General features: G+C 36.2%; 2 protein-coding genes across 2 annotated transcripts; one reads left to right on the top strand and one right to left on the bottom strand.

The window, feature by feature from the left end:
- The first annotated feature begins 40,703 nt into the window (after positions 1 to 40,703).
- LOC145050249 (uncharacterized) lies at positions 40,704 to 41,285 on the top strand. The gene has a single exon (XM_078998531.1). It carries the CDS (start codon positions 40,704 to 40,706, stop codon positions 41,283 to 41,285), a length of 582 nt encoding a protein of 193 aa, XP_078854657.1.
- Positions 41,286 to 49,483: 8,198 nt separating this feature from the next.
- Positions 49,484 to 50,292, bottom strand: LOC145051480 (RNA-binding protein involved in heterochromatin assembly dri1-like). Its single transcript, XM_078999442.1, has 3 exons — positions 50,179 to 50,292; positions 49,649 to 49,999; positions 49,484 to 49,558 (listed from the first exon to the last, which is right to left on the bottom strand). Exons 2-3 carry the CDS (start codon positions 49,972 to 49,974, stop codon positions 49,489 to 49,491), a joined length of 396 nt encoding a protein of 131 aa, XP_078855568.1. The 5' UTR covers positions 49,975 to 49,999; positions 50,179 to 50,292; the 3' UTR covers positions 49,484 to 49,488.
- Between the last annotated feature and the right edge of the window lie 21,797 nt (positions 50,293 to 72,089).

Raw genomic sequence — 72,089 nt, 5'->3', positions numbered from 1 at the left:
ATTGAAGACTCACAAAGTAAACTATACCACACATGATCTCGAATTGGGAGCTGTGGTATTTTCCCTAAAAAATTGGAGTCACTACCTTTATGGTACAAGCTGCACCATCTTCACGGACCACAAAATCCTCCAGCACATTCTGAATCAAAAGGAATTAAACATGAGGCAGCGAAGATGGGTCAAACTACTCAACCTCTACGAATGTGAGATCAAGTATCATCCAGGCAAGGCTAACGTGGTGGCCGACACCTTAATCAAAAAAGTATACTTGGGTCACCGATTAAAAACACTATCAATGGCCATCTACTCCCACCAAACTTCACAAATCAAAGAAGCTCAATTAAAGGCATTGAAGCCAAAAAATGCCACGAATAAAGCACTACGTGGAATGGATAAAAATCTTGAAGTCAAAGAAGATGGAGCTTACTATTTCATGAATCAATCTAGATTCCAAAATTTGGAGGATTCAGAGACATGACCATGAATGAAGCTCATAAGACATGATACTTCGTCCATTCAAGATCGGATAAGACGTACTAGAATATCAAACAACATTATTGGTTGCCGAACATGAAATCAGAAATTGCTACCTACATGAGCAAGTGCCTGAGTTGCGTAAAGGTTAAGGTAGAATATCAGAAGCCCTCGGGATTATTACAAGAACCAGTGATACCCGAGTGGAAGCAGGAATGACTAACAATGGATTTTATAACTAAATTACCTAAAACGGCCAACAGGTTGGATGCAATTTGGTTAATTGTCGATCGGTTAACTAAATCTGTCCATTTCCTACCAATAAAAGAAACATACAAAATGGAGAGATTAACTTGGATCTACATAAAGGAGGTGGTGAGACTTCACAAAGTGCCGATATCTATCATCTCTGACCGAAATAGTAGGTTCACCTCGCGATTCTGGCAGTCACTCCAGGAAGCAATGGGGACCCAACTTGATATGCGTACTGTCTACCACCCCTAGACCGATGGTCAAAGCGAGCGAACCATTCAAACACTGTAGGATATGCTCTGAGATTGTGTGATAGATTTTGGCAAGGCATGGGATACTCACTTGCCACTAATCGAATTCTCATACAACAACAGCTACCACACAAGCATTAAAGTCACTCCCTTAGAGGCCTTGTACGGTCAGAAATGTAGATCACCCCTCTGTTGGGCTGAGGTAGGAGACACCCAGTTAGCAAGGGGACAGGTACTGAATAGCACACTTACAGGACCTGAGATCATTTGAGAAACAACGGAGAAAACAGTTCATAGCAGGTCACGACTCCAAGCATCGTGAGACCGACAAAAGAGTTGTGCTCATAAAAGGCGAAAGCCTTTGGAGTTCCAAGTAAGTGATCGCGTGCTACTAAAAGTCTCTCCCTGGAAGGGGATGATACGGTTTGGAAAGTGGGGAAAACTAAATCCACAATACATCGGACCAATCGAGATTCTCACTAGGATCGGTCCAGTGGCCTACCGGCTATAATTACCCTCAGAACTTAGCAGCGTACACCTTGTATTTCACGTCTGAATTCTAAAAAAGTGCCTATCAGATGAAACCCTCATTGTTTCTCTGGATAAGATCGAGGTAAATGAGAATCTTCTATTCGTCGAAGAACCAATTGAAATAATGAACAGAGAAGTGAAGCGTACAAAACAAAGTCGCATTCTGATTGTGAAGGTTCGATGGAGTGCAAAATGCGGACCAGAATTCACATGGCAACGCGAAGACCAGATAATGCATAAGTACCCTCACCTTTTCTCTAGATCCTAAGAATAACTCTCAAAAGAATTTCGGGACGAAATTCCCTCTAACGGGGGGATGATGTCACAACTAGCAATTTTCGGGCTTGGAAATTTTGTCCATGTGTAATTAAATTCTGGTGTATCTTTTAACCCCAAGTATGATGTTATACAAGTTGTTCATTCAATAATGACAATTCAAATCAAAACTCATTTGTGATAACTCTAAACCTAATTCGATATTCTGCATTCACTCAACTTTGGGCTTGAAGCCCTGACTTCCCGATTTAAACTCTTATTGGACTAGGATTCTTTTATTCTTTTTTTAATGGGCCAGTAACCCATCAATTTTGTTCTCTTGGGCCCAGAATCCTCATTCAGGCCCTAGTTGGACCCACATTTATTAAGCATTAGTATTTTTGGGCTATAAGACCCTTCGTTGGCCTTATTGGGCCGAAAAATCACTCACTATGTCTCTAAGGGCTGAAAATCCACATATTTAATCACATTGGGCCGTAAACTTGTATGTCGGCCCAATGGGCCAAAAGCTTTCTTATTGGGCTACATGATCTCGTTTGTTATTCAAATCCAAGCCGAATAGTCTTTTTCTTTCCTTCCCTCTCCAATTCTTGGTTTTAATAAAAAAAAAGGAAATGTGATTATCCTAATACTTGACACCTCACTAATATATGTTATGTATCCATGGAAAATGTCTGTCATATATCTAAGAAATTAAGTGGTTAACCATTAAGGAAAGACCACCTTAATCTCTCTCTTCCCCCTCCTTTTACTTATGGCCAAGAAGCAACACCACCACCCCACTTCGTTCATTTCCCTAACATATAATCCTCTCATCCTCCTCTCTAGAGCCCAAAGAAAATTCCATCTTTCCCCCCTCTAAAATCATGTGTGTGTGTTCAAGAGCTCTTTATCAAAGATCAAAAAAATGGTAAGTTCCATCAAACTCAAATGGTTTTTGCTTTAAATTTATGCTTGTAACACTCCTTAAACAACATTATTTCATGTTTTGCTTCCTAGAATTCTCTTAGCTTTGAAAACCTCCTCAAGGAGCTAGCTAGGCCGAAATCTCCTTCATTCTCCTCTTCAAAACCCAACTAACACCAACATGAGCTTTATACCCCTCCTATTTCATGATTTACTAACTTTTGGGGGGAGAATACAAGTTGGTTTAGTGTTAAATCTAGTATTTATGCCTTGTGTGTATTTTCATGATATGTTGTGTAAATATGTTATGAAACTATGTTAAACACTTATAAACTCAATATATCTTCCAAGTCTTGAAGATATTAGGAAAACAAGTTACTTTATGTAACTCACTATGATGTTGAAAAGATTAAACATGTTAAAGGATACCATAAAACTAAAGAAAATCTAAAGAGGGGCCATATTTGCCAAATAAGCAAAAGTGGACCTTTTTATGATACTCACGGTTTTGAGGGGTCAAAAGAGTCATTTTTGGATAAAAAGGGCTTTTTGTGACACTCACGGTTTTATGGGGTTCAAAAATGTTACTTTTGTCAAAATGGGCATATTGGACCACCTTTGTTTTTATGGGCCGAATGTGGAAATTTTCATAAAAATGGGTTATATTTGGACATTCACAATTTCATAGGCTTAAAATGAAATTTTCGGCCATAATGGGCTTTAAATGTCATTTTTTATAAAAATGGGCCTTGTTTGACAAAACACGGTTTTAATGGGCTTAAAATGTCATTTTTAACAAAAGTGGGCCTTGAATGTAAATTCTCGGTTTAATGGGTCAAAAATGTCATTTTTAACAAAAAGGGATTTGAGTGTAAATTCTCATTTTTAAGGGGGCCTAAAATGTTATTTGTAATTAAAATGGGCCACTGTTGAAATTATCGGCCTTAACGAGCTTAAATTGTTATTCTTAACGAAAGTAGGCGTTTATTATAAATTTCGTTTTGTTGGACCAGAATAGTCATTTTTAATAAAAGTGGGCCTTTTCTGTCATTTTGGTAATAATTGAGTTAAAACGAGTATTTTGATGACAAAGGAACTATTTACGTCGTTTATGTTAATTGGGCCTTGTATACCAATTTACATATTTATTGGGCCTTTACATACTCAATTACATGCTTATTTGGCCTTACATGCTTATTCGGCCATGTTTGGTTTTCTATCCTAATTGGGTCTTAAATGCCCATTTGTTTTCTTAATGGGCCTATACGACACAATTTATGCTTATCGGGTCGATATCAATTAAATATTTTACATTTTGATATGAGCAAATATATTTTCATCACCGATGAATTGTAAACTAAATACATACTTGAAACATTATTTAAAATGTTAAGCAATGAGATACAATATTCGCGTAAACTCAGTTAAGGATCTTGTGAGACACGCCTTCATTTGTGCCTACCTAGTGTACACCACAAGTCTTATAGTTATAACTAGAGTCTCCTGGAGGGAGAACGAGAATTTGTGTATATATCTATACGAGGTTGACACCCCCGCACCTGAGCTGTTCGCTATAGCTAGACGGGCCACTCTAGGATGACAAATGTCTTACCTAACAGATGCCTGAAGAACGTCACGGAAGGCATATCAGTCATATCACGTATGGTTATAGAGACTCACATAGAGAATAACAAACAAATAAATTTACGGAATGATCATGATACATTGTACGAACTATACATTTACTTCATTACTCGGTTCTTAGGATTTTAAGACCACTTCACTTTTCAAATAGAAAATATCAGATTTTCTGGGAAACACTCTTTTTACACTACCAAACAAGAACAAGCATGCTTTAATACGAGATTTAAAACAATACTTTCTAACCATTTTTACGGAAATATCAGATTTCTGGTGTTTACAAAATGATGCAAAACTATTCATACAAACATGTTTATGAACTCACCAAAATTATATATGTTGGCGTTTTCAAAATAACTTGGATTCTTAGGGAATCGTTAATCAGGTCGGTTGTCAAAGAAATGCGGACTTTTGTTGTATTTTTGTTTTCATCATACATTTAACATTTTGTGATGTAATTTGTGAAAAAACACATTGATGTAAAAGTATGATGGTTGTTATATTTCGTTTATGGTGATGATGTTGTCTATGATTCAATTTTATACACTGTGATGATATTACAAGATGAAGTCACTCGCCCCCAGACATTTCCGTCATCTGTTAGGCCATGGTTTAAGCTTTATGGAATTAAGTCATATGGGTTAGGGTTTAAGGGTTATGACATTAAGTCGTATGGGTTAGGGTTAAAGGGTTATGGCACTAAGTCATATGGGTTAGGGTATAAGGGTAATGGAATTAAGTCATATGGGCTAGGGTTTCAGAATTTCAGCATTAAGTCATATGGGTTAGGGTTTGAGGGTTATGACATTAATTCATATGGGTTATGGTTAAAGGGTTATGGCATTAAGTCATATGGTTCAAGGTTTAAGGCTTAACATTAAGTCATATGGGTTAGGGTTTAAGGGTTACGACATTAATTGAAATGGATTAGGTTTTAAGTCATATGGGCCAGCGTGGAAGGGTAATGGCATTAAGTCATATGGGTTAGCGTTTAAGGGTTCCAACATTAATTCCTATGGGCCAGGGTGTAAGGGTGATGGATTTATGTCATATGGGTTAGGGTTTAAGGGTTATGGCATTAAGTCATATAGTCCAGGGTTTATGGTAATGACATTAAGTGATATGGGTTAGGGATTAAGGGTTATGTCATTAGTTTATACGGTATAGGGTTTAAGTATTATGACATTAAGTCATATTGATTAGGGCTTAAGGCTGTGGTATTAAATGATATGGACTAGGGTTTAAGGGTTATGCCATTAAGTCAGATGGACCAGGGTAAAGGTAATGACATTAAGTCATATCGGTTAAGGTTCAAGGGTTATGATATTAAGTCATATGGTTCATGGGTCTTAACATGAAACTATAAGCCACTACCATGAACCCAATGCGCATGACCCATGACCCATATGTCTTCTATTGGTCTTAACATGAAATTGTAAGTCATTAAGATCCTGTGCACATGATCCATGACACATTTGGTCTTAACATGAGACTATAATTGACTACCACCCAATGAACCCTATCCCATTGTCACTTGTATGTCATTAATGGGTCATAATTTTATGCTCAAAATATGTCTTTTATATATAAATTTTGTTTCAATCACAGGAACATAAAGATTTACATTCTATCCATATACATTTTTTAATATTGTTTAATTCTCATTTATAATTTTATATTAATTTTTTTGATTATTTTTAATCTACTGATGGCATATCCGTCGTTATGGTAAGAACACCTTATTACCCTCTTTTCTTTCTTCACATTACCCTTTCATGTCGTTGGAACTACTTTAAAAAAATTGAAATACTAAATTATTTGTGCTACTTTGTAATCTTATAGTTTTTGAATTTTTCATTAGCGGAGATCCAAAAAATTCCGCAAGTCCTTTCCCTCGAACCTTCGCACATTAAGCATGCATATTAAGGTTAGTTACCTTATTATAAATAGGTTTAAATTTTATGTCATCATCTCTTGCAGGTCATTGATAGAAACCTGTATTTTTTTCATTACATTTGTGCACTAATCACTTTGGCGATATAGGTTTTCACTCATCCAAGATATATTTTTATTTACTATTGTTGTGATCATCGTTTCCTTTTCTCTGATCATCATGATCTCCTTATATTCAATATATTGGTATTGACTACTATTTTTTTACATGTACTCAGGAAAGATGTCGAACTTGAAATCAAAAGGAGCATCCGATGTTAAGTCAAATGATTTCATTTCACCTCATGTTTTGAATCGCTACAGGACTTCAACTACAAGATTCTTAAACAAACGTTTACTTGATGCGGATGTCAACTTCTCAAAATCATCGACCACATCAAATGCACTTACATATACTACCAAAACCTTTAAACCAAAATCATCAACACCATCCTCAACATATACATCAATCACTACCACATCCTCAACATCTCCATCTACAACAAAAGATTCAGCACCGACATCATCAACTCCATCCTCAACACCTGCACATACAACCAAAGCTTTAACACCTACATCATCGACACAATCCTCAACACCTTCATCGACACTGGTACCATCAACACCTACAATAAGTACCACATCCGCCTTACCTAAACCAACTACCACATCCTCAACAACAGATACATCTATCACAGTACGCACCCAAAAGTCTACCTCATCACCAACACCAACAATCATAACTACATCCACAACAAATGCTAATGGATATGTTGTGGAAACTATAGGTGGTGAAAACAATTCTTTTGCTTATGGCCCAAATGGACGTTTAAATATTGATTTTTGGAAAAAATTGTGAGTTACCAATCATACCTGACACAAGTTTTTCAATATATAACCTTTTGTTCTACACATACATATGAATTCATAACCATTTGTTCAAAGATTTTATGTAGAAGGGTACACTTAGGGAAAAGTAAGCAACGAAATAAGGGAATTATATTGGGATGAGTTCAAGTTAGTTAATAATATGTTTTAAATTATTGTTTGGTAAACATTTCCATTTAAAATTATGTGCATATTTTTGTGTGTAGAAAAACAGTTGTTGGGAAGAAGTAATACACACACAAGTGAGGAAAACTTGGGAAAGTAAAGTGGCACGATGTTATGGCCAATATATGTTCAACATGCGAAACATAAAAAGAAACCCAACTTGTACGAAACAGACTCAAATCACACTAGAATTCTAGAACTCAAGGAATGCTAAATGGAATACATATGAATACAAGCAGAAATTTAACGCGAACAAGATCAATAGGCGTAATGGGTTGCTGATGGAATACCACAACCTACCCATAACGCAAGATTTGCTTCTCATTTGAAAGATTGCTTCTAATTTGGTAAGTTTTTTAATGGTTCCTTAGAATTTGTATGTTTATGTTTATTTGTATATATATTTTACATTTTATGGTATTTATGCATAAGTGGAAATTAGGATGTGATCCACTACATAGTGAACTATTCTTGTATACACATACAAGGAAGCACAATGGAGTCATATTCACAAATGAAAAAGATAGAAAAATTCATATAACATTCATTTCAATGAAAGTTTTATACTGTAAACTTCATGTTATTCACAACTTTGATATCTTTTTAAATTATTATTATTTTGTAGGCCGCCTTTAAAGAAAAAAGGATGAGTTGGAAGTTGTAAGTGAAGAAGTTGTGGATGAGTTATTGTTTTATGATGTTGTTGGTATTCATGATAAGAAAAGAAGACTATCGGGATTTGGCTTATATGCAAAGGCGGTTCCCATGATTAACATTACATTCCGAAAAAAAATGTTGAACTGGAAGAACTGAAGGAGCTTGTTAAACAACAAAAGGAGCAAAATAAAGAACTTAAAGAAATGATGAAGACCAAAGATGACCAATAGAACATAAGAATCGAGGAGCTTCATCAACAACTATAATCAGTAATGGTTGTTTATTGCAAAATATTTTTTTTAGATTAGCCACTTTAAATTTTCAGTGTAATAAATATTTATTCTTTTATTTAATAATATAAATGTTATTGATTTTTTTATTTTTATATATTCCTACGTAATTTGCTATGGAATCTGCTATAGAATATAAACAACAGATTTAGCTAGGAATTCATAACAACGGATTTTGCTAGAGATTCATCACCACAGATTTAGCTGGGGATTCATCACAAAGGATTTTGCTAGGCAATCACTACGGCTTTGGATATGGATTAATCAACATAGATTTAGCTATGGATTAAGCCCCACAGATTTTGCTAGGGATTAATCAAAACAGATTTAGTTAGGTATTAATCACCACAAATGTTACAAGGGATTAATCGCCAATATTTTTCTAAGGATGCATCACCACGAATTTTGCTAGGGATTCATCACCACAATATTTGCTAGGGATCCACTACAACATAATTTGTGATGAAAGAACTAGTACAAAATTTGTAATGGAATATTGCTACAGAATACACGATGGAATACCATCTACCAATAATTTCATTCGGTTGTCATGTTTGCGACAAAATAGTGTTTCACTTGCAAACCCTCGTTATACGGCTTTCTGGGACAGAAATAAGTCGTTGCAAATTCCATCGCTATTCGTCTTTTGCAATAGAATTTCAGCATTTTGCAATGGATTCCTTCCCTAAAAAATTGACTTTCTCTTGTAGTGATAGCCATAACATAGTAATAATAATTGGTAATATTACTATTAATGGTAGGGTCATTTTGGGTTACATGCAAGGATATAAATAAGAAATAAATGACATGGAAATTTTATAGGAACTTTATTTGATAATTAATTAATAGTCTTAAATTAATTAGATGAAATCTAGAAGTTCTGGGTATAAAAGAAGATAATTTAAGAAGTCATATAATTACCATGTATATGGATAATTATTAGGTGACTAGATAATTATCTTTTAGGGTTTTATAATTCTTTATAAAAAGAGGGCAGTATAGACGAATTTAGATGATGATATTTCTCAAAAACCTAATAGAAATTTGGTTGCCTCTCTTTTTTCACGTAACTACCAAGTTCCAAACACCAAATCATGGTGGCTTCATTTCTACGATGTGAAGGCTCTATTTCCAACAACTACATTGTAACATCCCAAAAATCATAATAAATTTGAACTTTTCGAAGAAAAAAAATCCAAAACCCAAATTGATTACAAAATCATCATTTCAAAAGTGTATTTCAACAATCAGATTATCCCAAAATCCCAATATCATAATACCTAAGGATGTGAATGATCACGCCTTCGCATGACAGCGGTTTTCTGAAGTAACTGAAACAACAAACTGTAACTATAAGCCAATGCTTAGTGAGTTCCCCCAAAGTACCATTACAAAAATGTATATTTATAAAATTTTGCATCCTGGGTCCACAACCTCCCGGTTGGCTTACCCTGGCCCATTACCTCCCAGTTGGATTGCCCCGCATATAACGTACTATGTCCACAACCTTCCTGATGGTTTACCATGGCTTACAACCTCCCGGATGGATTGCATTGGCCTACAACCTCTCGGTTGGATTGGACCGTCCTACAACCTCCCAGTTAGATTTCCCCGGTCTGTTGATGTGACAACCCGATATTTCAACTCTATGTAATGACCTAAAAAGTCAAGTATTGTAACCACTTTTGATATAATGAAATTAACTTCGAAAATAAAATGTCCAAAAGTCTCTAATTAATTACCTACTATGTTAGATGTCATTAAACCGTGATCGTACGTAAAAAGAACACCCAAAAAAGTCTGGCAAAAACAAACATCGGATAATGAAGTTATGAATTTCTAACGAAATTTTCTTACCGCGATATAATGAAGTTATAAAAATAATTTCAAAATTTTCCGACGGAGTCTAAACGAAAGTTGTAGAGCGTAGTGTCACCTACGCGTGGATATAAAGAACGTCGAAAACGGAGTTTGTATCAATAAGATATGAATTTTTGAAGTTTATTAAATAATAAAAATATAAATTTAAATCAAAATTCGGTATTATCCGAAGGAGGAGTCACCGGGCCAATCCGAGTTACGCCCAACGTACTCGAGAACTCGGCCTCGGATCATCCACATCGCCCCCTATGCGAGGCTATGCCCCGTTCCATCCGAAGCTCCGAGGCAGTCGAGGAGGCGGTCACGCATGACGCACGCGTACGCCCAACGTACCAAGGCAGTTCCAGCCCCTATAAAAGGGATGCGAGGGTTCCGAAGAAATGGCTCAATTCCTATCATCTTTCTTGCATTTTTGCCTCGTTTTCTGTGCATGTGATATCCCGAAGCCCAAGTTTCCTTTCTCAAGTCCCGAAGGTTGTTTGTGCTCCCGAGATTCCTGAGAATCCCGAGAAAATCCGCTTTCTCGAGTCGATATTCTGCTCAGTTTTCATCTCGCCTTCTTCGATCTTTCAAGTGAGTTCATACCCCTATAATCCACACTTTTAAACGTTTTATAAATTCTTTTATATGCTTTTAAGGGGGGGGGGGGGGGAATAAAAGTATAACACACGATTATTATCATATGTTATATAAAGATTCATTATACACTTTTTATCAATGGAATCATATGTGATTTATAACTATTATAGGGAAAATTTCGTATGCAAAGTATATCACGATAACATCTTTTCTTTTGAAATGAAAAATGTTGTTATATATATAAATCAAACACTCTACTTATACTGTATGTATATGAGTCCATTTTTGGCACTACAAAAGTTATACTTTTCATAACAAGTGAGCATTTCACTAAGGTGTACTATACAAACGAGACACGCTTTTAGAAAACTATAATAGGTATAGTTTTACGAGAACATCACGAACTTTTACGTACTAGAAACACTATTTCAAAGAGATACATTCATATACAAGAATAAACGAACATTTTCATACGTAAATCTGTTTTATACTAAGTTTTGTGAGACATTAAACTTCACATATGTTCGAGTACACATTTCAAGTCCTGTATTATATACCAAAATCCCTTGGAGGGGGAGCATGGTGTTTGTGTATCGATCTATACGGGATTGACAACCCTGCGCCCTGACTGTTAGCTACAGTACACCATTTGGGGTGACAAACGTCAGAACATTCCAACGCCTGAAGAACGTTGTGTATAGGCAAATGCAGTCAATAGCATGGTTATAAAACTCACATGGAGTATTAAAAACACATTGATTTACAGGGTTATTCAGACATCTTGGAGACTTTACACATACATAAATTAAGTACTTTAGGCATGAAAAACATTATCGTGTTATAGTTTTGGAACTTCTAAACTGCTACCCACATACGGAAAAACATAAATTTTCTAGAAACAAACATTGGTCTTGATAGAAGGCTACATTTATACTAATAGAAAATATAGGATTTTCTAGGAAGAAACAAACAAAAACAACACATTTCATTTTAGTTCATACAAACATTGTCATTTAATACTTATGAAACTCACCAGCTTAAATGCTGATCTAGTCTTTCAAAACTACTTGTATGTCCTAGGGATTCAGTAATTACAGGTAACAAACAGCTTTTGAAGAAAGTTTAAATTCATATTTTGGCATCATATTGTAATTGGTTTTGAACATGTACCTTTTAACAATTTAAACTTTCAATTATATATATGATGGTTATATTGCTTTTTTTACTATGTATTCAATTGAGACGGTACTACATGAACTCATCCGCCCCCGAACGTTTCCGCCGTTCCAGTTTGGGGGTGTGACAGTTGACTGACAAAAAAAATTCGTACAGTCTCAACTCCAAACATACCATGTCGACATATAACAGACAACAAATATATTCAGCAGACAATTATTCATATAGCCAATAATTACAGGTAGTCTTATAAATCTACCGGTCCCATGCGTACCAACAAGGTCGGCCCAAGGGTTGGCCTAGCTAGGCCATAGCCCAGGGCATCAATTCATAGGAGGGCAAAAAAATTTAGTAAGTTGAGAGAGGTATATTTTTTTTAAGCCAAACGTTTACATCGATAATAGAAATCCAGTCTAGCTAGATAAGATTAAGTGAAGTGTGGAAAAAAAGGATGAAAACTTGAAAAGTGAAGGCAGCAATTGAAGGCGAAGAAATGGGGAGAAGTCGAGGAGACGGGGTATTGTTGGAATAGTGTCTAAGGCTGCAACTATATTAGGCAAGTATTTGACCCGATTGTGCATGGTCCTTTTCGGTTGCCTTCACCATAGCAAATTGATAGGATGATTTATTATGAGAGAATAAATATTATTGATATATTATGAGAGTAATATAAGGAATAATAATATTGTTATTTGATTAATATAAGTCATAGATTAATTAGTATTAATTTGGTGACTTAAAGTGATTAATTAAATAAGAGGGTATAAACTGTCAATTGTTTGATAGTTACACTTTGGGTTGTAAATCCTTATTGGATAGAGGATGGACGAGTTCTAGGGCTTGGGATAGCCTCAAATTCGTCCAAGGCTTATCTATGGAAAGGATTTGGATTGCTTTAAGGAAAGATTATCCAACTAGGGTTTAAGGGTGATACCCTAGGAGTCTACAAGTATAAATAGACCCTTAGGGCATGTGAAATCGGCATCTCTTCTAAAGAAAGAATACCCTGGCCGAATCTCTTCCCTCTCCTCTCTCTCTCAAATCATCCTCCTTGCTAGTTGGTGTTTGTAAGCCATTAGAGGAGTGACAATTGTGACTCTAGAGCTCCAAGACAACAAGATCAAAACAAGAGATTCAAAGGTAAACTTCTAGATCTGATTTTGTATTGTTCTTATACCTATTTAGTCATTAGAAGTCTTGGATTCAAAGCATGTTTAATTAGAGAAACCTAGATCCAAGCATTAGGGTTTGCATGTGCACATAGGAATGTTCATATGGTAAAAACCCATCAGTGGTATCAGAGCCTAGATTGGTTTCTATTAAATTGTTGCTTGTTTGTTTGAATCTTGCTGGAAAAATTCGATTTTTTTGTTTCTGAGTCATGGACTCGGCGAGTCCCATTGTGGACTCGGCAAGTTGGCTTGACTCGGCGAGTCCCATGGTGCACTCGGCGAGTCCAAGCATCAGGAAGGGCCAGATTCGGGATTTTTTGATATTTATCTTATGGAAACTTGCCTTTATCATATTAGATCAACCCTAATCCGATTTTTTGATATATATGACTATAATCTTGAACTAATTAAAGAGATTTATCAATTAATAAAATATTTAATTTCCCTATGTTATAATTAGTTAATTATTTTGATTAAATTGGTAAATTATTATGCAAGAAATCTTAAATAAATCAAATATAGTTAATTATGGAATTAATTGTTAATTGAGATTATTTTTTATTTGATCCTCCATGTTTTAAATGTTTAAAACTTGTCCTCAAGTTTTGAAATTTATGTTTTGTGATTAAAAGTTTTAATTTAGAAAATTTAAATTTCAAACCCTAGAATTTTACAAGTTTAAAATACAACCCTATACTAATATAATATTACAAGATTAATATATATATATATATATATATATATATATATATATATATATATATATATAACTAAAATGCTAGTCTTACCGTTAGTAGGCCTCATTCACGAAGCCGATCTATAAGGTGGGTATAAGGTTGCGGTCTATAAAATGGCGCTTAATGGGTGTACACTCACACCCACCGCTTGCTTGATCGGTAGAGGGTCGTTAGCCGAACGGGTAGGATAGGGCAACCTCATCCACTCATTAAAAGTATAATATGAAATACAAAGTAACTACATGTTTTTAAAATTTCCCAATCTTAGTTACTTTAGGAAAAGTGAATTGATGCGATCCAATGAAATTACACTTTGCACCCTTGCTAAGAAGTTAGTGGAGCGTGTGTGGTTTACCGGCACACTAATTGGTTCTAAGCAAAGGTGGAAAAGGGTGATTCATTGTTTATCATAGTGTGATGGAGCGTGTGTGGTTTACCGGCACATTGAATAGGTGATCGTTACAATGAAGGCACCATGTGAATTTCCATGGTAATTCACACCCGCTTTGTGATCCTCGGTATCCCAGTCACAAACAAGAGGGGCATATCGAGATTTAAACATGCCATTGAAATGTTTCAATGAATCTCATCCAAACCTAGGAATTCTCAATTCATTTAGAACTTAAAGTTAGGTTTTCATGGTGGAGAATTAGTGAATCGTCATTCACTTACCTTCAAATTGTTTGCATGTTAGATTACGGCATCCCTTTTCTAATATGTAAATATTGTTGTTGGATCCTAGCCCTAATTTTTGTTATTGGGTGATAATTAGGGATTCATATTCTAATCTATCTTTGTCCTTTCTATTTGTAGATGTCGAACGCAAACAACGCTGCTACTAGTTCATTCACATTGATGAGCCTTTGTCAAAAGGTCACCTTCAATGGAACGAACTTTAGTGAATGGATAAGATACATTCGCACTATTTTTCGCTATGAGGATAAGGAGTATGTCCTCGATGAGAAGCTCGAGAAGATCAACCCTGAAATCGCTACTCCGGCTGAAATGACCGCTTTTGAAACTCACGAGCAAGATGCAACGAAGGTACATTGCATCATGATGGCCACTATGAACTCCGAATTCCAAAAGTCCTATGAGGACATGTACCCGTACGAGATGCATCAAGACTAATTGGAGAGATACCACCAAAACGCGAGACAAGAGCGTTATGAGATTTTCACTAACATGATTTCCGCTAAGATGGGTCATGGAGAGTCTCTTACCGTGTACCTGCAAAAGATGCAAAGGTATGTCGACCGTCTTCGCAAGTTGAATGTTGACTTTGGGGAAGACTTGGCGATCGACATGGTGCTTCACTCTTTGCCTCCTAGATACAATCAATTTAGGATGACCTACCACATGAACAAAGAAGAGGTCACCCTAAGCAAACTCCAAGGTCTCTTGAGGGTTGCTGAGAGCAACTTCAAGGACAGTTTCTTGCACCAACTCCCAATCCACCCGCTGCTCCAGTTTTGGGTATTGGGCAAGGAAGGGGCAAGAAGAGGAAGGCTCTGTCTAAGAGCCACCGCAAGGGAAAGTCCTGAGATGGTTCCTCTTCTAGTGGAACCAAGGTTGATCCTGCTAAACCCAACCCTAACCCAAAGGAGGCAGAGTGCCACCATTGCCACAAAATAAGGCATTGGAAGAGAAGTTGCCCATAATACCTGCAAGCCATCAGGGAAGGAAAGACCAAGCCATCTTTCGCAGGTATTTACTCAATTAAATCTAATGATTCATCTCATGCTATTTCATGGGTCCTCGATACCGGATGTGGTTACCACATTTGTTCTGAATTGCAGGGGCTAAGAAGAAATAGGGATGTGGAGCGTGGAAGAATAAATCTAATCATGGGGAACAGAAGATCGTCGCCTGTGACCAAGATTGGAGTGCATTATTTAGTGCTTAGGAATGGATTAAGTTTAGATTTTATTAATTGTTGCTACTCGCCAGATATGGCAAGAAACATCATTTCATTTCATGGTTTGTTTAGACAAGGATTTAGATTTTCTTTTAATAGTGAGAATGGTTCTATTTTGGCTTATCTAAATGGTGTCTTTTATTTTGAAGTTGTACCATGTAATGGAATTTATGAAACTGTTATGATTGTTGATAACTTAGGAAATGAGGTTTTGAACATAGATTCTTCCAATAGTATGGATAGAGCATCCTTGTGGCATTGTCGTCTTGGACATATCAACAAGAAACGTATAGCCCAACTCCAAAAGGATGGAGTGTTGGAGTCATTCGACCTTAGGGAAGATGACACATGCGAGTCTTGTTTACTTGGAAAGATGACCAAGTCACCCTTCACAAGTACATGTGAAAGGGGTGAGGGTCTATTGGACCTAATACATACCGATGTATGTGGACCGTTTAGATCAACCACGAAGGATGGGAACCGCTTCTATGTGACTTTTACCGATGACTATAGTAGATATGGGTATATCTATTTAATCAAGCAAAAGTCAGAAACTTTTGAAAAGTTCAAAGAGTTCAAGAATGAAGTGGAGAATCAATTGGGCAGGAAAATCAAGATGCTTCGATCCGATCGAGGAGAAGAGTACCTATGTCTTGAATTCCACGATTATCTCAAGGAGTATGGAATAGTTTCACAACTGATGCCTCTTAGGACACCGCAGTTGAATGGTGTGGCAGAAAGGCGTAATCGAACCTTATTGGATATGGTTCGCTCTATGATGACTCGTGCTTCAATACCTATCTCTTTTTGGGGGTATGCCTTAGAGACTGCCACCCATATCCTTAACCGAGTCCCTACTAAGAAGGTTGCCAAAACACCTCATGAGATGTGGACAGGGAAAGCTCCCTCGTTAGCACATATCAGGGTTTGGGGTTGCGAGGCTTTCGTAAGACGAGATACTCACGACAAGCTCGAACCTCGTAGTGAGCGATGTATTTTCATCAGCTACCCGCAAAACTCCTTTGGATATCTCTTCTATAGACCGAAGGACAACGTGGTATTCGTTACGAGGAGAGGAGTTTTCCGAGAGCGAGAACTCATAGGCCAAGGAGACAGTGGGAGCCAAATCGAGCTTGAAGAAATTCAAGAATTGATAGATGAAGGAACCTCTACCGCTGGCACTCAACCCGAGGAGGAAACTCCGGTTGAACCAATTGACGAGTCCTTACCTCTTAGACGTTCCGAAAGAGTTAGATTTCAACCCCACTTTTATGGTTTTCATATTACTACCGAAGGGGACACGTATATTAGTGATGGTACACTAATAAACCTTGATGAACCTGATAGCTATAAGGAAGCCATGGCAGGCCCGGAGTCTGGAAAATGGAAAGAGGCAATGGATAGCGAGATCCAATCCTTGTATGATAACCAAGTTTGGAATTTGGTTGATAATGTTCCCGGACGTAAGACCGTTGGGTGCAAATGGATCTTCAAGAAGAAGACCGAAGTGGATGGAAACGTACACACATATAAAGCACGACTGGTCGCGAAGGGCTTTACTCAAACTCCCAGAGTTGACTATGACGAGACCTTCTCACCGGTTACGAAGATAAAATCTATCAGAGTGATGCTAGCGATTGCCGCATTTCATGATTATGAGATTTGGCAAATGGATGTCAAGACCGCTTTCCTTAATGGAAAGTTGGCTGAGGATGTTTACATGGCTCAGCCAGAGGGGTTTGTGGATCCGAAGCATCCGAATAGAGTGTGTAAGCTTGAGAAGTCCATTTATGGACTTAAGCAAGCGTCTCGCAGATGGAATCTTTGCTTCGATGATAAAGTCAAAGTGTTTGGATTTGTACGAAGCGAAGATGAATCGTGTGTATATGTCAAAGCCAGTGGGAGTATAGTAAGCTTCCTCGTTCTATATGTCGATGACATATTACTCATAGGAAACGACATCCCGACCCTGTAGGAGGTTAAGTCCTGGCTCAGGAAGTGCTTCGCTATGAAGGACCTCAGAGAGGCTTCCTATATTTTGGGCATAAGGATAGTAAGAGAAAGAAGTAGGAAACTAATAGGACTTAGTCAGAACACTTACTTAGAGAAGGTACTAAAACGTTTTAGTATGGAAAACTCAAAGAAGGGAGAATTACCAATACAAAGTAATGCCAAGTTGAGTAAGGCTCAAAGTCCGAGTACCGAAGCTGAAATAGCAGAAATGAGCCGAGTACCATACGCTTCTGCAGTTGGCTCAATCATGTACGCTATGACTTGTACTCGCCCTGATGTAGCCTTTTGCTTTGAGCATGGTTAGTAGATATCAAGGGAACCCTGGCAGAGCCCATTGGATTGCGGTGAAGAATATCCTTAAGTACCTTCGGAGGACGAAGGAATGGTTCTTAGTCCTTGGAGGGAGTGATGACTTGAAGGTGCGAGGGTATAGTGACACCAGCTTTCAAACCGACAGGGACAACTACCGTTCGCAGTCGGGCTGGGTCTTTACCCTGAATGGAGGAGCAGTGACTTGGAAAAGTTCCAAGAAGGAAATCGTAGCTGATTCAACGTGCGAATCAGAGTACATTGCAGCGAGCAAAGCGTCGAAGGAGGCAATATGGTTGAAGAACTTCATCGGTGATCTTGGAGTTGTACCCGCCATAAAGGAGCCCATGGAGATTTTCTGTGATAATGAAGGAGCGGTTTCCTTGACCAAGGAACCGAGGGATCATGGTAGATCACGACACATCGACAGAAAATACCACTTTATTAGACATCATGTAGAAGAAGGATAACTCGTAGTGAAGAGGATATCATCAGAAGATAACCCAGCAGATCCGCTTACGAAGGGACTGAGTAGGGTTAAGCACTCGCAGTATGCTAAGAGTATTGGGCTGAAGGATGATATTAGCATAGATTAGATAGTATTAGAAACGTGTAATAGATAAATGTAATTAACATTCGATGATTAAATAAAGGAGTTTTATTTATGAGTAATGTTACTGTCTTATGTTAATTGTTTAACTGTTGTTTCATTTTTGCATGTTTTGACTTCCAGAATAATTGAATTTATTAAGAATAATCGAATTATTCAAAATTGCCCACAATCGTTCATATGTTGGAAGTATATATGAATGAAGATTGTCGTGAATTGGTGCGTAGATTGTCTAAATGGTATTAGACATGGCAAAAGATTATTGCGATGTTCATGAGTACTTATGAACTGGTTTTGAGCATTGGAACAAACCCACGCTTGCTGGAATCACCTTATGGAATATGATATATAAAAGGGTGATCGCAAGACGATAACATCATATAGTCTTAAAACCTAGATATATGGTTGTTGTTTGTTAATTGATTGTACATTGATAATGCGAAAACGCATCAGTAACTCGATGTTATAAAACGCATTGTTGTGTATAGTTGATTAATGAATAAGTAAATGCATATAAGTCGAAGTTTATCTGTAACTATTATCCTAAGAAGGTAAAATCGATATCTCGGCCGCTCGATGATTTAATTTGACTTAAGTGTCGGGCCCGGTCAGAACTGAATTGATGTGTTCGATTAAGTTCTATGTCGAATAAATCGGAGATCGAGAAACCAAAATGCTAGACTAATCATTCCATAGAATTGTCAGCATGATATCTAACAGAGGACTGTACGATCCCTTATCTAAAGGACAAGATTGATTAGATCAGAGTTTGACAGCGTCTTTGAGAGCTACGGTTGCAAATCAAATTGTACTTGTGCATATAGTTACTAGACTTATCCAAGTGGGAGACTGTTGGAATAGTGTCTAAGGCTGCAACTATATTAGGCAAGTATTTGACTCGATTGTGCATGGTCCTTTTGGGTTGCCTTCACCATAGCAACTTGATAGGATGATTTATTATGAGAGAATAAATATTATTGATATATTATGAGAGTAATATAAGGAATAATAATATTGTTATTTGATTAATATAAGTCATAGATTAATTAGTATTAATTTGGTGACTTAAATAGATTAATTAAATAAGAGGGTATAAACTGTCAATTGTTTGATAGCTACACTTTAGGCTGTAAATCCTTATTGGATAGAGGATGGACGAATTCTAGGGCTTGGGATAGCCTCAAATTCGTCCAAGGCTTATCTATGGAAAGGATTTGGATTGATTTAAGGAAAGATTATCCAACTAGGGTTTAAGGGTGAAACCCTAGGAGTCTACAAGTATAAATAGACCCTTAGGGCATGTGAAATTCAAATCATCCTCCTTGCTAGTTGGTGTTTGTAAGCCATTAGAGGAGTGACAATTGTGACTCTAGAGCTCCAAGACAACAAGTTCAAAACAAGAGATTCAAAGGTAAACTTCTAGATCTGATTTTGTATTGTTCTTATTCCTAATTAGTCATTAGAAGTCTTGGATTAAAAGCATGTTTAATTAGAGAAACCTAGATCCAAGCATTAGGGTTTGCATGTGCACATAGGAATGTTCATATGGTAAAAACCCATCAGGTATAACATCTAGTGACATACGAAGTGCTACTAAAAATTGGACACTTTTTTCTTTTATACTTGATCTTTCTCTAATTCATTTTTTTCGTTCGGCAGCCTTCATCGAAACGATTTAGAGTCGAACACTCAAAGTCAACTTTTCAATCTTCAACCTCTTATTCTATATCTATAAGGATCGAAGGAAAGACATCACTAATTTTTGGAGGATTTATTTCTTTTGTTAGGATCAATGCGATTTCAAGTTGATTTTTTCTATTGAACTCGATTTCTCTTCTACAATCGAATTTATGTTGATAACAACCGCCTGGATTTATTTCTTTTGTCTAGATTAATGTCGATTTCTCTTGATTCCTTTATTTCTCCACTCATGTATGTACGTGAAGTCTAGAATCGATTTGTGTATGCAAAGTCAAGAAACTAGTAAAAGTTGTGTTAATGTTTGGTTTGTACTTGAAACATTGAAAAAGATTTAATCAGCCTTCCCCAAGTTATGGAAAGTTTTGATTATTGACTTTCTTTTGTTAAGTTTTGTAATTTGATGTATACAGGCACTAAGATGTACTTGTTGCTTTTGTTTGGGCTTCCATTTTAGAAACTTGATTGTTGTTTTTGCAGCTTATTAGTAGCATAAGACAAAATTGTCGATTATATAACATTTAGGGGAATTTCTTTTTGACACAAGTACCTGAAATACATACTTATTATTTGTAGTTAAGTTTCTTAAATAAATGAGATTGTTGTGACTAAAGTTCCATAATCATCATATGGACATCTAGGAAAGTATTGAGTAATGGTTCTAGGCTTAGAACTATAAAAAGGGACTCTTAACTTATACCAAAATTATACCAAATGATCTGTCCAATAATCGTATTTGTGGACTACTGTTTAAGAATTAAATTTAACTTCTTAAAATTTGTTTTCTATAAACTTAAAATTATATAGGATTGGTACATATAAATAGGAATAATTAAACATCTTCGCCCAGGGCATGAAAAACCAATGGATCGGCCCTGCGTACCAACAATTATCTGATAATCATACATATCTACTACCTATTCAACATAACATCATACAATATTCTAGGATATCAAATCTAGTGGGCCAGCTTTTGTGCCTTCGAATTACAAGTATAGTGAGGAAAACTCATCTCTTAGTCTATAGAAGATCTTTAAATCTGATACAGCTCCGAATATCAAATCTATCAGTCACCTATTCATCAAATAGTGACCAATCTCAAATATAATTGAAAATACCTAAAATACCCTTAGGTCAAACTTGGTCAACCCCGGTCAAAGTCAAAATCAATTCACACTTAAAAGTCCCACATCCGCTAGTCATGTCGTAACCCCTGGTGGTCACAACATGACCTAATAAGTCGAGAAGAGTCAAGGAACCCCATCCTCATATCGTGACACCCCTTGTGTTCACGTCTTGAGAACCCTCTGATCTGAAGTTCTTAATGAAAGTCTTAATCTCTTTTTGGCCCATCAACCAAATCCCCCATAGTGCCTTATTTACTCTAGAACATCATAAAAATCATGGCTTCTTAGACATGCATGTCCCAAACACTACCTAAGGCACAAAAAGGGAAAATGACACCAAATCTTATGTAAGAGCCATAAAACTCAACCATTTTCCAGATCTAGCATATATATTACTCAAGGGACACTTTGTTTCCAAGATTGGAGTTTATACTTTGTTGCTTAATAATGGGTTAAAATTAGATTTGAATAAATGTGTGTACTCGTCTGAAATGGCGAGGAATATTATTTCTTTTCATGCTTTGTACAAACAAGGTTTTACCTTTTCGTTTGATAATGAATGTGGTGGTATTAATGCTTTCTTTAAAAATGTGTTTTATTTTAAAGCGTTACCTTGTGATGGTGTGTATGAAACTGTGTCGATTGTAGACAACTTAGGAAATAATGTATTGTATATTGATTCTTCTACTAGCCTAGATAAAGCATCATTGTGGCATTGTCGTCTTGGACATGTAAACAAGAAATGCGTAGGCCAACTCCAAAAGAGTGGAGTTTTGGAGTCATTCGACCTTAAATCGGATGATAGTTGTGAATCTTGTCTACTTGGAAAGATGACAAAATCACCCTTCACTGGAACTTGTGAAAGGGGTGAGGGTTTGTTGGACCTAATACATACTGATGTATGTGGGCCATTCAAAACCGCCACAAGGGAAGCTAATCGGTATTATGTGACTTTTATTGATGATTTTAGTAGATATGGGTATGTCTACTTAATCAAACATAAGTCAGAAACCTTTGAAAGGTTTAAGGAATTCAAACAGGAAGTAGAAAATCAATTGGGCAGGAACATTAAGATGCTTCGATCCGATCGAGGTAGTGAGTATCTTAGTACCGAGTTCCTTGACTATCTTAAGGAGTGTGGGATTGTCTCACAATTGACTCCTCCCAGGACACCACAGCTGAATGGTGTAGCTGAGAGGCGTAATCGAACCTTGTTGGACATGGTTCACTCTATGATGAGTCGAGTTTTGCTACCAATCTCTTTTTGGGGGTATGCCTTAGAGACTGCCGTCCATATCCTTAATCTAGTCCCTACAAAGAAGGTTACCAAAACACCTCATGAGATGTGGACTGGGAAGGTTCCCAATTTGAACCACATCAAGATTTGGGGTTGCGAGGCTTTCGTGAGGCGTGAGACTCATGATAAGCTCGAACCCTGAAGTGAAAGGTGTATTTTCATCGGCTACCCACAAAAATCTTTTGGTTACCTCTTCTACAGACCCAGTGAGAATGTGGTCTTTGTAGCGAGAAGAGGGGTATTTCGTGAGAGAGAATTTATAAGCCAAGGAGACAGTGGGAGCCAAATTGATCTTGAAGAAATTCAAGAAGCAATTGGTGAAGGAACCTCAGACACTAGCAATCAACCTGAGGAGGAAACTCTTGTTGAGCAAGTTGACATGTCTGTACCTCCGAGGCGTTCCACACGGGTTAGGAACACACCTTCGTTTTATTATGGCTTTCATATTACTATGGAAGGTGATACGTTTATCAACGATAGTACACTGGTAAATTTGGATGAACCTAGCAGTGTTAAGGAAGCCATGGCAGGCCTGGAGTCTGCTAAATGGAAGGAGGCTATGGACAGCGAGATACAGTCCATGTATGAAAATCAAGTTTGGAACTTGGTTGACAATGTACCAGGCCGTAAAATAGTCGGGTGCAAATGGATCTTCAAGAAGAAGACCGACATGGAAGGAAAAGTGCATACTCATAAGGCTCGGCTGGTCGCGAAGGGTTTTACTCAGACTCAGGGTATTGATTATGATGAAACCTTCTCGCCGGTAGCAAAGATTAAGTCTATTAGGGTTATGCTAGCCATTGCAGCATTTCATGATTATGAAATATGGCAAATGGATGTCAAAACCGCTTTCCTTAATGGAAAGTTGGTTGAGGATGTGTACATGAATCAGCCAGAGGGTTTTGTCAGTGCAGAGTACCCTAATAGAGTATGCAAGCTTGAGAAATCCATTTATGGATTAAAACAAGCATCTCGTAGCTGGAATCTTTGTTTTGATGAGAAGGTCAAAGAGTTTGGCTTCTCGAGAAGTGAAGATGAGTCTTGCGTGTATGTCAGAGCTAGTGGGAGTATAGTTAGCTTCTTGGTACTGTATGTGGATGACATACTACTTATAGGAAATGACATCCCAACCTTGCAGGAGGTTAAGTCCTGGCTTGGGAAGTGCTTTGCTATGAAGGACCTAGGGGAGGCTGCCTATATCCTAGGGATAAGGATATTAAGAGAAAGGAGTAAAATACTAATTGGACTTAGTCAGAGTACCTACTTGGATAAGGTGTTGAAAAGGTTCAACATGCAGAACTCCAAGAAATGAGATTTACCGATCCAAAGCAATGCCAAACTGAGTAAGACTCAGAGTCCGAGTACAGAGGCAGAGATAGCTGAGATGAGCCAATTACCGTATGCTTCCGCTGTTGGCTCGATCATGCATGCAATGACTTGTACCCGCCCTGATGTGGCATTTGCTTTGAGCATGGTCAGCAAGTATCAAGGGAACCCTGGCAAGGCTCATTGGACCGCGGTAAAGAACATTCTCAAGTATCTGCGGAGGACTAAGGATTGGATCCTTACCCTTGGTGGGAGTGATGACTTGAGTGTATTAGGGTATAGTGATGCTAGTTTTCAGACTGATAGGGATAACTTCCGCTCTCAGTCGGGCTGGGTCTTTACCTTAAATGGAGGGGCAATTTCTTGGAAGAGTTCCAAGCAGGAGACGGTGGCTGATTCGACTTGTGAATCAGAGTATATAGCAGCGAGTGAAGCAGCGAAGGAGGCGATATGGCTAGAGAACTTCATCGGAGACCTTGGAGTTGTACCAGCTATTAAAGAACCTATGGAGATTTTCTGTGACAACAATAGTGCGGTTGCCTTAACCAAGGAACCAAGAGATCATGGCAGATCCCGACACATTGACAGAAAATATCACTTCATAAGACACAAGATTGAAGAAGGACTCCTCGTTGAAAGGAGAATATCGTCGGATGAGAACCCTGTAGATCCCCTTACGAAGGGACTGACGAGGGTTAAGCATTTTCAGCATGCGAGGCGCATCGGGCTGAGGAACGATATTAGTTTTACAGATTAGATAGTTTTCCTGAAACTTGTAAAATGTAATCGATGTTTGATGATGAATAAAATTTGTGATTTATTTATGAGTAAAGTGTTACTATCATTGTCAATTATTTACTATTGTTTCGGTTTTGCATGTTTTGACTTCCAGAATATTTAATTTATTCAAACCTCCACAATCGGTCATACGTCGGAAGTAGGTATGAATCAAGATTGTCATGAATTGGGTTTGTAGATGGCTAAAGGTGTTTAGACATGGCAATGGTTGCTGCAACATTCATGAGTACTCATAAGTTATGAGTATTGGTATAAACCCACGCTCACTTGTATCACTTCATGGAATTTATCTCGAGTGATCGTGAGACGATAATATCATATAAGTCTTCAAACCTAGAGATATGAGTTGTTACCTATGAGTTGGTTGTGCATTGATTGCACGTAAACGCATCAGTAACTTGATGTTATTAAACGTGCCTTTGTGTACAATTCAACAAGTAATAGAACAAGCATATGAGTCGAAGTTTATCTGTTCCTTCTAGAAATAGAAGCGATATCTGGGCCCCTTAATGATTTTGTGTTGACCCATGTACCGGGCCTGGTCAGAACTAAACTGATGTGTTCAGTAAAGTTCTTTGTCAAACAAATCGGAAATCGAGAAACAACTGCCAGACAATAAGCAAGACTTAGTTCCATGTGTTTGTCCGGCTGATATCATGAGAACAGAGGATTATATGATCACTTGTCTTAAAATGGCGCTTCATAGTTCAACAGAGTTTTCAAGAGCTATGATTGCTGGTTGGTTCCTGAAGTTATATAGGCAAATAGAGTTATTAGACTTATCCAAGTGGGAGTCTGTTGGATAAGGTGTCTAAGTCCATAACTTATTTGGTATATACTTGACCCGACCCGGCATGGTCCATTTGGGTTGCATTTCACCCGAACAATTTATGGATAATTTTATGAGAGTTATACACATATGTTTATTAATATATTATAAGCTATAATATATTAATATGAGGTTATGTTATTTAATTAGTCTTAGTCTTAAATTAATTATGAATTAATTTAGAGATTAAAAGGAAGACTAATTAGATTATGTGCTATTGGTTTTATATGGTGTGGGCTAACACTCATTTGTTAATGGGCTAGGCTTGGATGGAAGTCCATGGATGATCCATGGAGCTTTTAACCCATGGATCCTTGGAAAAGGAAAGGTCATGGGTTATTAGGGTTTCACCCTAACCATGTACAGTATATAAGCATGCTTATGGTGCATGAGATGGCAACTAGTGAACTAGTGAACTAGTGAACTAGTGAACTAGTGTGTGTGCTTGTGTGTGGCCGAAATTAGTGTGTGTATACACTCTCTCAAAGTTTTCCAAGAGTTTGTGGTGATTTGTGATTCCATTTGAGGCATTCACATTATTGGTGCTTGGCCCTCAAACTCCTTAAGAATCAAACTCATCAAAAAGGTATGTAATCTCTTCTAACTCTTTTATGTTTAAAAGTAACCCATGCCATGTTAGATAGGTTATGAACCTTGGAAAATTATTATTTTGCATTTATTTAGACAAACATAGATCCAAGGTTTATTAGGGTTGCATGCACACTTAGGAAGTGTTAGATTGCTCAAAACCCAACACTTGGGCCGTAAACCCTTTTCAAGGTGGTAAATTGGACCATAGCTCCTTCCTATGCCTTAGATGCCAACCTTGATCCTTCCTAGAAGTGTTTAAGACTTTAAACAACAATCAAAACAACTCCCCATAGGAGTTTACGGCCATAATGACCTAAGGAAAGGTTCCTTAGGCTGTGAACTCTACTAGGTAGTGTTATTGTGCCCTTAATGCTATCCTAAGGCTTGGACTTGATCATTTGATGCCCAATCATGACGTGTAAGACCTCAAAACACAATTTGGCACATTTTACCATGAGTTTACGGCCCTAAAATCATGGGAAAATGGTGATGGGCCGTAAACTCCATAACGGGGTGGTTCATGGGCCATAAACTCCAATGCCATGTCATACAACCCTTAGGTGCAACCCTTTCGTACCTGTAGCACTTCAATCAAAGTGTTTCTATGATCTATGGTGTCTTAACTTGATTAATTAGTTATTATTTAACTAATTAGATACATATATGTTTAATTATATGTTAACTAGGACCATTGTGTGTGTTCAAGTCCTAAGTTGACACCTAGCACCTTGTCCGACACTTCCATCCGATCCGCTCACTACAGGTGAGTTCATACCCCTTGAATTAACCTTTTAAATGTTTCTTAATGTTTTTAAATGCTTTATGGGGGCGGGGATTGTGACAACCCGAAATTTATTCCGTCATTTTTAACCCCTCCTTCCGTTAAAAAGCCTCGCTTTATTAATTGTCCGTTAACCTTTTGGAAGAGGTTAATTAATTTGGGACTTTTATAATGACTTTGTTAGGGTTGAAATAAATTAGAAACACCACAATATTCCCTTTAAAAATTTTAGTTTCAAATAAGTCAAAATACGACCATTTAATCGGGTGCGACCAAAAGCCTCGTTTAACGTCAGTATCGGGTAGATTTCCACTGAGCCCCAACTCAAACCCCTATATAAGGGTGAGTGGAGTCCATTTTAGACTTTCCACTCTCTCCCTACACACTCTCTCTACAACTTATTTTCGAGCCAAAAACGCCCATTTCGAGCCCCAAACTAGTAAGTAAACTATCCTAACTTGTTGTGTAGCTTAGTTAACATACAAATTCGTGTTTAAGGCATCAAATAGGGGAAAATCCTTGTGTTTACGGCCCAAGAACATTCTTGGACCGTGAACACCCTTAAGTGGGGTTTTTAAGCCCCAAAACCCCTCTAAACTACCACTAGGGCTTAGATATGACTTGTGGACTTACACCTTCGAGCTTAGAACATCAAAAACTTATTATATGGAGAGTAAACTTGAGTTTACGGCCCAAGAATACTCTTGGACCGTAAACCCCTCTTCATAGGCCGTGAACACCTATAAAGGTGTTAGAAATGCCCTCAAACACCTCCTATGGCCTTGGAAAATGTCTAGAAGCAACCACCGTTGAAGTAAAGGCATTCAACATCAAATAATCATTGGACATAGGATTTTACGGCCGTAAACCCCCCTAGGATTGGTTCATGGGCCGTAAACTCCCAAAAGGTGGCCAAATGATGCCCTAACACCCCCATTTTACTTGGAATAATGCTTAGAACTTTATACTCTATCATTTAAGGCTTAGATCTATGAATGAAATGACCAAGTGAGAGTTTACGGCCGTAAACTCCTTTTTTAGGGCCGTGAACTCCTTAAATGGTCCATTTGTTGCCTTAAACCCATTCATATGCCTTATATTTGGACCTAGCCTATTTCTCTGAGTGAGATAAGACCATTTAGCATCCTAGAACACCCCTACCATGAGTTTACGGCCGTAAACTCATGGGGAGTTGGTCTTAGGGCCGTGAAATCTATAAAGAGTTTACTCTTGAAGAGAAAACTCCCTATCTAGGCCATACACTCCCTTAGATGTTACCCGAGACACTCTTAGCACTTAACCAAAGTGTTTTCCGCACTTTAGGATGCGTATACGTGTTTAATTAGTATTATATTTACTAATTGTATGTAAACATATGTCATCATATGTTAATAGGTCACTAAGTGTGTTCAAGTCTTTTTATTTGACACCGAGCACCCAAGCGGCACCTTCATCCGATCCACTTACAACAGGTGAGTTCATATCCCTGAATTAACCTTTTAAATGTTTTTACATGCTTTTATTGGGGGGAATACAAGTTAAAACGTGCCAGTTATCATATCAATCACATTTGAATGATAACCCGCATGCACAAGGATTTATTACACTGTCAACTGTTTTACCAAGTATGATACTATAACTGGTTTTCCAAAACGTTTTTACTTGTTTAAATCTTTTTTCAAATTATCTCTCGTGTTGTATGTTTTACTTCAAAACCAGTTACATCAGTATTTTAAACAAAGGTTTTCTTTACCTATATTGTTTTATCAAAATTTCATTCAAAAATTGTTTATGAAAGGTTTTCAAAGGATTTCCAAAGGTCTTCAAGCTTATTTTACAAAAGGATAACAAGTCACAATTTTCTTAAGTTTAAAGGTTTTCCAAAGTTTTCGTCAAAGTTTTCTTCTATGCTTCTATACTTTTGCTTCGTTAAATGCTCCTACTTCGTTATGCTTCTACTTCGTTGGATGCTTCTACTTCTTTAAATGCTACTACTTTGTTAAGTGCTTTTACTTCGTTAATGCTACTACTTCGTTAAATGCTTCTACATCGTTAAATGCATGCCTGTATTTGTATAGTTATATAAATAATGTTTAAAAGACTTAGGAAGGCTAGTTCGCCCTATTTCCTTTTCCTCGTTGGGATGTGGTCTGGTGGGTATCGGATATCCGTCTGAAGGTCGTTTAAAGATCAGTTATATATCATGTATACATATATGGACATAAAAGCTCTCTCTCTCTCTCTATCTCTCTCTCTCTCCTTCTCTCGACTATTACATCGCCTTGGGTAGTAAAGGACTCTCTATTATTCATGTTCCTGGAACCCTAGTAACTATTATAGGAATAGTTAGGAGACTCCATCTCTCACTCTATCTCTCTCTATCTCTCTCTATCTCTTACTTTAGAATGTGACACACTATTTCCCTCTACAACGCTTCATTGCGCCAACGCCGTGTAACCAGAGTCTCCAGGAGGGAGAGTGAACATCATGTGTATAGATCTATATGGGACTGACCCTCCCACACCCTGACCACTAGCTACAGTTCTCGCCGGTAAGGCCCATGGGTGACATAAAGCCACTACTACTGCCACTACCTCTACGCGTGACCTGGAGGGTCATAGGATACTCTATCGTCGATCAGCATGGATACATACGAGTTCACATTCACCCTTTGTTTTAGACCTTGCTAGCTATATCTTTCATTTGATACTATCTGGGGTCTGGGTTTCCTTGTTTTAGACCTTGCTAGCCGTATCGTACATTTGATACCCTCTGGGGTCTGTGTTTCCTTTTGTTAGGCTGAGCGAGGCGTATCATTCATTTGATACTATCCTGGAGTCTATGATTTCTTTGCCTTAGTCAGCAGTATTTTCTGCTGAGGCATATGTTATTTTCCCCTAGTACTTTTACTAGTGATATTCTCCTACTTTCTTTAAAGTCAAATACCGTATTTTGGTAATGATAGCATTTCAGGGAAAATTTCTCTTTAAAACATAACATTGTCGAGTCTTGGTAGAAGACTACTTTTGATTAGAAAATATAGGATTTTCTGGAAAGGACGCTAATACACCGTAGATTCTAAACTACTACTTTTATAAAGTTATTTTTAATAAAAGGCTTACTTACACAAATGACACTAAATACTTATGAACTCAACAGCATTTATAAAAATGCTGATACTCGCTTTCAAAATAACTTGTATTCTCAGGTCAGCAATAGACAGGTACATCTCAGGAGCTTTTGTTGAAGACAGTTTAGTACCGAGCTTCAACTATATTACTTTCTATATTACTTTGATGTTTCTATGCAATGTAAACTATGTAAAACTATTACTATTAATGCGATGGTTGTTGTACTTTGATTACTATACTACATATGTTGTGATACTTCACATGACGTCATCCACCCCAGAACGTTTCCGCCGTTCTGGTTTTGGGGTGTGACAGATTGGTATCAGAGCATTGTTTATAGTGAGCTAAGTATATCAATTCATAAAAGATTTAAAGCCTATAAATACATAGGGATAAAACACTCTGACCAAGAATTATACTTTAAAATATAACCATATTTTACCAAAGTATAAGAACATCCATAATCTAAACACTCGAACACAAGTATCACAAGAAGAACAACAGTAAAAGTCTTTGGATGTTGAGCATTACCGTCAAACCTGGGCAGTTATGTAATCGTAAGCTGGAATAAATGTAACCTGATCAACTACATTTATTCGACATGCGATGAACGTGTGCTTGGGAGTGATACTGGTGTTGCAACAGGTCAGAAACTTACCAACTAGGAATGCTAGAGCCAAACATAAAGTTTAAAATACTATGGGAGTATTTTGGAATACTAAAAGACTCACATTAATCCCAGAATCAAATTCAGAAGATAAGAAACAATTAAAATACCATAGGGGTATTTTAGGATCCCTAGATAACCTTGTGTGAGGAACTAAATAGATCCTTATTGATATACCTACAATTACAGAGGGTATACTCCCAAGGTTATATGTAATAAGGATCCCATAGGCTAAGAATGTGTGGTTTCGCTCTACTTCCTTTTTCTCTTTGGGATGTGGATATAGAGTAGTATCACATATTCGAAGGCCTATCGGATCTAAGCTATATATGATTTGTGTACCCTATGAAATTGTAGCAGGACTCGATATGGATCACCCAGTGAAATGTTAATAATCTCTTAGGATTATTTAGACATTTCCATTCTCGCATGAACCCTGTAGAAAACCCTATCCACTACAGTACTCGGCAGAAGAGTTGATTCAAACCCCGAAGAGGTTCATTGAGAAGATTTCCAGTTCAGAAATAAATGAACTAGGTCGAGACCATTGAAATCACCAAGTGCCTATATCTTTTTAGGAACATGGTGGGAAATTCGCTTAAACTTCCGAGATTTCCAGTCATCCATCATGAAGTGATGACACCCAGAGTCGGAATCGGAAGTAAGACGGAGTAGAAATTCAATATGTCTGTAGGAGAAGAGAACCCTAGGTAACTACCCGAAGGAAACCAACGCTGGTCCCAGTCAAAGATACGAGGTAGACAGAGGTAGCCAATACATAGAACCCGAGAAGTGTCTTTTCCTCGTGTTCGTCACGCTAATACACCCATAAAATAATACAATTTAGTGAGTTAGTGATCGCACTACTCACGCTATGTGTTAGGTAAATCGCCTTTTCCCGTTGCAAGTAATACGATTAGAGCGGATCCCCACACCTCTATTGAGAGTGTTTAGCCATAAGTCTTCATGAGCCTTTCTTCCTGCGGTCTTCATTCCGAACTGTTCTCAAATCTTTCCAAGCCGGAGAGTGAAACCTTTCCCAATATAAAGGTAACTTAGTAGGAACGACTCCCATATTATGGCTTTTCCGATACTCATACTCCTACCTTGAATACCCGGACTAAATCATAGGGATGTAGGTCGACACTCAGACAACCAATATCCGAGGCACGGGAAAAACTTATGCCTAATATAGTAAGGATAGATACGTCCAGGTTTAACCATCGTCCCTCACCATCTTGTGTTCTTTCTGTGTAAGAAAACCATGCCTCCAAAGAAGCGTAACCGATCCACTGGCGAGAAACCGACTCTCCTACTCGATGAAGCTACGTTCAAAGCTGCAGTCTCGGCAGCCGTAGCAGCTGTCATGGCTCAACTGAATGCTAACAACGACAATGTTAGCACGAGCCCTATCGGAAATTCCGATCCAAGTAATGGAAAGCAGCAACCAACCTCTGTGTACCCAGCCACCCAAGAACCTCAACCAAATCCACTGAAGAGAATGTTCAAGATCGAGGAGGGAAGTACCTCAGCTCAAGGACCTTCCGAAGGGCAACGAGCTGAGACGGTCAATACCCCTACCAACCCTTCCATCCTAACACCTACAAGACCATACCTAGGAAACCTCCCCCACTGCAGCAAGTGCAGCTACCATCATCATGGTATCTGTCAAGAACTCTTCTATGCTAAGTGCAACAGGAAGGGGCACACCTCTCGTACCTGTAGAGCCCCACTTGAGTTCATTACATTAACCACCAATGTGACGACCAATCTAGTTTGCCGTCTATGTGGTGAAAGGGATACAAGTTGAATCATGCTAGTTATTATATCAATCACATGTGATTAATAACTAACATGCAAACGGATTTACTATACGTTGGCTGTTTACCAAACAAATTTCTTTTAAATGACTTTCTTAAACATTTTTAAATGTTTAAAACGCTTTATCAAACTGCTTTATACACTGTAATTTTCCTTTTAAACTCATTTACAAATGTGTTTTCAAACAAAGGTTTTCCTTATACTTAAACTGTCTTATCAAACAAAATACTTTCAAATCATTTTACAAACTGACATCATGTCATCGTTTCTTAGTATTAAACTTTTCAAAGGTTTTACAAAACTTCTTTTATGCTTCTATATTATCAAATGCATGCCCATACATGTATAGACATAAAAGTTTCCTCGGCCAGTTCAGTACCTTTGGTTAGCAAAGGCATACTTCAAGTTATACACGTACATTACTAGTAACTATAATAGGTGTAGTTAGGAGATGCCATTTACCATTCCAAGTACAAGGAATCACACAAGAGTCAGTTCATTCAAGAGTCTATACTATACATTACATGTTACATGAATACGTCTACATAGATACGCTTACATGAATACGTTTACATAGATACATTTACATGGATACTTGTACCTAGATACTATATGATGAGATACTAGTACATATTATACGTGTAGAATAGTTTTGTCTATCCTAGTACAAAAGTATACTAGACGGGACTAACCATTCCGGCACCCAGCTGTTAGCAATAGAGGTAATGAACATCTATGGATGCCTACGGTAATACTTATATTACGTGTACCTTTACGAGACTAACCATTCCTTCAACTTGCTGTTAGCTACAGAGGAAAATGAACATCTATGGACGTTCAAGGTAATACTTTTTCGGCAGTCGCGATGTCGAGTTGATCCTAATACAAAAGGATAACACTTACATGGCTATATTTTCCTATTACTTTTATTTTGTGATACATTCACATAAACGACGAGGTAGACTATATATATTGTTAATAGTAGTCATACGAGGGAAAAACCAGCTTTGTTACTTTCAAAACGGTCTAGTCTTGGTAGAAGACTACTCTTTATACTAATAGAAATCATAGGGATTTGCTAGGGTATTCAAACGTTTTCAACTACTTTCAAACAGTTCATACTTATACAAACTTTTTCCAAAGGTTTACAAGACATTACTTTACAGCTTTTACAAATCAAAGACACATTAATACTTATGAATTCACCAGCTTTATTGCTGATACTCGCTTTCAAAATACTTGTATTCTCAGGTCACAAATAGACAGGTACGACGGCCAGTTTTTGTGAAGATGAAGAAATCAAGACTCCTATATTGTTTTTATTGTTCATTATGTTGTCTTATAATATGAAAGAACACACTTGTAACCAAAATTATACTATTAATGCAATGGATGTTGTTGTTTCTTGTTTACTACTTTGCATTGTTATGATACATTACATGACATCCTCTGCCCCAGAACGTTTCCGCCGTTCACGGTTTTGGGGTGTGACAAACTATTGTGTTCGTACATTCTTGTGTTAATTTGTTTTGTGAATTGTTCTTATATTCTTGTTCTAAACTCATCGATATTAATGATTTTGATGTTAAACATTCTCATATGATTGACAACATGGTTGTAATACAAAAAACAAATTAGGTTTGTCTAGCTCTTTTCTTTAAAGAATAAATTTTGTGAGTTTAAATTTATATTTTTCCTTTTAAATAAAATAAAGTGCAACCAATTATTTAAAAAAATATCTAAACTATATAGCATACGAAAGGAGTTATTTAACTTGGTAGCTATTAGACTAGAATCCATAAATACCAAATTATGTGTTTGTAAAAGTTAAGAAAAACAACAACACGTCTTGCCATTTGAACTAAACTCACATATGATTTAGATTGGTTCTAGTTCTCATTATTCTTTTCATTCTCGTCTGAACTTGAACATAACTTTATATATTTTGGTTCATTGTATATTCCTTTTTAAAAATACAATATATGATTAAACTATAAAATTCAAATTAGATTTCCTCTAAAAAAAGGAAATAAATTTAAAACAAAAAACATCATAAATGGTCCATACGTTTTTCCAAAATCTGAAGTTTAGTCCCTACATTTACAAAATTTTATAGATGGTCCATGTGCTTTCAAAACTTTTGATGTTTGGTCCTTATTGTCTATTTTGTTAAGTTTTATATATTAACCGAAGGATACTTTCGTCATCTCACTACCACAATGAAATACTAGTTATGATGACATACCTCTTATGTGGCTTGAAACCTTGTTGTATTTGACCTTAAGAGCTTAGCAACAAAAGTATGAATGTCTCAAATGGCTCACAACTCACCTAGGACAAAGGTGGCTCTTGAGAGAGAATCTCCATGCACCAAAAACACCTCCAAGAACTCCAAGAACTACAAGTACTCCAAGTAGGTGTTTTTAGGTTATGAAGCATATATTTATATGTAGGGTTCCAAGGGTCATGGGTATAACCCAAATCCATACCCATGGTTCATGTGGCCCAACTCTTTATGTGTCCATACATAAACTTGGTCCAACATGGATCATAAGCCCAACACATATTAATATAACTAATTACCATAATTAGTCCTCGTAGATTTAATTAGTCTATTTTGATCACTAAGTTAATTCCAAATCAATTCTTGATCAATACTAATTAAAACATATGATTTCATATTAATATATTAGAACTTATGATATATTAATAAATCATATATAACCTTTTGTCAAGAGTCCATCCTAACAAATTGTCCTGGTGTTATGCAACCCAAATAAACCGTGCTACTCTCGGGTCGAGTACATACCAATAATAGTTATGAGCTTAGACATCTAATCGAACAGTCTCCAACTTGGATAAGTCTAATAACTATTATTGCAAGTACGACTCCAAAACCCAACTAGCAATCATAGCTCTTAAAGTCGTTGTCGAACTCCGACCTAATCAATGACCTAACCATTAGATAAGGGATCAAATATTCCTCCATTCTAGATATCATATGGACTATGACATGGATTATAATCATTCTCTCTGTCCATCTATTGTTTCCCGGTATCCGATTTATGAAGACTAACTAATTGAACAAATCAAATCAGTCCAGGCCCGATCGAGCACTTAGATTTTTCATCACTAAATCATTGAGGGGCCCACAGATATCGCTTTGATCCCTCCAAGGATAAAAAGGAATGGATAAACTTCGACTCACATGCTTTCTCTATCTACTCATCAAATCACACACAACAATGCATTTTATAACAACAAGTTACTGGTATGTTTTCACATTATCAACGTGTAACCGACTTCTAGACTGCAACTCATATCTCTCTGTTTGAAGAATATAAGATATTATTGTCTCATGATCACTCGTGATAAAATCCATGAAGTGATTCAAATGAGCGTGGGTTTAATCCAATACCCGAATCTTATTACAAAAGCACTCATGAATACTGCAACTATGTATAAAACACCTAGACAAACTACATACCCATTCATGATAGTCTTGCCTCGATACCTACTTTCAATGTATGATCAACTGTGGACGGTTTGAATAACCTAGTTATTTGGGAAGTCAAAACATGCAAAGTGAAACACAAGAATAATACTAATCCTATATGGCCCCAAAACTTTTGAGTCATATTGATTACTCATTATTCATTGTATCATGTTTCAAATAATCAACTTAATACTTGACTAAAACAATAGTTGTCCCATGCTACAAGCATGCACAATATATTTACGTATGGTCCTTTCATTGTGGAATAGATCAATGGAAAACATTTCAATGATGCTCATTTCATAGTTCCAAATCCGTATGATAAATGTAAGAATACAAGATTCTTTGCGATTTACTGAAATCTGTTAGATTCTAAACTTATATGCAATGATCCTCTTGTAATGACTACGCACAAAAGTCACAAAGACTTTGCAACAGACATTACAAAGTATTCCAATGGAGAGCAATTCCATGGAAACGAAGTCTCACATTCAAAGTACATTCCTTTGAACATCCTTCTTGCATTAAGTTGTCTAATCTTACATAGAATTAATGAATAACTTCCACCTATAGAAACATTTCCATATTCCCATGTTAACTATCACTTCTGAACAAGAGTTGCCTCTTTTCAGAATATGTCAATAAGGTCCTACGAAAAATTTACACCATGCTTCTGATTGTCCATGAGCAACCAATCTTTGGTAAACCTCAGATTTTCCTCGACAATTGCTTAATCATTTTAGTCATATCCGGTTGTATTCCTTTTTCCCTCTTAATGCCTTAGGCATTTGGAAAATTTAGAACGGATGAATATTACAACACATATAATCGATCCTATATCTGAAGCATATGGGACACGATTCATGATGTCTCACATAAAGACAAGATACTAGACTAGTCTTTTGCTATAATATTTATATATCTATTTTCCATGTTCTCATAATTCGATTATGAAAAGGTATGTCGTAATCATAATCGAATTTAAAATGAAAATAATATTTCCATATATAGAATTTCCTTATGTTGAACCATTCCTACATAAAATTCATATATATACTTGACTAAATTTAATTAAAGTCTCAATCTAAGCTTTTAGAATTGGGATGAAGTATAATTTCCTCTCCTTTAATGATAGCAAAACAACTTTTCAAACCCTGCAACTTTGCAGATTGATCTTTTTTTTATAATTAACACTACTAATTTGCATTACTTAACATAATGATCATGCTCCTACTAACATGATGATTATATCCTTATTAGCATAACACTTATGCTCCCACTAGCTTTGACATGTACCCATAAATCAGCTAGACTTCTAGAAATCAATACTTGTTGACTTTCTTTCCAAAGTGCAGATTTATGATACTTGATGCTTCGATAAGTCTTTACAAGACTTCTCAAGACCATACATCTTTTTAGATTAAATAGCACATGTGTGTGTTTGAACCTTTCAGAACTCAAACTGATAAGTCTCAAATGTTCAAACTATTTGCCATTTCTCACAATTCGAACTATGAAAAGGGATGCCGTAATCATAATCGAATTTGAGAATGCAAATACACAACTGCTAACTCTAGAATCCTTTAAAATCTACTTAATGAAAGCGTTTCTTCACCATCATTTTCATAACTCGGAGAGAAACCTTATGACACTTAGATTTTTATAGTGTATATGTTCCTATCCATATGAATTTGTCAAAACCATAATCAAAAGACAAGGTTAGTGACAAATCCAAGCTCATATGGACTAAACTTGTTCAATCTTAATTTCTTGCTACCCGGCAGCACAAGGGCCTACCATTGCTTCCAGGTTGTTATGGAAACAATTGAGAACTCATAGAACTCACAAGCATAGTCAACTAATTGGAATGGCACATAAATAAGAATATGTCAACACGATAGGTTACAAACCTCAAGTCATGTGCTAGTGATTGATAATAGGCTTACTCTTGATTACTTCTTGAAACTATTCCAAGATCTTTAAGACTCCCACTGACCTCTTTTCATCTACGATTCTCTTTTTCAAGAACCATTCCTTGACAAAACAAATATTCAAGAGTTAGTGTGGATTCTTATCAAGATGTGTTCTTCACACAATCGGTCTTAGTTGGTCTTTGTTTTATCCAAAACATCACAACTTACCAATTTGAAATGTATAAGAGTAAGAAAACATTTTACTCTACATTTGACAAGTGTTATAAACCTTCTAAAGATTATTTCACTCAAGTTACAATCTTGGAGTATGACTCTAAGACTTGTTTTGGAATGAAGTATGATTTATCTTTTGATTTAACCATTTCAACAATTCAAGATTCCTCTTCTTAGTCAAAAAAATGCACTTAGATTTCCTTAGAGGATCAATTCTGATATGTTTTCTTAATCACTAAGATAAGCATAAAACATGATACTACAAGTACTCTCCCATCTTTTCAAATTGGAGAAACTTTTATCTTTCTGCCTAATTTGATTCTTCTCATTTGTTCTACCATACATTGAAACTTTTCCAATGTTTTAAAATTATACTTAAACTTGTAAGCACAACCATATTTACTAAACTTTAGTAAATCATGACGAATAGCCTTATCGTTCTTTATGGTGGACCTGATCAGCGCACAACCAAGTGTACCTGATCCCCTATTCCTTCACTTTACTCACATATACATGTGAAGAAGGAATTAGTATTAATTTCCCAAAGATAAAAATTCTCATTCATCACACACTGCAAGTTGTATGATTCCAAGTTTCTATCCAACTAAAACTTGGGTGATGAGAATCTTGTAACACCAGTCAAAATAGGTCAATAACAATCACATGTGATTATGGCAATCATGTAATGTGACTTTGTTAAACTAGTAAAGTGACAAACTTTTCTATGTAATTCATGATAAAGTATGAACTTTCATACATAATGTATGATAAAACTCAAAGTATACATCCACACGAATCCAAAAATATAGATAACGTCTAAATCTGACTTCGCGGGAAGAAGTTATGATAAACCCTAACACTATAAATCTCTATAATAAGAGGAATTTAAAATAGACTTAGAATTAGCTATTGGAATCTAAAACAAAGTTTTAGTACTCGGAATTACCTACGCGTGGATATAAAGAACATCAAAAACGGAGTTCGTATGCAAAAGTTACGACCTTCCAAAGTTATAGTTGTCAGAAACCCTAATCTGACTGAGAGCACGACACGTGTCAGAAACCCTAATCTGACTGGACTCACGACGTGATCATCAAAACTTAAGACGTGAGGAGTCAAACCGCCAAAATTTGAAGCTAGAAGTCCACGGAACGATAACCCAAAAGCTCACGACGTGAGCAAGGTTTTCTCACGACGTGAGGACGCTGTAGGACACGAATCGGAGCTAGAAAATATGCGTTAAAGCTACAGGATGACTCTTGCCATAACTCACGACGTGAACCTATCATTTCTCACTTCGTGAGGGCCAAAAACCTTACTATAAATAGAAAGATCGACCCAAGCCATTCTTACACTTGATATCCTTCCTCCTCTCTCCTTTGATGAAGTCGTTTCGCTTCCCGAGCCCCGACGACCTTGTACCGCTGACTGTTTCTGCTTAGATTACATAAAATCACGCTGCTAAGGTGAGTTTCACGGCCCCACTTTCTAATATTTTGGGGGAAAACACATGTTGGATATTATATATATATATGTTATTATTATGTCTATATGATAGTATATTAGTATCAACGTAGATAGTTATAATATCCGGGATATAGTTATTTCATATATATGAAATTATACAACTATCGTAAAGTTGTTAGTATGTTATTGTTATAGTAGTATACTAATGTACATCTTGAGTTATACTTAGGATTCTATATATATTATGTGTGTGATATAGTTCCAGAGTTATACTCGGAAGTCTTATATGTTAATTGATAAATATGTTGTTATTATTGGTTTTATGTCAAGATAAAACCATGTTTGTATATGTTGTTGTTATTGGTTTTATGTCAAGATAAAACTGGATATGTTATATGTTGTTATTGATTAGTTTTATTTTAAGATAAAACTTAGTATAGTTATTGATAGTTTTATGTCAAGATAAAATTAGGAACGTTATATGTTGTTATTAGGCCGGACGGAGTGGGGTGAGGGAAGGGCGAGGGAACCGATCCCACACCTGTGCACACCCCACCGTGGGTGCGAGAAAGGAACCGCGGGAAGCAACCGGGGGGAGAGAGTCCCACTCTCTCTCTCTCTCTCTCTCTCTCTCTCTCTCTTCTAACCATTGGCCACTTCATTTTTTTTCTTTTTTTTTTCTTTTTTATACTCAAACAGCTATATAGCTGTTAACGTATATATATATATATATATATATATATATATATATATATATATATTTTCTTTTTTCCTTTCATTTTCTTAATCTATAAATACTCACACATTTTATCATTTTTTAAACCATAATCTACATTTCTCTATATTTCTCTAAAAAAATATTACTCAAAATGTCATCATCTTCATCATCCGATTCGACGGCAGTAGAGGAGGCTAAGTTTATCGGTTCCGTCATGGCGAAAACGGTTGCATACTATCAAAACCGACTTGGTGAAACATCACGTGCACGACCTAACCTAAGAAAGCTGCCGTTACATAGAAATCACGAAGCCGGACACGATCGTCTTATAGAAGATTATTTTGCAGATGACGCCGTCTACGCTGTAAAGTTTCGACGTCGGTTCCGGATGAGGAAGGAACTATTTTTACGTATTGTTGGCGATTTGGAAGGCCATTTTCCATATTTCCAATGGAAAATGGATGCAAGGGAAAAAAAAGGTTTCTCTCCCATTCAAAAATGCACAACTCCAATTCGTCAGCTAGCATATGGCATGGGCGCAGACAAATGGGACGAGTATTTTAGAATGTCAGAGCGTACCGTGAGGGACTCTGTGTACAAGTTCTGCAAAGCGATCTGTTTGGTTTACGGGCAACGATATTTGCGCAAACAAACTATCAACGATATCCACCAATTGTATACGGTGCATGAAGGCAAACATGGATTCCCTGGAATTCGAGGACGAAGACGATGATTCCGAGTGACGTATATAGATTTAAATAAAATTAGGATATTAATTAATAATTTTTACTATGTTGTAGTTTGTTTGATTTTTTTTGGGTTTTTTTTTCTACTTATTTAAATATTAATGTAATTTTTATTTTACTTAATTAAATGCTTTTTATTTTTAATTAAATTTTATGTTTGATATTAATTTAAAATTTATAAATAAATAAAAAACTAATTTTATTTAAAATATAAAAAAAAGTGAGGAAAGGGCTTCCCTCCGACTCATTGGCTTTTAGGTGAGGGAAATGAGAGTGAGGGATAGAAGGGTATGGCCCACCAAAAGTTAGGGAACCATCTCTCCCACTCCTTCCAGTCTTATTGGTTTTAGGTCAATATAAAACCTGGTTTTACTTCAAGATATAGCTGTTATACTGCCTAAATGTTACGAAGTTAGGAGTAATGTTTAAAAGCATAGTCTAGTGACTTAGGGTTTTAGACATGAAAATGCTTTTGTTGTTAGAGCTATACGAAGCCATCAAAGTCTACATGAGCTACCTCATTCATCAACTAAGATTGGGGATCGTAGTGGAAGTCCTCTGACCTGTAACCGTTAATCCTGTGTGAGCGAGGAAGTCATGTATGAATAAGATACGGGTTGACGACCCCACTCGTGGTTGTTAATTACAACCCAAGACAAGAGAGTGACGATTCGTTCCTTTCATTTTTATTCCTGCGTCGATGAAGCACGTGGTGTTGTTTCTCATGGTAAATCATGAGTGTATTGTTTCTCATGGTAAAGCATGAGTGTATTGTTTTGTCAGAGGTTTTGTTGTCAAGCAACGGTTACAGACTCATGGTAGCAACTTGTTAGAAACATTATACTTTGTCGTTATACAAGTATTAATGTTACGTATAAGTTTCCCCCTACTTATACCCTAGGTACTACTTATATTAAGTAGATAATTATACCTAGCACACATACTCGTATAGAATTGAAATAGATTTATACGTAGTGGTTTTACTCGTATAGAATTGAAATAAGATTTATACGTAGCAACTTTCGTTTGTATGGAATTACAAACACTTATATTCATAGTATATGAGACTTATAGGTATATACTTATTTGGTAAGTAAACTTTTATATCTAGGATATATATATATATATATATATATATATATATATATATATATATATATATATATAGTAAACGTTGGAGAGTCAAAATTATACTTTCGAAACTATACTTTTGAAACTCGGAATATGTATTATTTTTATATGGAGTCAAAACTTGTGAACTCACCAACTTTATATTGACGTATTTTTAAATTGCATGTATTTTCAGGATGTTGATAACTATGATACAAGAAATGACGTTACACCGCCCGGTGTTTCCGCCGACGGCCGGGGTGTGACAAATCTTTCCTTATTTGGTAAATTATGACACTACTACAAACGAAAGAATCAAATCCATTTTCCAATATTGCTATCAATGAAATCATATAAACAACAATTTTTCACAAATGCCATTGTAAGGAAACTTAAAATACAAAAACTTTTTCTTTTATTTAAAAATTTGCAGAAAACTTTTCCTTACAATACAATTAAAAATGAAAAACATGTTGTTATCTATTCCTAAGCAATCTATCATGACTCTTAAGCAACAACTCAAAATTCTGATCATCGAACCATGCGATCGAAATCCATCTCTTCGCGATCAGAATAAGCTTACTCTTCCTTTAAGCTTCCTTTCTTTTCTTAGATTCTACAAAACATCAAAATGCGACCTAGTCACATCATGTAATAAGAATCTCCAATTAGGAACTTAATAGAGTTAGATAGTGGACTTTACCTGAAGCATAGCCAAATTTTGACTTTTACCATCCTAGTGAACTATCAGGTAAATAAGGCAGCTTCGCAACCAATGCTCCTTCTTTTGGCAATAGAAACATATGGAGTCTTTGGTAATGGTACACGGGACTATCTCAAACTTAGCCTTTCTATTTACCATTGGGACAAATGACTTGACCATGGCCGATCCCTTTCCATTGGGAAGATAAAGCTTTTCTAGACTTCTAATGTTACCATTGTCAATGTCCATGGCAGTTTGGGAAGTAGATCTTCCAAACAAATTTTCTTTACCAGTGCTCCAAATCATTGTTGATTTAGCAACAACAAGCAAATAAGTAAGATCAATAAGGTTCATGTCGTGATTTGTCATCAGGGAGTGACTAAAGAACCCAGTCAACAGCCAACTTCCTTGAGACTTCGACACCCAACTCTCCCAGCATGCCAATATGTGACTTCATCTCCAAGACGTGAGTGTACACAAACTATCCATCTTTGTGTTTGATTGCCAAAAGGGCTTGAGTGACCTTAAACTTTTTCAAGTCTTTGAACTTGTGGGTTAGGGAAAATAATTGGAGGAGGTGGAGGAAGTGAAGTATGATTTCTAGTCCCATTAATGCACGATAAAGGGATTAATCTTTCACCTTGATCGCCATGTGGGATATCATCTTCATTAGGAAAGCTTTATCCAAAAGGATAAGGAAGACCATAGTTGTCATAACTAGACATCTATGAGGGAAAAATTCAAGTTTAGTTGATTTAAATCCTTAACATAACACCCAATATGAAATATTAAGGCTATGACCTAACACAATATTTTATAACTAGGAAGAGGGATGCCCTAATCCAAGCTACAAAATATATGAAGCCAGGTAAATGACGATTTACCAATTTCCACCATGTAAAAATGAAAAAGAATTTTAGGTCTTAAGAAATTCCTAGATCCTTTGAGATTCATTGAACTATTCAATGGCATGTTTAAATCTCGATTGTGCCCTTCAAGTTTGTGACTGGGTTGTCGAGGATCACAAACAAGGAGTGAATAACCATTATCAGTCCCAGATTAGTGTGCCGATTAACCACACACGCTCCACTAACGACTTAAAAAGGTGTAAAGTGCAATTTCATGGGTCAGCACCAAATTCACATTTTCCTAAAGTAACTACGATTGGGAATTTAATAAAAGTTTTTTTTACTTTATATTTATCATTATACTTTTAATGAAAGGAGAATTAATGTCCTGTCCTACCTGTTCGGGTAACGACCTTCCACCGGTCAAGGAAGCGGTGGGTGAGAGTGGACACCCATTAAACTGTCATTTTATAAGCAGTAACCTTATACCCCCTTATAGACCGGCTTCGTGAATGTGGCCTACTAACGGTAAGACTGACTTTACTCTAATATATATATATATATATATATATATATATATATATATATATATATATATATATATATATATATATAACCTATAATATTATAATAGTATAAGGGTTGAATTTTAAACTTTTAAAATTCTAGGGTTTGGAATTAAAGTATACATGGGGGGTTAACTTTACAAATTCCAAAACATAAGGGAATGTCAATTCAAAAACTTTTGGTTTCCATAACTTATGAGTTTAATATGGTTTAATGAAAAACTCTTCAAGTTTCATAACTTGAGAACAAGTTATGGAAGACTTTAAAAATATTTAAGAAAATAAGACTCTTCATTTTCATAACCTATGGAACTTTATGAGTTTTAAAATTCTTGAATGAGACTTTTCATATAACTTGAGGACAAGTTACAAAACTCATATGAAGAATATTTTAGATCAAACTTTGAACAATAACTATCATCATACAACTTTCTATTGATTAAAAATAAACTCTTAAATTAATATAATTCATATCAAACAAATTTCAAAAATTAGCCTAGTCATATAAACTAAAACAAGTCTTGAAACTTTGACAATTATCCTTTATTTGTATGAGGATAATCATTACCATAGCATCAAAATAAAATTTTATGAACAAAAACATTTTTGTGGTAATGATTCTAATCCAAACTAGGCCAAAACACTCAAAAATTTTCTATCTGGACTGCCAACTCATTGAGCGCATTACTGGACTCGACGAGTCCAAGGCAAATGCATGCAACTCGGCGAGTCACCCAGTGGACTCGGTGAGTTCACTGGGTAGAATGCAAAAATTTCGATTTTTTCCCTGTGCAAACTTATAATAACATCAAATATAATAGAAAAAACCCATGGCTCTGATACCACTGTTGGGTTTTGTATACTACAACATCCTATGGTGCACATACAACCCTAAATGCCTTGGATCCATGTTTTCTCTAATTATACATGTAATGGTATTTCCAAAGCATTAAGCCTATAACTAGCATGCAATTGACATAAATAATATGAAATACTAGTTTGGATGACATACCACATATGTAGCTTGAAACGTTGTTGTATTTTGCCTTAAGAGCTTAGCACCAAAAGTATGAATGCCTCCAATGGCTCAAAACTCACCTAGGACAAAGGTGGCTCTTCAGAGAGAATCTCGATGCACCAAAAACACCTCCAAGAACTAAAAGTACTCCAAATAGGCGTTTTTAGGTTATGAAGCATATATTTATATGTAGGATTCCAAGGGTCATGAGTATAACCCAAGTCCATACCCATGGGTTCTATGATCCATGGTTCATGTGGCCCAACTTTTTATGTGTCCATACATAAACTTGGTCCAACATGAATCATAAGCCCATCACATATAAATATAACTAATTACCATAATTAGTCCCCATAGATTTAATTAGTCTCTTTTGATCACTAAATTAATTCCAAATTAATTCTTGATCAATACTAATTAAAACATATGATTTCATATTAATAGATTAGAACTTATAATATATTAATAAATCATATATAACCTTTTCTCAAGTGTCCATCATAACAAATTGTCCTGGTGTTATGCAACCCAAATGGACCATGCTACTCTCAGGTCGAGTACATACCAATAATAGTTATGGGCTTAGACATTTAATCCTACATATATATATATATATATATATATATATATATATATATATATATATATATATATATATAATCCTACCCACCCACCTCTCTCTCCCACTTTCTCTCTCTCCAAGAACACATACCACCATCATCTTCTTCAATCTTGTACTACAATCTCCCTTCTTCTCCACCTCTTTATTCGAATCTTGTATCTATCTTACAAATATACTACAATTGATCTGATTATACAGTCAATAACCATTTTAATGCCAATGATTTGGTCCTCAATGATAAAATGGAATTCCAATTCTAATTCGATGCTACAATGGCAGAATACGAGAGCAGCCAACATAACTACACCATACCAAAAGAAACAACCTTACAAACTTTAAACATCATGACCCTCATATCCACATTGTTTGTCTTCCGATCAATGTTCGCCGGAATCAGATCCCCAACCCAATCCGGCAAGGAAAATGTCGGAATTTGGTGGTTAACAGTAGGTGGTTGATTCCCACCACCAATGATTGTTGAACCTCTATGAACATCATCATCATCATCAAAGCCACCACCGAGAACCACACTCCCACATTTTTCTCTGATGCACCAGATGTGCAACACCATCTCCATGCTTTAGCTTCGCCAACTACCCTTTAACCAACCATTAACCATTGGTGCTACCATCTCAAAACCACCTCCTTACACCAGCACCCTGTTCACCATTATGGGTTTTGTGAGGGTTGCTAATTGTTGATTCAAAGAGCTTCTCCATCGATAAATGAAAAGAACACACACACACACACACTTGGAAATCGATTATGGAGTATGTGTGTGTGTGTGTGTGTTTATGAGTTCATCATCGATCAGCAGGTGTGTGGGTATGTGTGTATTGTGTGTGATGTGTAGAAATGACGAAGTGCAACATAAGAGAGAGAGAGAGAGAGAGAGAGAGAAAGGGAGAGAGAGAGGGTGGAACCCATATATATATATATATATATATATATATATATATATATATATATATATATATATATATATATATATATATATATAACAAAAAACATCAAAAATGGTCCCCATAGTAGTGGAATGACAAAAATGTCATTCGGTTAACCAACAAAAATTAACGGCGTAAGCAATAAAACCAAACATTAAAAGTTTTGAAATTGTAGGGACCATTTATGAAATTTTTTAAATTAGGAACTAAACTTCAAATGTGATAAAAAATTTATGATATTTTTTCTAAATTCAATTCAATAGACAACATCCGATAAAAATAACAACAATAAAACACATCAAAAGATCAAAGAATCGTACAGCATTTGCTTTCGCAAATGTCAACTTCCACATTGAGAAGAATATACATAGAACACCGATCTAAGTTTATATTAGTGAAAAACAATTTATATAATAAATAAATAAATAAAATAATCAAATTGTAAATGACTAAAAGCCAATTAAATATGTATTTAGGTATTATGTATTCAAAGAGATTTTTTTATCTTTTTTGTAGAAAGCGAGAATGTAGTCGTAACTCGTATGTTATGTATAATTATCAATCATAGAAAAAGCACATAGTTCCTATCTATGTAAATTTATGGTTCCTATCTATGTAAATTTATGAGGTATTTTATTTCTTTATTATTATTATTATAATTATTATTATTATTTCTTATTATTTTATTTATTTATTTATTTATTATTTTTTTTTCTGAGGGGGAGGGTGTTCTAATGGAATATCTAGTTATTGCTAGCGAATCAATGGCTTGTTTTTCTTTCCAATTTCTAGATATTCTCTGCATGGATGCTTTTAATCGTATTGCCATTGTCTGATCGGCTAAATGTTGGTGACAAAATACTCGAATAATATATAATTGGTCTCTTTGAAGTTCTATCCAATCTTCAGCATCAATCATTTTATTGAGAGTTATGATTCATGTTCCAATATGGAGCAAAGGTCAAAAACCTATTGATCTCTTCTTCATGCATGTGTGTTTTCTTGGTATATTTGTGTGGGAATTAAGGCGGATTCAATAAACATACAAAAAATTTCTTGGCTCAAATGTAGATAAGAGTTTACACCATAAAATAATTAAAGATAAACAAACATGAAGCTTGATCATTAGATTGAAGAGAGCATGTCAAAATTTGTGGATGATTTGTTGGGTTCCATAACTACATTATAAAAAAGCTTACGTATATTGCACGTAGTGTTAGAGCATCCACAATGCAAGTATTATAAGAGTTGAATAAGATGATGATTAGGATTGAATAAGAGTTGAATATAGTGTGTGTGTGTGTGTGATGACATTGAATAGAGATGAATGAAGGAGTTGAATAATTACTAATTAATAGAATGAATAAAATGATATTTAGGATTGAATATATAGATGTTTAATGGGTTTTGAGTGATTGTATAGATGTTTAACGGATGATGTGACAATTTATTGAATTCTATAGCGTTTTATGAATGGCTTTAGAAACCGTATAAGGCAAAAAAAAATATTTACTTTCATAAACTCACAAAGGGGGAGAAGGCTGCAACTACTTGCAAAAGAATTTTAATTGTGGGATTTCATAATTAAACTTCACACAAAAAATTAAAGTTTGGGTGATTCATAAACTGAGAAATTATCAATCTTTAGACCATTCACAATGCATAGTTCAGTGAAAGAATTGAATGATATGAGATACTTAATTGACATTCAATGGATTAAGCTCTATTATTATGGGATGTTATGTTGACATTCAATGGATATGAAGTTAAATGGTCATTAAATTCTTCAATGAGAAAAAAGAAACATTGTTACTATTAAATATATATTTCATTAAACTCTATTTAGTTCAATCCGTTATAGTAAAATTAATGTAGAGTTGTATAATAAGTTATGTCAATTCCATTAAACTCTAATAAGTTTGCATTGGAGAGAGAGAGAGAGAGAGAGAGAGAGAGAGAGAGAGAGAGAGAGAGAGAGAGAGAGAGAGAGAGAGAGAGAGAGAGAGAGAGAGAGAGAGAGAGATGCAAGAACATACTAGAGATTCTTACGGTTCCATAAACTTCATCTAAGAAGAGATTACACCGTATATAAACTCAGAAACTATCAAGCGTTTAAGGCATAAAATTAAAGAAAAGAAAAAAAAGAAAGAAGGTTGCTAGCTGAATATCGCCTATAGAAAGAGAATAAACAAAGAAGAAAGAGTAAATAAAAAAACATGGCCGTTGAAGGGCAAGTTTCTCTTCCTTGATTCCTTTTCTTTCTGAAAAAGAAAAAAAAATCAAATCAAATCTTTATATATTGATCAGAAATGAAAATAACTAACAAAACAGACATACACGGTTAAGAGAAACGAAATGCATGTTACTTAATTACCTTAATCATTCCCTTGGTGTTTTGCATTTGTAGCATTCCATTCTACTAGCATAATTGTGCACTCCACAACCTAATCTGCATGATATCAAACAACGAACAAGAAATAAGAAACTTTTCATATAAATTTATTAGTTAATGTTTTCATTAAAAAAAAAAATTCTATACCTATTGCAAATCCAATCTCCGGTTTTCCAACCTGGAACAGCGCTAGCATCATAGCCATAACATGCTGCTGTCGTTGCAGCCATCATAGCGCTATAATCTTTGAGTCCTCCACACCTATAACATGCGTTCCTACTAGCATAATTGTGTGTCCCACAGTTGAATGTAGCACAATACCAATCACCAGCCAAAACCTCCGTTCTGTTCATACCATAACATGAAACCTCTTCAGGAGACGCAAACTTGGGACAATGACATCTTTGACAAGCGTCTCGTTTCTTGAAGTTCATATGCTGACATGAAGCACACATCCAGTCTCCACTGCTCATTTTCTCTTGTTTTATGTTTTAGAACCTGAAACATCGATGAAAAAGAACCATTACATTCTACCTCTTTTGAAGCTTAAAAGTAATTAATTATGCATGATGCACAACTACGAATCATATGATGATCATTCATAGAAAATTGTCACATTCTATCTCCTTTAAAATCTTTGAAAACACCATTTACCTATAGAGTAATTAAGTACTGACCTTGAGAATGTGTTGATGTAGTAATCACGGAATGAAGCAAACTAGCAAAAGAAGAGATGGTGTGATAATATTTGAGTTGGTGATTTTTTTAATGGAACTTGAATGGTTTATATACTTGCGAAAAGATTCTCAAAAGTCGGACCCATGTAAGCAATAGAACTAATAAGCCATCTTCCTTAGACATGTATCATATTGTATTTTATTTGGTCTCCTTGGAATGGGATTCGAAAAGTTAGAAAAGTTCTATTTTGGTCTAGATAATCCTTTCAAATCAGTTTATTTTGGTTAGTTTTGAACATATATATATATATATATATATATATATATATATATATATATATATATATATATATATATATATATATATATATATATATATATATATATATATATATATATATATATATATATATATATCTCGTTCTTACGAGTGGGATCTAACTGCATCTGAAACATGAGTAATTGTTAAAAAGTTAAAATCTTATTATAAAGAGAGAAAACATGCATATATTTTTTTATTAAGTTACTAGCTAGTTTGCGTATGTCTTCTATTAAAGACTGACGGAAAGATGTTTTTTTACATGCATAAATTTTTGTATGAAAATTACTTACGGATTACGTTAATTTTACCCTCAGGTCTTAAACTCCCAATCCATCTCTTGTAAAAGACTATTATCCCTATGCTAATGTGTCCATGAGGAGACAAACAGATAAACTTAGTTTTAGATGCATGGAGGTGGCAATGTACAAACGAATAAAATGTTCCCATATTAAAATTCCAAGAATGCCCCTTCTTTACATGATTCCGCCAGCATTATTTGAACAAAAAGGCTTCCAACTTATTCCCTTTCATACTATTTCCACTTTTAGTAATATATTATGAGGATTTTAATGTTATTAATTAAGGAAGTGAAGAGTGCATGATACATCCATCCATCTTTCTTCATCCCTCTCCTAATTGCTTTCTTACATGCACGACCCCACTCATGACATGCATGCATACAATGCATATTTAACAGATGAACCTTTTATATGTAGGTTTATATAGTTCCGATCAAGGCGTACTGTTTCAGCTGCTTAGTTATCTTTTTATTTATAGGAACTAATGTTCTATTCTTTCTTTCACATGGGAATAAATTCCCTATAAAACAATGGTGCACCATTACAAAATTCTATTCTTCATGGCCTTTGATTATTTTTATGGCAATAATTCAAATCGCTACATTCAGATTCATTTTTACCCTACCTTTATGAGCAAAAATATAGCTTATTGGTTTATTTTTAACAGCGAAAATTAATAAATAGTAGTTTAAGGATAGAAAATAAAAACATTAGAGAGGATGTCACTACTATTTTGTTACTATTGTTTAAAATCTCGCCGATAAAAATATTTGTCGCCGCTATTGCTATTGTCATCGGTCATATCCAGAGTTGGCGATAATGCTCTTGTCACCGGTAATACCTCCTGTTGCCGGTAATAACATTTTTTATTTTTTAATTTTTTTATCAACGATTTTGGGTGCAAAAAAACCGATACATAATGACAATAGATGCAGAAAAAATTACATAATAGCATCTGATTACCTCATAAATACTGTTATAATTAATTTCATACTAAAATAAACAACCAAAGTTGTACAAGTCTACAAGTAAGAAAGTGTCACGACAAGTATAACATACAAAACACAAATTAAATATCCGACGAACCATCTTCTCCGTTCCTATCGTTTTCTCCTTGATCTTTCCTCGATTGAAAAAACACATAAAGCTCCTCCCTAAATGTTGGGTTAATGAGCATTATCCGAAGATTTTCCAACTATATAATAAATAACAACATATATAAACTTATAAGTTAAATTATCAAACATAGACAACAACTACCAAAGTACATTACTATTTCTGCCACTTCAATACAAGATATACCAAAAGTACATTGTTATTTCTTGCATTTGGGAAAAAAACACAATTACCAAATCAACAAGCATTTATCAATGCCAAAGTACATTAATATTTTTAAACTAAGACAAAAAAAACCAATGTACATTGTTATTTCTTGCACTTGGGACAAAAACCCAATTACTAAAGCTATTAGCAAATAATCACCACAAACCAAAATTACCAAATCAACAAACATTTATGATGCCAAAGTACATTAATATTTTTAACTAGAAACAAAAAACCAAAGTACATTTCTATTTGTTGCACTTAAAGCATAAACATAATTACAAACACAATTACCAAATCAACATGTATTTATTAATCATTATATAGATACATTAAACTTTGAAACTAAATAATTTACTCTATTTGTGCTAAAAAACCTTAAATATAAGAAATACCAAAGTACATTGCTATTTCTTGAACTTAAAATACAAGAACTACCAAAAATGCATTGTTATATCTTGCACTTAGGACAAAAAGCACAATTACCAAATCAACATGCATTTATTGATGCCAAAGTACATCATTATATTTAAACTAAGACAAAAAACCAAAGTACATTGCTATTTCTTGCACTTAGGACAAAAAACCAATTACCAAAGTTTTTAGAAAATAATCCCCACAAAGAAAAATTAGCAAATGACATTTCATTTATTCAAATTAAATAATATTGATTTACGTGTCATGGTTAGGATGGATGTGGTGGTGGTTGTGATGGCTATGAAATCGAAAGGATAACAGAAGGTTTTCGGCCGATGCATCAGATATGGCCACGTCGTTCTCCTAATACTTTCTCGAAAGTAGCTCTTTCTTGAGCGGGTGTTAACACTCTTTTAACTTCTGGTCTTTGTGTTTGTTCTAAGAGCATTTTCACTAACCGATTCCATATTTTCCAAAACTGATTAAAAATTAAGTATATATAAACACTTAATTATATAATAAAATTATAATTAGATACTTGTGTATTGTTGTTGTAACACCCTGACTCCCAGGTATAATTTTCGAAAGCTTTATATTCATTTTACTGAGGTGACTCGACGAGTTGCAGACCCAACTTGTCGTGTCGAACCTAGTTGGCCCGCATGATTTATGATTCCTGCTCGACGAGTCAGTGGACCCCGACTCGACGAGTAGAGTCTGTGCATAGAAACCCTAATTTTTAGGGTTTGCACCATATTTAAAGGACCTTATGTCCTTTCCCCCGGCCCCTTACTACCTCTTGAGGGCCAGAAGAAACCCTAACCAGCTTAGACCTTGTTCTTGAGTGTTGTAAGGACTAAAGAGTGTTTTTGGCGCATTTTGTGAAGCAGGCTTGAAGTATAAGGAGCTTGGAGCAAAGAGAAGCTTATAGATCAGACTCTACTTCATCTTGGCATCATTCTGAAGGTATCAAGTTGTTACTTTGACTTATCTTTAGCTAGATCTTTTCATGCTTAGGTTTAGGGCCATTTATAGCATATTTGTGAGCCACTTCGGGTTTTATGCATGATCTGAAGTTGTAACTTCATATCCGAACTCTTCTTGGTCCCTATAGTCATAAAGTTATCATATTTAGCAACCATTGGCCCTTCTCTTTGGATTAAACCTTTTCCTTAGCTTGGTTTTTGCATTTAGGACCATCCATGTACGTAAAGTTTGCAACTTTACATGGAAATCATGCCCTAGGAGGATAGATTTGCAATATGGAGCTTTAGGATGGCTTAAAAACGTATGGATAAGAAATGGACTGCATGAACTCAACGAGTAGTATAGCCGACTCGGCGAGTCGGATGAAGATTTCCCGTATTTTTGATACTACATGAACTCGGTGAGTCAATAAGAGGACTCGACAAGTCAGTTAGGGTTTTCCCCGACATCTGGACACATATGGACTCAACGAGTTGGTTGGAAAATCAGCGAGTCAATTAGGGTTTTGGTGATTCTGAGTTCTTAAGGAACTCGACGAGTTGCTAGGAGCACTCGACGAGTCGCGTCAACATGGACTGTTGACTTTAACCGCTGACTTTGACTTTGACCAAGGTTTAACTAGTTTAACTTCTGGGGGTATTTTGGTAATTTGGAAATTTATGGAAGTGAATCATTGGTGGATGTAGGTGTTGGACTTGGGGCTGCATTCGGTGGAGTTTGACTTTATCACTTCGAGGTACTTGTGAGCTGAGTTCTCTTCACTATATCAACAGGGTCTAAGGCACCAATGTCGGCCCTTTTTGGATTTATATACGGGTTTATTACACAATATGCTTTATGAATTGTATCCTGGTTATAGGATGGTTGCTATGTTAGTGATATGTTAGATCGGTATCCTAGTTATAGGATTATGATATGTTAGTGATCTGTTAGATCGGTATCCTGCTTATAGGATGGTTGCTATGTCTGTGATCGGTTAGATTGGTATCTTGGTTATAAGATGGTTGCCATGATTAGTGATCTGGTAGATCTGTATGACTATCTGTACTTGCTAGCTAGCATATGATATGTATGTGCACATGTTTGTTGGTGTGGGGGATTGGGTTACGGCAGGTCCATCTTTGTGTTGTAGGCCAAGATACCTAGGGTGAACCCGATAGACTGCAGACCCAGTTAGGGCATACTAGTCAAGCCGATGGCCCGGCGAGTGGTCCGGATAGGCTGAAGGCCCTGAGAGGCAGTGCATACGTGCCGATTAGGGCATACTAGTCAAGCCGAAGGCCCAACAAGCGGTCCGGATAGGCTGAAGGCCCTAAGAGGCGGTGCAGACGTGTCGATGGCTCAGAGAGCGGTCCAGATAGACTGATGGCCTGTGAGGCGGTCTAGTAAGACTGATGGCTCATTATTCATGATGTATTTTTTTTATATGATATGGTTATATATGTATGGCGTTGGTATTTTGAGGGAACTCACTAAGCTTCGAGCTTAGAATTTTTGATCTTGTTTTAGGTACTTATGATGATCGTGGGAAGGCGAAGGCGTGATCGTGCACCTCCTTATATTTTCATGATTTGATTATGGGGATACTCTGATGTTTAAACTATTTTGAAAACAAATTGTAATAAATTAATAGTTTTAAATGTTTTAAAAAGTTCAAATTTGGCATGATTTTTATGGATGTTACAAGTTGGTATCAGAGCCTTGGTTTGAGTGAATTGGAGGAAACACTAGTGTGTCTCCAGTCTCAAACTAAGGAAAATATTTTAAAATGATTTTTTTTTAAAATGGTTTTTGAAATAATAATGGAGGATGCAAGTGTACGATCAGCTGGAGCTCGCGAGTAGACCCCAAAATTGATGGGATTTTTAGCCATAAGAATATCCTATGTGCTCATGCAAACCCTAATGCTTGGATCTAGGTTTCTCTATTGTACATGCAATTCATCCAAGACTTTAAACCCTAGTTCTAGCGTAAATTAATCATATTAACATGTGAAAGAGTTTTAGATCTTACCTTGATTGTTTTGTAGGAATAACAATCTCAAATTCTCCTTGTAATGACTTTAGAAAGCTTAGAGTCACAAGTGTCACTCCTCTAATGGTTCACAAACACCAAGAGCAAGAGGATGAAGAATAAGGAGAGAGGAGGCTACCTAAAACCGTCTAGAACCCTAGTGGAACTCTTAGCCAAGTTTTTGGGGCATAAGGGTACTATATATACATGTAGGCTATTAGGGTTTTCAACTAGGAAACCCTACTCTGACTGCTTAAGCCCTAAACAACACATGGACCCTTTTAGAATATCCCTTGGACGATTTCTAATGGGTTTCCCCATAGAATTCGTCCAACCTATTATTCCAAGTGGATCCTTAGCCCAAATGCAATTGTCTTATAATTACAGTTCCAGTCCCTTAAGTTTAATTAATCTCTTTTAGCCACAAAATTAATTATCAATTAATTCTTGACTAATAATAATGAAACAATATGATTTCTCCTTTAATATATTATTCTGATAATATATTAGTAAATCATAATCCTTTCTCTCCATAATTCATCCTATCAAGTTGCTTTGGTGAAGGCAACCCAAAAGGACCATGCACCATCGGTTCAAGTACATACCAAAATAGTTATGGACTTAGACACTAATCCAAAAGTCTCCCACTTGGATAAGTCTAATAACTATTATGCATATAACTTCAGATCCTGATCTGCAATCGTAGCTTTCAAAAGCCGTTGTCAACTATGATCTTACCAGAAGCATGTCCTTTAGATAAGGGATCATATATTCTTCCATTCTAGATATCGTATAGACGTGAGACATGGATTTTAATCATTCTCTCTATACTGTTTCCCGATTTCCGATTTATGACGACTGACAACAGACCACATTTGAACAGGTCAAATTAGTCTCGGCTTGGCCAAGCGCCGGAGGTATTTATGGACCTGATGAATCAGGTCTGCATAACGATGCTTGATTACTCGGTCCTTGTGTTCATAGACGATATCTTAGTGTACTCGAAGACCCAAGAGCAGCATGAGGAGCATGTTCTGGAGCTATTGGGAGTTTTGAGGCGAGAGCGGATGTATGCCAAGTTCTTAAAGTGCGAGTTTTGGTTACGAGAGGTTCAGTTCCTTCGAGATTTTTGTCGATCCTGCCAAAATCGAGGCGGTTATGTAGTAGGAGGTTCTGAAATCTCCCTCGGATATCACGAGCTTTTTGGGATTGGCAGGGTACTACTAGAGATTCACGCACGATTTATCCAAGATTACAGTACCCCTCACTCGTCTGACGAGGAAGGGGGTGGATTTCTGGTGGGGCCCTGAGCAGCAGAGGGCATTCGAGACCCTCAGACAGCGACTTTGCGAGGATCCAGTCTTGACTCTCCCGGAGGGAGTTGAGGATTTTGTGGTGTTTTGTGATTCATCCATCACGGGACTGCGAGTTGTCCTCATGCAGAGAGGACGGGTGATAGCCTACGCGTCGTGACAGTTGAAGTCGCACGAGACGAGATACCCTACCCATGATTTGGAGTTGGGAGCGGTGGTATTCGCTCTCAATATCTAGAAACATTACCTCTATGGGGTCCGTTGTACCGTATACACGGACCACAAGAGTTTGAGACACATCATGGATCAGCCAAACCTGAACATGAGACAGCGCAGGTGGCTGGATGTTGTCAAGGACTACGACTATGAGATCCTTTACCACCCAGGTAAAGCGAACGTGGCTGTAGACGGTCTGAGCCACAAGTCAGCTAGATCTTCTACCCCAGTGACATGTATGAGGATATCGGTGGATTCTACGCTTGTGAGCTTGATCCGGGAAGCTTAGGCAGAGGGTATGTGTCGGGAGAACTGGAAGCTTGAGAGGATTAGGGGTGAGAACACCCGGTTTGTGCAGGCTAGTCGGGGATTATTGACCCGTTGTGGTCGCGTCTTAGTTCTGGTGTCTGGTGGGGTCAGACAGACTGTTTTGGAAGAGGCTCATAATTATCGCTTCTCTATCCACCCGGGGGCCACCAAGATGTACCGGGATTTGTGATTGAGTTATTGGTGGCCGTGCATGAAGCGAGAAATCGCTAGGTACGTGGATAGGTGCCTGACCTGCTGGATGATCGAGGCCAAGCACCAGAGGCCACATGGAAAGATGCAGCCTCTAGAGGTTCCCATGTGGAAGTGGGCACAGATCACGATGGATTTTATTACCAAGCTGCCGAGGACGACGAAGGGCTTCGACGCTATTTGGGTCATCGTGGATCAATTGACCAAGAGCGCCCACTTTTTAGCAATGTTCATTGGTCGAGAAGGTGGCCGATATGTATATACATGAGATTGTCGCTCGCCATGGGATTCTGTCTCTATCATTCTAGACCGTGATGTTTAGTTCACATCTCGTTTCTTGTAGAAGTTCCACAAGGAGTTGGGAACGCGACTACACTTTAGTACAACCTATCATCCGCAGATGGATGGCCAGAGTGAGTGGACCATACAGACTCTCGAGGATATGTTGAGAGCCTGCGTTATTGACTTCGGTGGGAGTTGGGACTCCTACCTGCCCCTTGCAGAGTTCTCCTACAACAACTTTCATTCCAGTATTGGCGCTCCACCATAAAACCTGTTGTATGGGCGGAGATGCCGCACCCTAGTCTGTTGGGGCGAGGTTGGTCACAGGGTGATGGATCGGACCGAGGTAGTCCTGCAAACTACCGAGATGATTCAACAAATCAGACAGCGGTTGCAGACTACATAGTGTCGGCAGAAGAGTTATGCCGATCGGCGCCGATCTGAGTTGGAGTTTCAGATCGGTGACATGGTACTTCTAAAGCTTTCACCCTGGAAGGGTGTTATTCGTTTCAGGAAGAGGGGGAAGTTGGGTCCCCGATACATCGGGCCATTCAATATCACTGCCAGGGTTGGCAAGGTGGCGTATCGACTACATCTCCCTCAGGAGCTTTGTTAGATCCACAACACTTTCCATGTCTCACAGTTGTGGAAGTGCATTCAAAATGAGGAGGCAGTAGTATCATTAGATGATATTCAGGTCATTGAGCGCCTGAATTACGTAGAGAGACTAGTGGTTGTTCTTGACAGGAAGGTAAAGGTTCTACGGAACAAGAAAGTACCTTTGGTAAAGGTAGAGTGGCAGCATCGGAGGGGATCCAAGTGGACTTGAGAGTCGGAGATAGAGATGCGGGAGCATTACCCCGAGTTATTCACCACATCGGACTTCAAGGACGAAGCCTAGTTCAAGTGGGGGAGAATTGTAACACCCTGAATCCCAGGTATAATTTTCGAAAGCCTTATATTCATTTTACTGAGGGGACTAGACGAGTTGAAGGCCCCAACTCGTTGTGTCGAACCTAGTCGGCCCGTGTGATTTATGAATCCCACTCGACAAGTCGGTGGACTCTGACTCGATGAGTAGAGCATGTGCATAGAAACCTAAATTTTTACGGTTTGCACCCTATTTAAAGGACCTTAAGTCCTTTCCTTTAGCCCTTACCACCTCTTGACGTCCAGAAGAAACCATAACCACCTTAGACCTTGTTCTTGACTGTTGTGAGGATTAAAGAGTGTTTTTGGTGCATTTTGTGAAGAAGGCTTGAAGTATAAGGTGCTTGGAACAAAGAGGAGCTTGTGGATATGACTCTACTTCATCTTGGCATCATTATGAAGGTATCAAGTCGTTACCTTGACTTATCTTTAGCTAGATCTTTTCATGCCTTGTTTTAGAGCAATTTATAGCATATTTGTGAGCCAATTCGGGTTTTGGGCATGATCTGAAGTTGTAACTTCAGATCTAGACTCCTCTTGGTCCTTATAGTCATAAAGTTATCAGATTTAGCAAGCATTGACCCTTCTCTTTGGATTAAACCTTTCCCTTAGCTTGGTTTTGGAATTCAGGACCATGCATGTACGTAAACTTTGCAACTTTACATGGAAATCATGCCCTAGGAGGTTAGATCTACAATACGGAGCCTTGCGATGGCTTAAAAACGTTTGGATAAGAAATAGACTACATGAACTCGATGAGTCGCATAGCCAACTCAGCGAGTCCGATAAAGATTTCCCGTTTTTGATTCTGCATGAACTCGATGAGTCAGTAAGAGGACTCGACGAGTCAAGTAGGGTTTTCCCCGATATCTTGACACGCATGGACTGGACTAGATGAGTTGGTTGGAAACTCGGCGAGTCAAATAGGGTTATGGTGATTTCTTATTTCTTTAGGAGCTTAACGAGTTGTTAGGAGCACTCGGCGAGTCGGGTCAACATGGACTGTTGACTTTGATCGTTGACCAAGAGTTGATCAGTTTGACTTCTAGGGGTATTTTGGTAATTTGGGAATTTATGGAAGTGAATCATTAGTGGATGTAGGTGTTGGACTTGGATCTGTATTTGGTGGATTTTGACTTTATAACTTCGAGCTACTTGAGAGGTGGGTTCTCCTTACTAGGGATGAGTTATAAAACCGGACTGGAACCATAATCAGACCGGAACCGGAATCGGTATAATCGGAAAATGTTTAAATGGTCTGGATATTGGGTTCCAAATTTAGTCTTATCCGGGTTCTGGGTATTTCGGGTACGGGTCCAACGGGTCCGGGTATTCCGGGTAAAAAAACCGGAACCGGTTTTTGGGACCGGATATGTAAAAAACCCGGAACCGGGTTTAATGGACCAGAACCGATTTTTGTACGTTTTATAAAGTTTTTATATAGGAAATATAAATAAATGTAAAAAGATTATAAGTTAATGGGTATCATAATATATATAAGTTTTAAAAAATGAATATACTAGGAATATATTTTTGGCATGGAAATTTGTATAAAAAATAGTGTCGGTTAAAGATGAAATATTATTTATACATTTTTGATCTAAAGAAACTGGATGTAGGATTGGAGATGGTTGTTTATCATGATCTTGATTTGTATATGAGCTCTCGTAATAATAATAATAATAATAATAATAATAATAATAATAATAATAATAATAATAATAACAACAACAACATTGATGTAGTGGAAAACTCACAGATATGAAGCATGACATTCATCTAACAAAATCTCAGCCTATCTCCCATTCCCCTCTCTGGTGAACTTTATTTGTAAGAACCATAATTTATATGTAATATTAATATTAGATAAATGGTTATAAGTTTGGTTTTATATGTTAAACAATTGTTTAATTAAAAATGGTGATTTCGTCATTTGTAGGAAATTTTGAAAAATTGGCTTATGGTGTTTTATTTGAGTGAATTTGAATATATAATAGTGTATTTGATCAAAAAGAGTGAAATCGAAAGTTTTATTATTTTTAGTATCAATTTGTTTTATTGGCTTAATGGGTTAAAGTTCTATAAACTTTTAGCCTATTTACAGCGGATCTTTTACAAAATGTTATATATTCATTTTGTTCTTTAATTATTCTAACTATTTTTTTAATTAGAACCTCTAATCATTTTACAATTAACTCATCCCTATCAATGTACAGTATATATTACAATTACATAACTAAAAGCTCATATTTCACAGTACTATTAAACCAACTTTGTTATATCACGTTACTTTTAAAAAAAATCAATGTCGTCAATAACCTAAATGTAATTTTTTATTTATTAATTTTTTTTATAATGGTTGAAAGATTATGCGATTGAGGTAAATACAAAAAATAATAATAATAATAAAATATGGGTTTTCCGGTTCTAAACCCATTTTACCCGGTTCCACCTTACCCACTTTCCTATTTCCGGGTTTTTCGATTCTAGACTCACTTTACCCGGTACCGTACCTAGAACCGGTTCCTATATACCGGTCCGGTTTCCAGTTCTAAAAAATCTTGTTAAACGGTTCTGGGTTTTCCGGGTCCGAGTCCATCCGGTCCGGGTTTGGACCCACTTTCATCCCTAAATTGCTTAGTGACCTATAGTTGGTCTGACTCTCTGCACGCTAGTTGTTATGCCAGTTAGGTAGATCTATAGGACTACCGGTAGTATTATTTGATTATCTGCATGCGCATTAGTTATCTTATATGTCGACATATTATGTGGGGTGGGTTGAGGTGATATTGCTCCGTGCAGTAACCAACAAACCCGGGAGCATTCCAGATACAAGTTGAGGGAGACTCGTACTATGGGCTCGGGAGCATTCCAGATACAAGCTAAGCGAGACTTGTATTGTAGGTTTGATGGCAATCCTGATGTGAGTTGTGGGCCCGGAAGCCAATCCAAACTCACACTGTGGGCCTAGGGGTAATCCAATCTATAAAGTCGTGGACCCAGTACATGATGTTATTCATATACGAGTTATGTGAAGTGTATCGGTATGTTGGCATTCCAACCCGATGGTTGAGGGCCTTGGGTATTCCATCCCGATGGATGATTGGACCCATAGTATGTTGTTTGTTATTGTATGTGTATTGTTATGTGTATGGGTATTTTGGGGATAACTCACTAAGCCTTCGAGCTTACAGTTTTAGTTTATTGTTTTAGGTTCAACGGATGACCATGGTAAGGCAAAGGCGTGACTGTACACCTCCTTGATTTATGATTATGATTTCTGTTAACTCTGATGTTTAAACTATTTTGAAAACAAAATGTAATAGCTGAATGGTTTTAAATGATTTAAAAAGTTTTAAATTGGATCGACTTTTATGGATGTTACAGAACTCCTGAAAGCACAAAGTAGAACCTATACATGTCATTTTATCATGACTGATCAATACTAGCATGCAAGTCTACAAGCTCATACATCAGGCACACAAAGACATATCTCCTAGATCCTCAACCCTAATCTAGCATGCAATTCTCATAACGTATAACATAACAGCATGTATGGGTATTCTATGAATCTCTTACTTAAGCTCGGCTGATTGCACGCACCACACTCTTTCTTTTCTTAGAAAATCCTTCAATAAAATACTTATTTTATGAAAAAAATTGTCACACCCTCAGTTTGAGTTTAGATATACCCGAGAGTGTGCTTGAATCCCTCAAACCAAGGCTCTGATACCAACTTGTAACATCCCAAAAATTATGAGGTAAAATTTTCATTTTTATTTCAAACAAAACATTAATTATATTTAAGTCAAACATTCATTATCCTTTTCTAAATATTTAAAAGTACTTTATAGTAAAAACAGTTGTTAGAGTACAATCCCAAAATCATCATAATGCTGAAACATGGATAGATGCGCTACGATTAAACCGTGCCTTTTCCCTTCAAACTAGAAGTACCTGAAAGATAAGCTGAAAACAGAAAGCACAAAGCTTAGTGAGTTTCCCCAAAATACCACATACTAATCGAGCATAATGCCAAGCATATCTGGATGCTTGCCTACCCCTTCGGCCTATTTCAAGCGGATACTAACAAGCATATCAGGGTGCATACTATCCACTTCAGTGTATTTCAACCGGATACCGGATATCTTTTACCCCTACTACTACCACATAATATTGTAATAAGATAACATAATTATCAAGAAAATATAGACATAACTGACAATTGTCACAAAGACAATCATCACACTACATCATAAACTAGTCGGTCGGCATTGATGCCTTTGACCCACGGCTATTACAAAGGAAGACTCACCTCAAACCGCTGATAACCAACTAACTGCTCGGGCTGCTGAACTAGATAACCTTGCACCAACTAATATTAAATACAACCTTAATTAATAATTAACCCGATAACTCAAAATTTGAGGCCCAATCCATAATCCAACTTTCTAAAGGGTAAAAGACCATTTTACCCATTTCTTTACTTTGCCCAACACCAGGATCCAACCTATTAGCACAAAAAGCCCAAGTCTCTGAATGGCGACCCAAAGCCCAATATGGACAAACTTCCTAATTAGGCCCAAAAACCATCATGAGACCAACACCAAGGAAACCCACAGACAATCCACGACCCAAAGTCAAAAGTCCAATGGCCCAACAAGGCCTAAACCATAAATGGCCCAAAAAAGACTTATTGGGGAGTATGCCCTGTGTACCACTACTGTACGCCCCGTGTACTCACCCTCGAAGCACGAAGTACAAGCGATCGATGCAGATTGAAGCAATACGCTGAGTGTGCCTCCACGTACGCCCAATGTACTCGAAAGGGACCCAAAACTCAACATTAAGCACTTAATGGTTAAAAAAATGACTTCCAAACTCAGATATGACCGTAATAAGATGTCTTAACACATAAATTTGTTAACTTTACTCCTTGGCATGGCTTAATGGGACCAAAACCTTAATAAAATTTATAACAAACACTAAAACTCATTCATGCACCAACATAACTCATCAAGATGACATTTTTATGAACAAGGGACCTCCCAAATGCCTAGATCCAACATACTAAGCTCTTGGAGTAGCCCATACTCACAAGGATGACTCTAAGGAGAATAATGAACCCAAAGTACTCCTTAAACTAGATCTAACACACAGATTCATCAAGTTAGAAACTTTTTACCTCCAGAAGATAGACCAAGATGCATAAAGGCTGGATCCAAAAGCTCAAAGAAATCCCACACTTGTCCAAGAAGTTCCCTCTTCTTCAAAGATCACCAAAATGCATGAAATACCACCAAAATCTCAAGAACCACACCAATGGAGGCTATGGTTTCGATTCTAGGGTCTAAAGGGATGGAGGCTGAAGATAATAGGGTTTGTTGATGAATTAAGGAGATTAAATATGGTCCAAGACCCTAAATTAGGGTTTGGGTCTGACTAGAGTATGTCATGCATAACTATGGTACGCCAAACATACTCCAAGGAGCAATCACGACACCCTTACCTAGTATGCACAATGCACTCCCCAAGTACACCCCGCGTACTAGGCTAGCCATTAATCCTTCAAACTTATGAATGACATATCTTCTTCGCTTTAAAACTGATTTCGATGATCCTTATATCCACAAAAAGGTGACAAGAAGCTCTACACTTCTACTAACTCATCCTTGCCTTAAAACTTCCCAAACTAAAATCCAAAATCCAACAAAAGCCTGGACTGACACTTTATCGATATATTCCTTGGATATAAAACACAAATCGAATTCCTGGATCATCTAAAATACATTACCCACACCCAAATAGGTCTAAATGTCTCTTTACTAAAGGCCCTAAGCTTGATGTTAACCGATCTTTGGGTCACAGCCCCGAATTAGTAATCGATTCAGAACAGGGTGTTACACAATGTATGCAACATTAAATAAACATTGATGGATTATAATATAGATGTAGTTGGATAAAACATATACATATATTTACTTATTCTTGAACAACTAAAACGACTTGATCTTTTGGCCATGCCACAAAACAACCTACTACATCCTTGACAATTTTGAAATTGTTTTTTTCTTATGTTCGGTATGCATGCTACATACACCGACTATTCTTGAATTAAAACTTCATAGCAGGATTGTTGGTGTGGTTTGTGATGAAGCATTTGCTTTCCATATGTGATGTATACTTTACAACAGAAATACATTGTCTTCTACTGTTGTGCCACAAATTACACTTCATTTCCTATTAAATAACTAATATTGGCATATATGCATCAGAAAGGAATCAAAGTAAATAAAATATGAACATGTTGATGGGTATACATACTTTTGGCGTTACTATTGGGGACACTTTGTAATATGATTGGGACTCTAAACTTGGAGATGTGTTTTGTTGTTGTTCCAACATATTTATGGCCGTCAGAGACGTTTGAATTTCCTATGTGTATATAAAACACATGAAACAAGTTATGTATATATTTAAACTTCCTATAACAGACATAAATAATAAATCAAAAGCATGTGATTGAAAAGTTTTAATACTTATCAATGAAGTTACAAGTCTATTTGGATCTAAGTTCACCCCTTACGTAGCTAATTGACTCACCAAAGGAGAAACCATTCCATGTGTTTGTACCATCTTCACATTTAAGTCCTTGATTTATTTTTCTATTGCTTCACGCTCCCGTATTTCTTTCTCTTCACGTTCACGTCTCTCGTTTTCATGCTCTCGTCTGTCAATTTCATGTTAGCGTTCAAGTAATGAAAGTGTTGCGTCTGATGATTTGGTTTGAGGAAGATCAAAATGCATGTTGTATGTCACTCGACTTCCCAGTCATCTTGCATAACCTCCCTTGTCCTTTCCAAACACAACTTTCATGGCATCAATATCATTGTCACCCTGCAAGGTCCCATCTTTGATATGGACGTCAATTTTTTTCTAGACAAAGTAAGGAAATATTAAATTGATTACATATAAATTAAACATAATTGAAATCAAAACAAAATTTATAGTAAAACTTACTAGTTTATCTCTAAGCTCATCATTTTCAAAATTTCCATTTGTGTTAAGCCTACCCCTCAACCACATCATACAACGGGAGGGTTCTTCACATGGTTCAATTTGTTTGGCTTCAGTATTATAATCATTAAACAGATGATTAATAAAGTTAAACCAACATAAATGAAAGTATGCTGCTATAAAAAAAAAGAACAATTTTTTTCTCATCTTCTCTTTCACATGTATGTATCCACCTCTTCACATTGTAGAGTTATAAACAGACATCTCACATGCTTTTTTTGTTGCTTATGACTTCATCTTACGACAATTGAAAATCAAAAATACAATGTTTACATGAAAAAACAATATTATGAAATATATGTGGACTGAAAACAATCAAATCTATAGAAATAACTTAAACCATGTATGCATTAGAGTTTGTATGTGTTACAAAATCGGCCCAATGTAAGTCTTCAATAATTGTTGTATACTTTTTAGGCACTTTATTCATTGGATTAGGTGTTGTAGGTGTTTCTTTGTCAGGCAATATGTATACTTCTTGAAGTTTCCTTCTGTAATTCTTTAGAAGTTGACCAAGACGATGCAATATTGACTTTCTAAATGTGTTGTGAAGATTAAAATATTGCTGCAAAATGTAACACAATGTTGTTAATAGTTGGACATAATGTAAATGCATATATGCATATATACATAATTAAGGAAAATGTTAAATAATGTGTTCAATACTGTGATTTAACCCTGATTTCACCCTATAGGTTGTCTCTTGCTGGTAACTCCACTTTCTTCTAGTATAGAAATTTTAAACCTATACGCTCACGAACGTGGTCTTCCAAAAAAACTAGCATACACTACTCAGTTTGTCCCTGATATCATACCTACATCATCGATTGTGAGAGGGATCTTTACTCTTTTACCATGCTCATTACGAAACTTATGTAGCCTGGTTATGCCTTTCTTAATTACATTTTTCACCACTATATCGTCGTTTCTAGCCTCATCTTCAAGTTTCTCCTCTGAGATATAGTCCAGATCCTCGTATATTGTAATGTCTACGTTATCGGCCAAAGGATACATGATTATCGATAAGATAGCATAGTAAAACAAAATACAACTCTTTGGTTAGTGTTTTAGGAATGGATCAGATATCTGATAATGGTGTAAAAACTTCTGACAAAATCTCGTTTCAAAAGAAATAAAAAGTAGGTTCATGATTAGCATGGTGTGATGAATTCAAAATTTTCGTAAAAAAAACATGATACTTTGGTTGGTGCGTGCGAATTTGCAGAGTGTTCTAGAATTCTCTGGTGGTGAAAGTGAAGAAAGTTGAAATTTTGATTGTTGACTAATGATACAATAGTTTTAGGATCGTAAAATTAGGAAATTGAATCATCAATTAGTGTTGAATTCAAACTTTTCATCCAATTTTGGCTAGAAGACATAATTAACAATTACCAATTTTAAAAATATTTAACATTATAATATAAAAATATACAATTAACAGAGGTACATTTAAAAAAATATAATAAATTTTATGAAATCTTTACATTTTGTAAAGCTATAATTAATGTAAAATATATAAAAAATTGTGAAAGCCTAAACCCTAAACTAACCCTAAACCCTAAACCGTAAATGCCCATTAATGAGTACAGGGAGGCACTATCGGTCGACAAGCCAAGTGAAGTTTCTTCGGAACTGTGGGAGCAAGCACATTTGTGTGTCTTAATGAATACAGATGAAAGTAGTCAATACCAATTTATTAAAGATGATAAGACCCATTGATGACGTCTAGGTCATGGGTCATGTGGTAGTTTCTTACAGTGTCATGGTAAAACTCATGGATAACATTGTTCATTAGTGTCATGTTATGACCCATGGATGATATATGATTCATTGATCATGTTCATTGGCTGGTAGTTGCTTATAGTGTCATGGTAATACCCATTGATGGCATATGGGTCATTGGTCATGTGCATTGGGTGGTAGTTTCTTACTGTGTCATGGTAAGACCCATGGATGACATATGGGTCATTGGTCAAGTTCATTGGCTTATAGTGTCATGTTATGAAAAATAGATGACATATTGGTAACGAGTTATGTGCATTGGGATATATTGTCATGCTAGGACCAATAAATGATATATATGGCTGATAGGACATGTGGATTGGGTGGTAGTGGCTTATAGTGTCATGTTACGACTAATATATGACATATATGGGTCATGGATCATGTACAATGGGTGGTAGTGGCATATAGTGTCATGTGAAAACCAATGGATGACATATAGGTTATGGGTAATGTTATTTGGTGGTAGTGGTTTATAGTGTTATGTTAAGACAAATGGATGATATATGGGTCGTGGGTCATGTGCATTGGGTTATAGTGTCATGTTACAACCAATAGATGACATATATGGGTCATGGGTCATGTGTATTTTGTGGTAGTGGCTTATATTGTCTTATTAAAACCAATGGATGACATATGGGTCATGGGTCATGTTCATTTGGTGGTAGTGACTTATAGTGTCATGTTACAACCAACAGATGACCTATATGGGTAATAGGTCATGTACATTGGGTGGTAGTGGCTTATAGAGTCATGTTAAGTCCAATGGATGACATATAGGTCATGAGTCATGTTTATTGTGTTATAGTGTCATGTTACGACCATTAGATGACATATATATGTAATTGGTCATGTGTATTGGGTGTTAGTGATTTATAGTGTCATGTTAGGACCAATGGATGACATATGGGTCATGGGTCATGTACTAACGATAGAGAACAAACCCTAGATTCAGACCGTAGCCTTTATAACCCTTGTTTATGGCAAACAAAAATCCTACTTTTTAAAAACCATATTTTTAAAATTAAGTTTTGTCCCTAATTTTTTCCCCCATGATATCTTTTGTAGTTGATTTAGGTTTATAAGTTTCACCTACATGACTTCCAAAGTAAACACAAACCAATAAGGGTCTCCGTAATTTCTTCTTTTTACCCCCTAAAGTTCAGGAATTTTCACTTTTCACCCCTAACAGATTTGTTCAGGGTAAACATTTCGTTTTACCCCTATATAGGTTTTGGAATTTTAAATTCCCCCCAAACTTTTCAAAACTAACAAATAAGTTGTTATAATTGTGTTGTCCAATTAATGATCAAACACACATAGTAACTATATAGAGTCACAAAGTAAACAAAAGTCCGTACTTAATTATACGTATATATGTAGCTAAATTCCCAAAGAGCTATAGTAATTATTTTATAGATTCACATGTAATATTAATTACCAAAAACTGCAATATGAATATAACCAACAAAATATGATTGATTACCACAAAACATAATATATTACAGTTTTATACACTCAAATTAAACATAAAAAGAAATAGTTTTAAATAAACATTGTCCAACTACTTAAAGACTAACCCCCATACTCCTTACTAAAATCCTGTCACCTCATGAAACATGGTTCCCAAAAACAAACATCACACTCGAACAAACATTTGGTTCCCATGATAAAACCTTGATCCATTTCAGAGTGATGTTGTACACATATGAAAAGGAAGCCAAGGAATTTGATTTCCCTTCTCATGTCCTTAGCTAAAAGGTGTTCAACCTTCCTTATCATTTGTTTGACAATATGAGTTCTTGGTGATGAACAGAGGAACACATCACTCAAAAAATGCATGGCTTGATTTTTCATACATTGTCCCTCTATCAGCATAAGCATCCCCGTGGAAAATGTAGCATCTCTTTATCCCGCCCTAGATGCCTCTTCAAGCATTTATTTTCCAGCATCATCACTAAGATAAAAAAAAATCCTTGTTCTGAAAGACAATAACAAACATGTATAATAAATTAGGACCCGTGAAAAAAATTAACAAACAATGTAGAATAACATAGATTAAATAGGATACCATTCTATCAACAAATTTAATGTAAGGGTTCCCCTAGGCTCTTCAGTTCTGTAAGACCAGAATATGGCCAATCCTGCCCCAAAACCTTCCCATCGTCAAACTATCGGTCTCCATGGTCATGTACACCTTATCCATCTCACAACAATAGTTAAAGGTTTTGGAACTACATACTGTACACATATTTAAATAGAACTCAAATGTGTAGTTCATACACAAATTAAATTTCAAATGCTTAATGTATTCATAAAATTGAAACATATAATACAAAGATTTTCAAAGAAATTTGCAACCTCTGACATTTAATGACATCAATAGATGAGTTGCTCCCCAAAAGCACCATTATATGGGTAATAGTAGCCTTTGGTACTTCATCGAGCGATCTTATTGTTTTTTATCTTGTGCCATTGTTCTTGAGGTGGATGCAGTCATCGATTTGTGTTATCGGGTTGGGAAGAAGATTGCCAGATTATAGTACTTTTGGGAAAATGATCAGAATTGTTTTAATTTCTTAGGACCAAATACAAAGAGAATATGATCGGGGAACTAAAATGACGTGGTGAGGACTTTCGATATAATGGCACATATAAGTGTAGGCATATTGTAATGATCATTTTACCCTTATAGTTATGCTACTTCATAGTTTATTTGTAAGGGTATTGTTGTCAAAAGAAAATTTTGAAAACTATGCCTAGGTATTAAACAAGACCGGTTAACAACATTAGCCCAATTTATATTTTATTTCTTTTAAAACACACATTATTAATTAATTAAAGTGAATTACATTAATTATTGACAAGGGTTTTATTTTCACAAATCTAACATGCAGCTAAGAGATTAAGGTAATTGCTTGATTTTAACCCTAGTTTCAAACTTTCTTTCAATTCAATTGTACTCTAATGATGGAAAAGCTTATGATGGGAATAAGGAGGACCACTGAACCTTATTTCAAAGGAGCATCAATGTTTATCAATTATGTAATACCCAACATCCGTAAGATGAATAACATCGACCCAAGAGTTGATGGTCGGTGTATTAAAATGTCATGTCCTTGTAAAATATGTGTAAACTACTTAGAGTTTATATCGGAGGAAGTGAAGCTTCATTTATTCAACAATGGCATTCATGAAGACCACACAAACTAGAATAAACATGGTGAAAAGGATTATCCATCACGAAGTTCCCCAAAACTTATTATTGTAAGAAATGTGTGTGGTGACAACCCTGAGTTTGCTTAAAAAATTTCAATGGATGGCCCACATACAAAAGAAATGGTTAGAGATAAATTTAAAGACCATGACCATGTCAAGATTCAATAACTGCTAGTAGACGCAGAGAAGCCACTTTTCCATGGATGTCCTGATTTCACACAATTGTTACAATAGTTTAACTACTCAACTTGAAGGGTAATCACGGATGTTCCGGTACGTTCTTTATGGTACTACTAGTGTTGCTTAAAAAGATGCTACCTAAACGTAATGAATTTGTAGAAAACACATATGAGGCCAATTTTTTTTTCTAAAATTGATGGGACTGGGATACCAAAAAAATACAAATATGTATCAATAACTGCCTTATTTACTATAAGGAGGACGAGAAATTTAACCGTGTGTCGATCTTGTGGGACAAAAAGATGAAAAGTGGATGAAAACACAAAGAAAGTTAAACGTTCCAGCCAAAGTAATGTGACACTTTCTAATCATACCAAGATGCTAACGACTATTTTAAATACAAATTATGTTTGAAGATTTAAGATGGCATGGGACAATTAAATAACAGAGGTTGTTTTATGTCACCCCACAAATTCACCGGCATTGCGTACCATAGATGCAAAGTTACCCGAAATTGCTAAAGATCTAAGAAATCTATGGCTAGGAATATCCGTTGATGGGGTTGATGTCAACAAAGGAAATAGGCCACATAAGGTATGACTAGTTATAAATGTCATATATAACCTTCCTCCATGATTGTGTATGAAAAGAAAGTTTATCATGCTTTCGGTTTTAATATCGGGATACCCAAGAAATGATGTTGATGTTTTATTAAAATCTTTGGTTAATGTTCTCCAATGGTTATACAAGCAAGGGGCGGATACATATGATGCTTACACAAAAGATTACTTTAATCTACGTGTGGTTGTGTTATGGACAATAAATGATTAACCTGCACTTGGTGTGTTATGTGGTTGCCCAATTAGTGGATACAAAGGTTATGCAGTATCTGGGACAGAAGCATATTGTGTTAGACTAAAAGCCTCACCCAAGAAGAGTCATATTGAATGCAGAAGATGTATGCCATATGACCATGCATTCATAAAGCAAAGAAAGGTATTTAATGGACAATAAGAAATGCTCCTTTCTCCA

This window comes from Lactuca serriola, chromosome 5 (genome assembly GCF_051521515.1).
Source record: "Lactuca serriola cultivar US96UC23 chromosome 5, Lser_US96UC23_V15, whole genome shotgun sequence".
Taxonomy (NCBI): domain Eukaryota; kingdom Viridiplantae; phylum Streptophyta; class Magnoliopsida; order Asterales; family Asteraceae; genus Lactuca; species Lactuca serriola.
Note: the sequence above shows the minus strand (reverse complement) of the source record. Positions and strands in the feature narration are given on the sequence as shown.

Coding starts and splice junctions, on each gene's coding strand:
- LOC145050249 (XM_078998531.1), top strand. CDS start 40,704: ATGTCATCATCTTCATCATCCGATTCGACGGCAGTAGAGGAGGCTAAG.
- LOC145051480 (XM_078999442.1), bottom strand. CDS start 49,974: ATGAGCAGTGGAGACTGGATGTGTGCTTCATGTCAGCATATGAACTTC. Junction 49,559..49,648: donor GGAGATTGGATTTGCAATAG/GTATAGAATTTT, acceptor GATATCATGCAG/ATTAGGTTGTGGAGTGCACA.